General features: G+C 44.0%; 1 protein-coding gene across 1 annotated transcript; it reads left to right on the forward strand.

Moving 5' to 3' along the window:
- The first annotated feature begins 9065 nt into the window (after positions 1–9065).
- On the forward strand, positions 9066–43727 carry LPL (lipoprotein lipase). The gene is made up of 10 exons (XM_054987617.1): positions 9066–9150; positions 23938–24113; positions 26443–26622; positions 28862–28973; positions 30802–31044; positions 32112–32354; positions 33825–33945; positions 36938–37120; positions 40392–40496; positions 41552–43727. Coding segments are annotated over exons 1-10 (1449 nt in total). The 3' UTR covers positions 41553–43727.
- Positions 43728–72089: the final 28362 nt, after the last annotated feature.

A 72089-nucleotide genomic window follows, 5' to 3' on the forward strand; every position in this document is an offset into this window, starting at 1 on the left:
CCGAATAACAGTAGCTGGCGAATTACAGTAGCAGGCGTGATTGTATTAAATTGGATATGCAGAGAGGTAGTGGGTGTGGAGAAATCAACATTGGTAATGCGACAGGAAGCCTAGGTCTTGATTCAATCCAGGTGGATGCATTGTCTGGAGCTTCCTTATGTTGCAATTCAGCCGTCTCTCTTTCTAATCTCCCATTGAAATTCCTCTGCAGGATGACTGCTACTTTTAGGTCAGCAACTGAATGTCCTGGAAGGTTAAAATATCCTGGAAGATTAAAATGTTTTTTGAACATTGTGGTTTCTGATGTCAGACTTAGAGTACAGAATGAGTGGATTAAGTGGAAGTAATTTCTAATGATAGATTGACCTATGGAAGGAACCCCATTGCATGAAATTCAATATGCAATGTGTGTTCCTAGAACTGGAGGACATAGATAGATAGATAGATAGATAGATAGATAGATAGATAGATAGATAGATAGATAGATAGATAGATAGATAGATAGATAGATAGATAGATAGATAGATAGATTAGATTCCCTGGTCTGCCCCCCCCTCCCTCAAATCCGGGCACTTGGGATCGCTGTGAGGAAAAGTGCTGCATAGCAGGGGAATGGTCTGTTCAAGCCATCCAACTGGATAAAAAAGACATCAATCATATGCTACAATTCTAAAGCCATTTCCCCATGAGCAAGCACAGGGAAACATGGCACCAAAGGTAGTAATTTATTGGCACAATAGAAAAAAGGGGAGAGGGGAGAAAAACTGAACAGAAAGCAGAATTGTTGCTTTCCCCTGCCTTTCTCTTAGCAAGCCAGTTTCTTGCTATGTGCACCTGCCAACACTTGCCTTCGTCAGGGTCTGTTGTGTGTGTGTAGTGTAACTGAAGGAAAACTCAGCAGGGCCGTTTTCACACTGCTTGCCAGCCACGGAACATTGCGCCAAGCTGCCAGAACGACAGCATCTTCCTGGTACAATTTTGCACGAGAGTTCGCTGTTGTTCTGGGAGCTTGGCACGATGATCCGTGGCCGGCAAGCAGTGTGAAAACGGGCCTGGTCAGTGGTTTAGAGGAAGGACTGTGTTCTGCCTCAAAGAGCCTAGAAGCCTGCATTGGAAAGAATAGGGCTGAAACTCATGTCAAAGAAAAAAAATTGGATTAGATCTGAGCCAGGAACGCTCCAGTCGGAAAAATACAATAACAGTGCATAGTTGGTTCAGAACCCCCAGATCCAAAAATGATTTTTTTTCCCAGTGCATACCCCTAGTTTCTTGTATTACAACAGTGGCATAGCAGCTGATTCAGATGGCACAACACGGGAAGGTGTTCATGTGAAACAAACATCTTTCCATAGTCTAACCGATATCATAAGTGAACTTGCCCAAATAATCATGTTATGGCCACCCTTTGCCTATTGTTTAACTAATATTGATGGCTCCTCCTGAATTAGTAATAATGACTGGAAGGTTGCTTCAAGGGCTTTTAATACCTCCTTTCTAATAGTTGGTAGACATGCTTACGAGCCAAAGTGGGAGACAAGACGTATGCAGAGCTTAAGTATGCATGGCTACAAAGCTGTGCAGAGCAGAAAAACGATCAATGAAGCAACAGTAGGCAGAGTGGTATGCTGTTTGCTTTTGGGGAAAAGGACACCTCCTATAAAGATTAGCACTGTCAGGTTGGATGGTTGGGTGTTGCATCCATATTGCATACTTAAGTTATAAATAGACAAATATTACAAAAACATCACAAATCTCCAGGCCATCCTTCTCCTGGAGAAACTGATACTACAGCAGCTGCCTTGAGCTCTTCCTACTGTTTGAGGAATATGAAATTTTATTAATTGGCTTATTCAGACATCAATCCTCATGGAATGGCACCCCTGCGGTTCCATTTTGAAGCAGCTACTATGCTGCTATTGTAACCAAATGTTCAAGTAGCAATCGGTCTTGTCAACTGCTACTAGTATATGTGAAAGAGATCTTGGGGTAAGAGTGGACTGTAAACTAAATATGAGCAGTCAGTGTGATGCGGTGGCAAAAAAGGCCAATTCAATCCTGGGTTGTATCAAAGGGGCCATAGCATCGAAATCGCAGGAGGTCATAGCCCCTCTCTATACTGCCTTGGTCAGGCCACACCTGGAGTATTGTGTGCAGTTCTGGAGGCCTCACTTCAAAAAGGATGTGGACAAAATCGAGAGGGTGCAGAGGAGAGCGACGAGGATGATCAGGGGTCTGGAGACTGAGCCCTATGAGGAAAGGCTGAGGGCCTTGGGAATGTTTAGTTTGGAGAAGAGGAGGTTGAGGGGGGACATGATTGCTCTCTTTAAGTATTTGAAAGGCTGTCATTTGGAGGAGGGCAAGGAGCTGTTCCAGTTGGCAGAAGAGGTAGGACCTGAAGCAATGGGCTTAAATTACATGCACAAAGGTACCGGCTGGATATTAGGAAGAACTTTTTCACGGTCAGAGTAGTTAAAAAGTGGAATCAGCTGCCTCGGGAGGTGGTGAGCTCCCCGTCACTGGCATTTTTCAAGAAGAGGCTGGACGAATACTTGTCAGAGATGCTTTAGGCTGATCCTGCACTGGGCAGGGGGTTGGACTAGAGGGTCTGTATGGCCCCTTCCAACTCTGTGATTCTATGATTCTAGCTGAGGACATAAAAGTAGATGTGCCTTTACAATGTAATCTGTTTTGATTGTGACAACCATGCCATGTGTTCAAGTAGATGTGGGCCTCTTTTGGAAACATTTGAAGGTCTGTATATTTGAATTTGGTTGTGATGGCTATATGACTAAACTGCTTTTTAAGAAAGTAAAGTTTGGATGTTTTCAACCATTTTTCCATTGGGATATCTGAAGGACCGTCTTCCTCTGTATGTTACTCCCTGGGAATTACGATCAGCCCTCCTGACTGACCCATCAACTAAAGAAGCTCATTTGGTGGGTACACAATAGAGGACCTTTTTGGTGGCAGACCCACAATTATGGAATAGCACCCCCTGGAAGGTGCGCCTGCCACCTTCCCACTGCCAATCTTCAGCAGGCAACAGAGGAAATTTTTACTTAGGAGGACTTCTAATTAAATGTGTGTTTAAGTTCATTGGCAGTCCTAAACTGTGCTTTTAAACTTTGTTTTCATTCATTTTATGATTGCTTTTATTTATATTGTAAACTGCCTTGAGTACCTGTAAGGCAGAAAGTTTAAATAAATAAATCTGTGAATGTGTGAATCCTGTATTGGCCAAAAATGCACACTTGTTTTCGAAATAGCTTCCCCTTCATTCTGTCTCATTAACTATATGCATCTAAATAGTATGTGAAAAGCTTTTTTATGCTGTTTTTTATTACATTTATTTAAATCCTATTCTGCTTTTTGTGAGTCACTTTAAATCCCCTCGGAGAAGAAAACGGGAAACAAACAAACAAATAGCAGCAGCATGTGTGGAAATTCCTTGCCCGTTTTGACACCTGAATGTGGTTTTGTTTGGTACTTTGTGTTGTGTAGATTGTGACTTCACTTGAGCCCTGAAAATGGGACAAGCTTGGAATTAAAATAAGAATTAAACCAGAGAAATGTATATTTGAAATAGTCAATATCCGTGAATGTGTGGAATATCATCGGCTATTTGAGCAGGTTCAGCACATCGGATAGGATAAAACTATAAATGAAGTGCTTCCTCAGTGTTTGAGTAGAGGTAGTATGTGGATATATCAGAGGATTCATGAGTGCCAGTCTGCAATTGCTTAGTTTCAAATTGTTTGCATTGCTACTCGTGCTTGGATGAGCTCTGATCCTGCAGAACGGCTTTGTCAATCAACACTTAGGGCGTCACGCCGAGCATGTGGAGTGAATGCCAAAATTAGCAACTGGATTCAGTAGGGCTGGTTGGAGCAGAAAACTCTGAAGACATCGTCCTCCACTTTTATAGCCCTGTGAGAAAAGTGGCAACACATCTCATCCGAGCATGTGTCTGAAGAAAAGCTTGTTTTACATTGAGATTAATGTTGAGGGAAACTACACAGGACAGCTGGGCATGTGTTGGATCCTGCAAGTTTCCCTGGGTAGTGTAGTCTTACAAAGAACAGCTGTTCCATGCGATTCTTCGTGCGGGGGGAGAGTGGTGGTGGGGATTCTCTCTCTGTGTCTCTTGCAAAAAGCTTCTGCTTGGGTTTTCCTCTGGGAGCTCACGTGGGGGGGGTCATGGATGTAACAGGAAGCAGGAAATTCAGGGTGGCTTTTTGCAAGAGAGAAAGGGGGAGAGAGAATATGCCCCCCCCGCTCTTCTCCTGGACCGAGAATTGCATCGCAGATTTTCTTTCTCTCTTGCAAAAAGCCGTACACACACCCTGCCCTTGAGCTCCCGGAAGAAAACCCAAGCAGAAGCTTTTTGCAAGAGACACACAGAGAGAATTCCTCCCCATGCTGCTTTTCCGCCACTGGAGAATCGCATGGAGCAGCTGTTCTTTGTGAGACTACACTACCCAGGGAACCTTGCAGGACCCGACACGTGAAGAACATGTGTTGGGCATCTTGTGTAGTTTGCATCGTTGTCCCCTCAACAAAAGCAGAATTTTAAGTTCGATGTGGAGGTTTCAGTGAAAGGGACAGAAAAAAGCCAAGGAATTTTGAAGGAAGTAAAGAGTTTTAATAAGATGAGAAACTTTTCTCTTTTTTTTTAATTGTTGTTCTTTTTATTAACTACATTAACTAACAATACAAAGGAAAAGAAGGGAAACAAGGGAAGGAAAGAGAAAAAAAATCCAAACAACAACATATAACATCTACACTACACAGAATGCTTTCCCTTCATAGTGCCATTATTAAAAACTAAAGCTTCATATAATATTGATGGAGTGGTCGACCTTACAAAATGCAAATTACAATTCAAATTCAAATTAAGTTTTCCTCCCCCTCCTGGGTCCCGGACGCAGTTCTCTCTGAGCAACTGCAGCCGCATTGCTTATTTCCTCCCCCCGCCCCTCAGACTTCTCGTTTTCTTCTTGCTTGGTGTCTCGCTGAAATTCCGGATTTTTATCCTCAAAATCCCTTAGTTGATCTTCTGATAATATCTTGTAAGCTTGATCTTTGTAACTGAACCAGATGCCTTCAGGAAATAACCATTTGTACTTTATTCCACGTTCCCTCAGAAGAGCTGCAAGCTTTTTATACTTAAAATGTCTTTTCCGGACTAAAAATGGGACGTCTTTCAATATCTTGACCTTGTTACCCAAAAAGTCCAGATCCGCATTGTATGAGTTGTATAGGATGATGTCTCGGATCCTTTTAGATGAGAAATCGATGATGATCTCGCGAGGCAGCTGACGCTTCGTTGCATATTTTGAAGAAGCCCTACGGACCTCCAAAATGGCGCTTTTAACCTCTTCTTTAGTTGCCTTCGCGGGTGTCGCCAATAGTTCCAAGACCAAACCCCATAGATCCTCATTTTCCTCCTCTTTCACATTCTGGAGGCGCAAAATTGTTTGTGTCCGTTCCACTTGTAGCCCGATCAGCTGGTTCTCCACCAGCTTTAACTCTTTATTCGTAGCCTTCACGAGTGACGCACTTTCCTGAGCAGACTTCTCTGCCCCCCCCGCTGCTTCCTTAATGGTTTTCACTTCGCTCTCAATTAAGCCCACCCTTTGATCTGTTTCATCCATCCATCCATCCATCCATCCATCCATCCATCCATCCATCCATCCTTCCTTCCTTCCTTCCTTCCTTCCTTCCTTCCTTCCTTCCTTCCTTCCTTCCTTCCTTCCTTCCTTCCTTTCTTTCTTTCTTTCTTTCTTTCTTTCTTTCTTTCTTTCTTTCTTTCTTCCTTCCTTCCTTCCTTCCTTCCTTCCTTCCTTCCTTCCTTCCTTCCTTCCTTCCCTCTCCCCCCCTCCACTACACAACCCACCATCCAGCTCTACACTCTCCAACCCCTGGCTCCCAACTGGGCCTCCTTATATAGGGCTTCCTGCTCTGCCCTCCACCCTTTCGCTTGTGGGATGCTTACTCCTGACTTGGGCTAGCTGGGGAGGCCTCCAGGTGTCTCTCCCCAGCTCCAGCCTCTCCCTTTCTCCTTGTTCCTTACTTGGAGGATGAGGCTGGCAGGGCCTTTCCAGGCATGATGGCCTGGTAGCCGTTTCTCCCTGGGCATGCTTGTGGCTAGACAGGTCCCTGGGGACGGTGGTGTTTCCGGCTGGCGAGCCCCACCCAATGTGTGTGCTGGGGCAGAGGTGTCTCCTGCTTGCCTGCTTTGCTCCTTGGGTCCTAGCACCTGGGGAGAAGTCTGGGGCTCATCTGGGGCTGCACCCAGGTCTCCCAGGGTACGTCGGCTGCCTTCTTGCACCTCCGGGGCTCCCCCGGGCACTGGCGTTCTGCCACTCTCCACTTGCTGTGATGGCAGTATGCTTCCTGCCGGCACCAGGTGTTATGGCTGTGGTAAGTCCAAGGTGTGTGGGTAGCTCATCCCTAGACAAGGGGATTACAACTCCCACAAGTCAGTGTAAAAGCACACAATGCAAAGTAACATTGGTCTTTTCTGCACGCCCACTCACGGAATGCTGGCGGCTTTTCTCCAGGCGTTCAGATGTCTCCGTTTTCAAAATGGTTGCAGGCTGTTTGGTTTCTATTTTTTCAGCGCCTTTTCTGGGACTGCACTTTCCCACGGTCCCAGAAGAGGTACCGAAAAACGAAAACCAAACCGCTCGCAACCATTTTGAAAACAGAGACATCTGGATGCCTGGAGAAAAGCCACCAGCATTCCGTGAGTGGGCCACTCCCTATAAGGATGTGCGGAAATGACCAATGTGCGGAAATGACCCTATAAGGCTGTGCGGAAACAACTTTATGAAAAACGGACTCTTCGCTTGCAGCAAACCGAATGCACTCCTTAAATTGTGGTATGGTGCTGCCTCTCACATCTCTATTGGATGTTCAGGACTGATAAAGTGGATAAAATTGATAAGAAGGAGAGGGGAGCACTAGAGAAACCTGTGCACGAATTTCACTTGAAGTGATTTTTTTTAAAGATGAATTTGAAGGTTCCTGTTCTCAATGTCAGACACAAACCTTCAAATTTGTCTTTTAAAAAAATTAAACAAACTCTCTGGTCTCTTGCAGATAAAACTTGCTCTCCTCTGCAGTTTACTGTAACACTGAGACAGGGGCTTCCAGCTACTTATTTGACGCAGCCCCCAGCCTCACATTTACGCCATGCCTTTATGTTAGCAAGATTTGATGTCTTCCCCTCTGTAGTCCTTTATGGAAGATTTGCAAAACTGCCCTACCACAAAAGAACTTGCCCATGCAATAACGAGGAACCAGAGTCAATTGCTCACCTATTGCTCTGATGTGAGTTTTACATCCAATTACAGAAAGCCCTTGTTGACCGTTTTGCATAACAGGTATAGCCTCCCAGAAGTGAGGCTTATTTCTCTTCTTTTATTGGATCAATATTACCCTCTCAGTAGCAAGATTTCTTTGGATTGCTATGAGAATTAGGGACTGCAAGACTTAAGCTCTGATCATTGATTTTGGATTGTATTCTGTATATTTGGGCCATCAGGTTTTCCTTTTAGGAGTTAAGATCAGATGTGTAGTGCTATACCATTTGTGCTAGGGGTATGAGTAGATATGAGTTGTTTTCTGGGTATTTGGATTGTTATTTTCTGGGTAATTGGATTGTAACTTTTTAATATTCTTCTGTTACCTTTTGTATTTGAAATCAGTATTTTGAAAAATATTCTGTATATTCAAATATTTTCAACGTAAGCACAGAGTTTCTGCAAGGGAAATGAAATTTCTCAGGGAGAGAGATCTGTGTGCTCTTTTTCCCTAATCATAATAAGTTAGCATGTCCTGAGGTAATGAATGACCAAACAGTTAGAAGCTGGTCCTGTGAACTCTGGCAGCAAGCAATTTGAAAGACAATCCAGCTGGCAGTTCACTTGTGGAAATAATGATCTTTATAAGGTATAGCAGGGGAGAACTTCCTACACATTTCATACATTACAGTGCAGTAAGAATTCCTGCTAGATTGTGCTCCTCAACTTTAAAATGAATTTCTCAGACCATGGAGAAATCTCTTTGGATATACAACCATTTAATGCCAGAAATCATACTTTCCAGAGTTATTTATGTAAAGCAAGCTCCTAAACATTGATTTTTCAGAAGGTGTGAAATGATCTGTTAAATCCAACTGGACTTAGGACCAGAGAAATCCAAGCAGGAGTCAACTAGCCAATAGGCAGCTTGCCGGTAAGCTGCAGCCCAAAATTTAAAAAAAGCAAATTTTGTGCATTGCATTGCAATAGCGGTTTATATGTTGGACTAGAATGCGGCAGGCTTGAGTTCAAATCCCCACTCTGCCCTGAAGCTCAGACAAAAAATGCACTAAATGCAACAGGGTGAAGGTTTGTGTGGAAGCAAGACAACACAGAATCCTTCACACCCCACGCCAAACCTTCAAGGAAGGTTTTGCAAACTGCAGACTTTGAAAGGAGTCCAGTAGCGCCTTTAAGACTAACCAACTTTACTGTAGCATAAGCTTTTGAGAATCAGATGACGAAGAGAGCTGTGGCTCTCGAAAGCTTATACTACAATAAAGTTGGTTAGTCTTAAAGGTGCTACTGGACTCTTTTCTATTTTGCTACTACAGACTCCTCCGGATCTGCAACCTTTGAAAATCATTTTTCACTCAGTAGTTCCCAGGCTGAATTCTGCAGCAAGGCTTCTCGCGGTTGCGACTGGGCGTCCTCAGCGTGACCCAAAAGGGGGGCTGCAGCGCCTGCTAAATGACACGAAAGGGCCGCGAAAGAAACGCGAATTGAAACTTCCCAGCCTGGGAAACCCATTTATAGGGAAGCCGCCAGGTCGGGGCCCCTCCTCCGGCCGCTGATGGTTTTGGAGCCAATAGGTGACGAGCTCGATTTGCATGTTGCCGTTTGCATAAAAGGCGCCCGGGGGGACCCGGAGCGCCGCGGAAAGGGGTCGGGGGGCTCCGCGTTTGCACTTTAACGCGGGGAAGGGAGGCTGTGCCGCGCCTCGTCCCGCCTCGGGGTTCCAGCCGAGCGTGGAGAGCCATGGGCGGGCGGGCGCTGCTCGCAGCCCTCTGCGTCTGGAGCCACTGCCTCGTCGCCCTGGGGGAAGAGCCCGTCGCCGCCCCAAGTAAGTCTGCTCCGCGCCAGGCCCGCAAAGCAGCGGCGCTTCGGGGAGGCGAGGCGAGGCGGCAGGTGGGCGCAAGACCTGCGGCGGGAGGGGGGGGGGGAGAAGGCGGGAAAAGCGGCCGGTGGAGGGCGCGGGCGCGGAGGGGAGCCCCGTCGAGGCGCTTCCTCACAGAGGCGTCCCGAGAGCGGAGGCCGGAACGGGCAGCCTGTCAGCCGCCCCTTCCCGTGGCTGCGCGCCTCCCAAGGGCGCCCCCTCCACGGTCTGCCGCCTCGGAGCGCGGCGGGAGAGCCGGGTCGGCGGCAGGTGGGACGCGGCGCGGACAGGTTGTCCCCGGCGCTGGTGGAGCGCAGGCAAGGAGCGGGCGGAGGCGGAGCGAGGGCGCGGCGCGGGGGGCTCTGAGCGGCCGGGGGGGCGGGGTGGGGTGGGGGCGCCCCGCGGCGGGCCTTTCCGAAGCGGCCGCGCCAGCCTGGGGGGCTGAGTCGGCGCGGCCCGCAGGGAAGGGCTGGCCCGCGCCCCCCCCCCCCCCCGCCGCCTCCTCGGCAGACAGTTCCGGGGCTTGTTTTTGTTTTGTCTGAAGGCGGCCGGGGGGCGGTTGCAGGGCCGCGAAGGCGCTGAGGAGCCTGGAGGGGGTCACCGGGAGGGCAGCCTGCTGCTCCCCTTCGGTGCCGCGGAGACTTCGCGCCCGCAAAGCCGGGGCGCTCTCTCCGCTGCCGCCGGGCCCCGGTTTGGTTTTTCCGGAGAGGAAGTCGCGGGAGCTCCGCCAAGCCGGAGGGGAGTCCCGTGGGGTCTCCCAAAGGCTCGGGCGACTGTATCCCGGCAGCTTTCGCACACGTTGGATAGTGCGCTTTCGCGATTGTTGTGCAAGGGGATTTTCCTGTGTGAAACACAAGCGATTGCAAACAGTCTGCGAAGTGCATTAAAAGAGGATTGAGAGCGCGCTCTTCTGCGTGTGCGTGGCTGGCTGCTCGCTTTGCAGTTGTTTTGGGGCAGAGGCGTGGAAACAGACTGACAGCAGGGCCGGGAAAGGCAGGAGGGAGGGGCCGAACGGCGAGGCTGCAAAAGCCAGAAAAAAGCAGCCGGCCGTGGCCCCCGCCCCGCGCCTGTCCTCAGGAGCTCGGGATAAAGCGCTTTGAGGTCTCCCGAGAAAGCGGTTCGTTTCCGCTGCAGCAAATCGTGGCTTTTTGTGGCGCGCGTGTTTCAACCGGGCGGCGCGAGCAAATGAATGGGCCGGGCGGCTCCTTCGGCCTGCGCGCTCGGAGGCGTGTCCTGGGCGGGGAAGGGGCCCGCCGGCGGCGGTGACCGCGAGTAACTCATCGGCTGCCGAGCCTCGGAATGCCTGGAACGTGGGCCGAGGTCACCCTGGTTCAGGGGCTGCGGGGAGCCGGGGCTGCCGCCTTGGCCCCCGCCGCTGGCGGTGTAGCTGCCCGTGTCGGGGAAAGCCCGAGAGAATGCAAGTGCGAAGCTGGGGCTTGAGCCAGGCCGGACGACGAGCCAGGAGTCCGTTTGGAAAGAAGCCGCTCTGGAAGGTGGCCAGGGGACGGCCTGCGTTTGTATTTTCACGCGCGGTGGAGGAAAGTCATCTGCGCTATTCGAGAAGTTGGAAATCCAGAGAAGGAGGGCAGTAATAAAACATACACACACACACACACCCCACTCCGCCATCGACGGAGCTTAACGTGATCAAACACGCAGCTGAGTACTCTTTGCTTGCCCCTATTTGCACCTCTTGACCAAGGACAGTCAATCGCTTGTTTTCAGGGCTGGGTTTCTAGTGACTGCCCCTGTTTACTGTTTGCAAAAAAAAAAGGGGGGGGGGGTTGACTGAATTGTTAGCTTTGCTATATCTCTCCTCCAAACTTAAATCTCGGAAGGTGTGATGTTCATTTGCACACTGTTGCCTCCAGTTCTTTTGTTTTGCCAAATGCAAACATGGAACCTGCAAACTAAGGTGGGGCTGGGGGGAGAAGGGGGCTCCTAAGCCTTTCTCCTCATGCTGCTTTTCTGCTAAAACAAAAGAATGTGTCGCACAATCAGCTCTTCTCTTGTGCGTATCTGTACACAGTCCGTTTTCTCTTTTTCTGACCCCCCCCCCATTATAGTAAAAGGTCCAGTAGCACCTTTAAGACTTAACCAACTTTATTGTAGCATAAGCTTTCGAGAACCACAGCTCTCTTCGCCTCTCGAAAGCTTGTGCTACAATAAAGTTGGTTAGTCTTAAAGGTAGTACTGGCCTTTTTACTGTTTTGCAACTACAGGCTGACTTCTCTGGATCTGTGACCCCAATTAGTGTTCTCATTTATTCTTGAGAATCCAGTCAGTGGCCACTTCCACATAGGGGATTTCTTCTCGCCAGTTTGGTGTGGAAAGCCCCTATAGTAAAGGGAAACAACCTGGCAACGTCATTGCCACTTAGTGTCATTGCCACTTAGTGCCCGGCCCCTCTGGCTCCTGTTTTGCTCTCCCTTTTCTCTGGAGAAATTAGAAACTTCATTTTAAAGGGGAAACGGTGGACAGAGCATCCATAGGGGTACTCCTGCATAGCCCCCACTGGGAGAAGATGGAGCTAAGCTCTGCCTCTGAAGTGGTGGCGCTAAACTTCAAAGTGGTGGTGCTAAACTTTGCATCCCCACCCCATTTCAGCCTTTGAAGTGCTTTTTTCTTCATGTCTCTACTGAGCCACACTGTATCACTACAGTGCAGGTGGAGAAAATAAAGCCCTTTAAAGAGTGGTAGGGACTGGGGGGGGGGCAGGCACCATCTGCAGGTGCAACATGGAGGAGGAGCAGGGTTGGGGAAGCAGCAGAGCAAGTGGCACGGGAACAAGTATGGGCCAAGCTACAAGTGACGAATGACACTGGAATGGCCAATGGTGTTGGTGGCTGCCTCTGCAGCACCCACCTATGTTTGTCTGCCACCTATACCTATGCACAAATAAAAAGGAGTCGTGAAGTGAACCAAATTGCTGGGATCTCATCAGCTAATCCCCAGAAACTAGTGAAACTGACAAGCTTTTCCAGTTTCGCTAAGTTTCCTCCTACTATTGCTCAAGCAATGAGAGTAAAGCCTTAACAGATTGCTTTGGAGAACCATGTATGTTTAAGATATATTTTCAAGGTGCTCTGCTGTGCTCTGGCCCAATCTAAGAAGCTTGGTGAAAAAAATTTTTTGTTTCTGAAATGTTTATACCTTGCACTCTCGATTAATCCAATTTCCGAGGCAGGCTTGTCACTTCCATTAGGATGGTTTCACTGCGGTGGTGTGTGTGGGGGGGGGGGAGGGAATCTTGTCTCTTGCAAGGGGCTCTTGGCTGGTGGATGCCCCTCTTCCAAAGGGCTGCATTCCTCTTTGCAAAGGCATTAAAGAATGTGCAGTTGCCACCAATCAGATCTAGTGTTAATAATTTTTAAATGTCTTTCATTTGACATTGTAGACTTCTTGATAAATGGTCGTAAGCATTAATTCAGGGTGAAGGTGGAATCCAGATTTACTTACAGATTAAATACCTCTTTTCCACAGTTTGACAGCATAGCTATTTGGGGTATACTTCATACAATATGATTGCAAAGCAAAAAGACTGCTGTGCGTTTAAAAGACGTAACAGGTGCTGCCTGGCCCGAAACTCAGTGTCCAACACAGAAAAAGTTTCACTAGTTGAATTTCTGTTTGCCATCTAAATATACAGGAGGTTTTATGAAAGTTAAAAGTGGCAAAAAAGGATAATTGAGAATTTCTGATTGGCTTGGATCCAGTGATAAGCAAGCAGAAACATAAAACAACTTAGCGCAGTTCTGCTTGTGCAAGATCTTGGGCAACACATATTGCTTTTCCTCCTGTCTCTTATGATACCCAGAAATTTTTTGCACAATGGCATGCAAGTGGAAAAGCAGTTCAGGATATGCTGTGTTTAACCTAGTGCACTTTGCTACTGTGAGTTTCTTTCCCACACTTCCACATGTAAGGATCCTAGCACGTGGAAATCTTCCAGTGGATCCAAATCATTGTACGTAATCAAGACAGAGGATCTAACTGAGGTTCTCTGTGTATGGCAGCAGGGTTTGTCTTTGTTGAATCAGTTCTCATGTTCGCTTTTAGTTCGCACTCTTGGACAAAAATGCATTTATGATAAATTAATAGAGGCATGGCTGTGTGAGTATACATTGCAACGCTGTTATATTCCTTATCAAACTAGAACCCAAATTGTTTTCCTGATAGATGTACAAGGATTAAGATATTGTCCCTTTATGACTATTTTTACATTACCTCATGTTGCTTTTGAATATGGATATATAACTCCCCCATGTCCCAAAAAGTTACAGAAAAATTGATGATAGCTTGACTGTGTACAGTGTTTCTGCCCAGATAATTCAGTATTTATAATATAAACCATATCACATAAAAGTTTACCCAAACCGCAAGGCCCACAAAGTTCAGTGAGGCTTACTAGTGAGTAAATATGCATAAGTGGCAGCAGGGCTTTTTTTCAGGGGGAACGCAGGGGAACAGAGTTCCGGAACCTCTTGAAAATGGTCACATGGCTGGTGGCCCCGCCCCCTGATCTCCAGACAGAGGGGAGTTGAGATTGCCCTCCGCGCTACTGCAATCTCAACTCCCCTCTGTCTGGAGATCAGGGGGCGGGGCCACCAGCCATGTGACCATTTTCTGCGAGGGCAACCCACTAAGTTCCACCACCTCTTTCCCCAGAAAAAAAGCCCTGAGTGGCAGCCTCACAAAGCCATCCTAAGTAGAGTTATACCTTTCTAAGGCCATTGACTTAGACTTAGGACCACACTTCTGACCCATCTGTGCAGCCAAAAACCTTCAGCTGCCAAACAAAAATTGGGAGCTTCCTCTGCTTAGAGATGTAGTAACTACTTATAAACTTCTACTAAATAAGATCCAATATACCAGATAGGATTGATTTTACTGCTGTCTAAGAATGCTCGAGTCAAGCTGTGGGTGACTTGAGGTGCAAAATAATGCCAGTTGTATTTTACAGATTTGTCTTTCTGGTAGACTTAAAACTCTAAACTCTGGACTCCTTTCATTTCAGAGGGACTTTGTTTAGTCTGTCCTATAATGCCTGCTGAGGCAAAGTCCTTGCAAGTTGTACTTTTACTACTATAGTAGTAAATTATTGCTAAAGGAAACTCATTATCCAGAGGCAGTATACTGGATGCATTGATGGCTTCCCAGTTCTCAAGAAACTGCAGTTTGTGGTGACATCTGAAATGGCCAAAACAACAAATTTTGGTTTGTTCCCTTGTCTGCCAACCAAGTTTCCAAATGATGATCAAATTAAGGTTTGTAGGTAAGAGAGCACACTATAGGATTAATTCATGCTTTATAATCTTGGTTTGTATGCAAGAGTTCCTACTACAGAGTAATTTTGACCAGATGCAAGGACAAACTTGAGATTTCTTGGGAACCACAAAACAAGAAGTTTCCATTATCTGAGCCTCTGGTTTTTCCTCCTTTCAACATGGTGGCTGCGAGTTCTGAAGCCGCATTTTAAGTACAGGAGATATAACTGACTGGATAGGAAAATACCAGCCATAGTAAAACTATTGTCCATCACTCTTCCTTCACCCTGTACTTCATGCTGGATTATGTGTTTTGTGAAAGCAGAAGGGCATTGGGTTATTCCAATGAAACCTGTAATCCTTAATTTTTTAAAAGCATTTAATATTGAATGCCAACGCACAGGAAACCTTTATCCTTAATGGAAAAAAAACCCTATGTGTAATTAAATCCTAAACTCCCATGATTGTCTGTACCAAGGATGATTACAGTTATTCACCATGCAGAATGTTCCATTAGAAGAGCAAAAAACAAACAAAAACCTTACTGCAATATGTATAATTCTGAGCATGTTTAAAAGCAAGGCTTGACAAACATGACTCATCAATGGTTACAAAATTATGGTTTATGCTAAACTTTAAAAATTACTCCTGTGGCCTTTCTAGAACATTTTTCAGCTCACAAGAGTGCATCATAGATTTTCCTGTTTCATTCTCCCAATAATTAGGTGAGGTAGGCTAGAATGAGTGTGACGTGGGAGGATCTGAACCCAGAGCTCTCCAGTCAGATGGATTTAAAACCCTGCATAATGTTCTAATGTGCCAGTGTTCTTAGTTGCCGCATGCCAAATGGTCTCTGCAAATAGAAAGTTACAAATTAGAAATAAAAGTTCTAACAGACTTCTTGACATGCTAGGTTTGTGTGTGTGTGTTTGCAGCCTTCAATAATGGGTTTTTCCACTTTATTTATTTACTCTATTTATTACCTGCCTTTCTTTTTGGGATTCAAGTAGGATTACACTGTCAGTACAGTGAGAGGTATGGGACATCTAATAGACACTTGAATACTGAGCCAAACCACACGTTAAGAAAAACCTAGGTTCAGCACGTGTTCTCTTACCTCAAGGTTTGCCGGGATCTGTAGGAGTCCTGGAAGCTTAAAGTAGGCGTCCTGGAAGCTTAAAGATCTGTAGGGGTCCTGGAAGCTTAAAGGATCTGTAAGCGTCCTGGAAGCTTAAAGGCGTCCTGGAAGCTTAAAGCTTAAAATACAGGCGCCTGTATTTCCCTTTCCCTTTTTGCTGCTCTGTAAATGCTAAACTTTAAGCTTCCAGGACGCCTACAGATCCCAGCAAACCTTGAGGTAAGAGAACACGTGCTGAACCTAGGTTTTTCTTAACGTGTGTTTTGGCTCACTGTTGGGATACAGTTTGAGCATATTATTACCATGATATTTCTTTGTTTAAAATAACTTTATTTTTAAGTTTCATCCCTCAATTTTTGTTTCTATTCCATAACTTACCAGTTACATTTCAGCAAAAGGAAATCAAACTGTGGCAGGCCAAACTGAACAAATGTATATGGTTCAATAAAAAACTAAGAGTACATTTTATATATATGACATGACCCACAAACCAAGGTAGACTGGGACGCCCAAATCTGTACCAATATTGTGCAGCAGCGCAGCTATAAATATTGTAAATTATACCAAACAAAACAATATAGTAGATGGAATACAAATAGAATATCATGCATAACTCCAAATAAACTACAAGAGATCATATGGAACGACCCAAATGAAAGGCCAGAGAGTATTGAATCCATACTTAACAATGACTCTCAACATATGGGACCACAATATTTCTGAATATGTAATTTGGCTCACTAAGATACAAAATAAACACATGACTTTTGAAAAACAAAACAAAAAACCCAGCTTCTGATTTCTCTATGCCTCACTACTATTCCATTGCCTTCAATGGACTTAGAAAGATATAACTCAGCTTAGATGGCACTACTAATAATATTCATAATCCCACAAATTGCATATTGGTTCTGTAAAGAGCAAGACCGGGGTAAGGTTGTATTTTAAAGGCCAACTAAATTTCTAGGGTATGAGATTTCAAGAGTCAAAGCTCGCTTCAGATAGCTGTAAAAATACTGCTTTTAGCGACCACTTTTTGTTAACAGTGGAAGTATGGCAATGGATGTATTTTTTATATTATTTTTTCATAGCCTTAGGGAGCTAAGCTATGTGAGCATGCATTACTAAAATGCAGGAATGTAAAGAATTGTAAGGAAGATTCTAAATTGTAATGAAATTATGCAAATACCATTCACCCTTCAGGATGAATGGTAATTGCATAATTTCATTGGCTTCAGGATAAGAATCCATTTCTGGAGGGTAAAACTTAGTTGTTGTTCAGTCTTTGGTGCCATTAGGTGAGCTTTTTATTTCCTGTAAGTTTGCAGCACCCTGTGAACCCACTATTGATTGTGGAATTGGAGTTGTTATTTTGTGCCTGAGTCAATAAATGCTGTCCTAACATGTTAGGCAGTTTAGTTTAAAAACTTAACGCTGCAGGATTTTAGTTGTGTAATTTGTTTAAAATATATTTGTTTCAGAAGAAAATGCAGCATAAATGTCAGTTTCATTTGATGAGGTTACAGTTCGTGTAAATATGACTGATGCACGATATGAAGTTGTTAATTGAACTATGGCTCTAACCAGGGCTTTTTTTCTGGGAAAAGAGGTGGTGGAACTCAGTGGGTTGCCCTCGGAGAAAATGGTCCCATGGCTGGTGGCCCCGCCCCCTGATCTCCAGACAGAGGGGAGCTGAGATAGCTGGCGCGGAGGGCAATCTCAACTCCCCTCTTTCTGGAGATCACGGGGTGGGGTCACCGGCCATGGGACCATTTTCAAGAGGTCCCGGAACTCTGTTCCACTGTGTTCCAGCTAAAAAAAAGCCCTGGCTCTAACTAAAGGTCTTTTGCAGAAGAAGAATACGGCAGTTTTCTCTGATTTCTTTTCCTCACTTCAGCCCTGTGACTCTCCTGTGGATGCACTAACCCACAAGATCACAACTTCACGGGGCATAGATGATTGCAGTAGGAAAAGAGAAGGTTATCACCATTTATGCAGAACGGTTCCACTTGTCCTGTAGAGGATCCATGCCAATGGCAGCCATTTATTTCCAAGGAAATCCTGTGATTTCTAAGTTCTTTGTAGGCCTTACTTCACTGCATGTTTGAATGCTGTTCATAACAGTCGGTGAGCAGAAAGCACCGCAGTATGGAAATATAGTATGTTTTTGGTTCCAACCACAAACCAAAGTTGACCCTGCGAGCTCTTGGCGGTCATAACTCTGGCATGCGATTCTGCATGAGAGAAAGTTAAGTTAGTGTGTTTATTTAGGTAGGAAGCAGGTATTAACGGAAAACACAGAGACATGAAAAAAATCAAGCACTGTTTCTAGGCACAGACTAATAACACATGTTGGTGAAATAATTTTAAGATGTTGAAGCTACGTATTGTAAAGGCTATGAATAAAATGCAGGCATGGTTTCCTTGTTTGCTTTCCTGTTTGGAAGAGGAAGCTTTCAAGACCAGAAGCCTTTATGATGTGTTTCCTGTGTATTTTATGTGGTAGTTGAAAGCTTCTTTTATTTAATTCAGAACCTTGCCTTTCCATTTGGTTATGAATCAACAAAGAGTTAATGTTTAACTTAACACCTGTTCAGTCATGAGAGCTTTCTTTTTCCTGGTGGATAAAATATATATTTGCATCACAGAATTAAGGTACAACTTCAATGATGTTCTTTAAAAATAGGCAATGAATTGAGAACATTTTATTTATTTACAGCATTTTTGCAGTTCTACTTAGAGGAGTCATAACAGAAATTTACCACAATATAATGGGAAAGTTGTCAGAGAATTCAGATAAGAGCAATGCAGTATCATTTTTAAAAAAATATTTTTATTTCAATTATTAACAAAACTGTTTACAATATGAAATACAACATGGGTAAATTGTTAAAAACTACATAACAGAGAAAGGTAAAACATAGAACGACAAATTCAAGTTGAATGATCTGATATATTTTGGATTATAGATTCAGGATTGTTTGGTATATTTTATTGGGAGGATATAGATTTTCTTTAAAAATGTATTCCAAAAAAGGGAAAGCAATGCAGTATCATTAAAAATACAGTAACACAGAGTGAAAGTCATTAGCTGATATTTGAGCAGGGCTTTTTTTCAGCTGGAACGCGGTGGACGGAGTTCCGGAACCTCTTGAAAATGGTCACATGGCTGGTGGCCCCGCCCCCTGATCTCCAGACAGAGGGGAGTTGAGATTGCCCTCTGTGCCACTGGAGTGGAGTGGCACAAAGGGCCATCTAAACTCCCCTCTGTCTGGAGATTAGGGGGCGGGGCCACCAGCCATGTGACCATTTTCTCCGAGGGCAACCCACTGAGTTCCACCACCCAGGAAAAACCTGCATTTGAGGGAATACGAAGTGTAGAAATGAATGTATCTCTCTGGGAAGGGAGTTCCATAAAATGGGCAATGAGCGTTGTGGTGTGAAAGATACAGCATAAAATAAACACATGGAACATGTCCTTATATAAAACACACACTCATCTTATAATATATATGCTCTTTTTGTCCATCCACTGCCCATCAACTGTTACATATTTAGAGAGAGGCCTAATAAATGGATATGGCCCTGGTCTCCGAAATACTTCCCTTCAGAAGCAGGGATGCAGAAATAGTTTCCAACTTCTGAGACTCCTTTTCATAGAAATAACTTGTGTTTAATGGCTTCTCTTGCTCTACCCACGTTCCCATTTCCACATGTGGCTTTTAACCCACCCAGCTCTGTTGTATACAGAGAAGTGAGACACGAAGCTCTTCTGATTTCAAATGAGAATATAGTTTTGGATGCTAAATTTATTTTGCAAACATTGCCAGGATTAACTTTTAAACAGACCCCCCCCCCCCCCCCGCCCATGCACTTTGCAGTTAAGGCTCAGCATATACACAGAGAAGGGACTAATAACTTTCTCACATCAGTTAGACTGGATGGCAACCTGACTTAATATCAGCTTAAAATTTGTAAGTTTGGTGGCTTTGCAGTTACTGTAATATTTTGAGAGGAGTTAGCCGTGTTAGTCTGTAGTAGCAAAATCAAAAAGAGTCCAGTAGCACCTTTAAGACTAACCAATTTTATTGTAGCATAAGCTTTCGAGAATCACAGTTCTCTTCGTCAGATGCATGATCCGATTGGTTAGTCTTAAAGGTGCTACTGGACTCTTTTTGATTTTGTAATATTTTGCATATAGATCTTATATTAAATTGAAGGATGGTACTAAAAATAATGTCCCATATTTTTGGTGGTATTGAAGAGTGCTGTCAAATCATAACTGGCTTAGAGCAAGCCCTGGTGGGGTTTTCATGGCAAGAGACTAACGGAGGTGGTTTGCTTTTACCTGCCTCTGCAACCCCGGTCTTTGTTGGAGGTCTCCCATCCAATTACTAAGGCTCACCCTGTTTAGCTTCCAGGATCTGATGAGATTGGTCTTGCCTGGACTTATCCAGGTCAGGACCCCATATTTTGAGAGAGAGAGAGAGAGAGAGAGAGAGAGAGAGAGAGAGAGAGATGTGCCGTCAAGTTGCTTCCAGCCTATGGCAGCCCTATAAATGAAAGACCTCCAAAACGTCCTATCATTAACAGACTTGCTCAGCTCTTGCAAACTGGAGGACGTGGCTTCTCTTATTGAGTCCAGCCATCTCATTTTAGGTCTTCCTCTTTTCCTCCTGCCTTCCACTTTTCCTAGCATTATTGACTTTTCCGGAGAATTGTGTCTTCTCATGATGTAACCAAAGTACGATAGCCTCAGTTTTGTCATTTTCGCTTCTAGGGAGAATTCAGGCTTGATTTGATCTAGTACCCATTTATTGGTCTTTTTGGCTGCCCATGGTATCTGCAAAGCTCTCCTCCAGCACCACATTTCAAATGAATCCATTTTCTTCCTGTCATCTTTCTTCATTGTCCAATTTTCACATCCCTACATAGCAATGGATTATTAATCCATAATCCATAGTTTGAATTATTTTGTTCTTGGTCCCCAAAGAGACATCTTCAAGGATCTTTTCTAGTTCCCTCACAGCTGCTCTTCCATGTCTCAATCTTCTTCTGATTTCTTGGCTGCAGTCTTCCTGTTGATTGATGATTGAGCCAAGGAATAGAAAATCTTGAACAACTTCAGTTTTTCCATTGTCACTTTTAAAATTGCGTAATTCCTTAGTAGTCCTTGCCTTTGTCTTCTTCATATTCAGCTGTAATCCTGCTCCGCCAGGATCTTTTAACCTTCATAAGTAGTCATTTCAAGTCTTCACTATTTTCTGCCAGTAATGTGGCGTGATCTGCATATCTCAAATTGTTAATATTTCTTCCTCCAGTTTTCACTCCACCTTCTTCTAAATCTAATTAAGCTTTCTATATGATATGCTCTGTATAGAGCTTTGACAGGTAAAGAGATAATATGCATTCTTGTCTGACACCTTTGCCAAATGGAAACCATTCTGTTTCCCCATATTCTGTCCTAACAGTAGCCTTTTGTTCAGAGTCCAGGTTGCGCATCAAAACAGTCAGATGTTGTGGCACCCCCATTTCTTTTAACACCATCCATAGCTTTTCATGATCAAAAAGCTTTGCTGTAATCTATAAAACGTAGGCCGATTTTCTTCTGAAATTCCCTGGTATGCTCCGTTAGCCATCGTAAATTCGCAATGTGATCTCTGGTGCCTGTTCCTTTCCTGCTGCTTGAACATCTGGCATTTCTTGCTGCATTTATGGTAAGAGTAATCAATAGTATCTTCAATTGTATGCAATGACTGTACTCCCCTCCTCTGTGCTGATTGTGAAGAACAGTTTGCAAACAGATTCTGAGAACATTGTGCAACTCTCACGGAAAAGAATTGTGAAAAAAAATTGAGTTCACAATTAGATAAATAAAACAACACTATTGACTCTTACCGTGTGACGAAAAAGGGGATAAGTATTTAATAGATGGGAATAGAGAAAGGTCTGAGTTGGCTACTGCTGCTTATGCCCTTTCCTGTTTAGCGAAGAATCAAGCTAGAATGTGTGATTACATCAGGCACTTGGGTTAGAACATTTACCTACCTCTAGAGACTTGCATGGAAGTCATGTGCGAAAAGTACAAAGTGTAGCACTTCAAAACTCCTTGTTACTGTGACCATTTCACGCGATTTATTAAAATAAGCTGGCGCAAGGTCATCTTGCTTTATCAATATATGCAAAATCCAGTTCTCATTGAAAGTTGAATCAGGACAAGGAATAGAACTCATTGGGTAGGAGAGGGGAAATGGCGTCAAGAGGCACAGGTGAAGGGCGGGTGGAGCCGACTCAGTTCTAGGCCACCCACCCCAATGGTGTATCTGAGGCTGTGCTTTTATCCCTTATAAGTGACTGGTCGTCTTTTACTTGGGGGCGGGGGGAAGTACTTTTGTGGAAAACAATAAAATGTGTACGAATGAGCATCATAAATGGCTAATTATTATGCAGGCAACCCTAAATTTCTCCTGAAGGGACATTTGTCCTTTAGAATTAAAATACGCTCCATTAGAAATGTGTATCTTTCAGCAGGCATGGGCAACCGGTTGCTCCTCTAAAGCTCTTCAGTGCTGCTGGATTTTGTTGAAAGCCCATCAGACTGCATGGTTTTTAGAGGAGGGTTGTAGTCAGGACTTTTTTTATGGGAAAAGAGGTGGTGGAACTCAGTGGGTTGCTCTTGGAGAAAATGGTCACATGGCTGGTGGCCCCGCCCCCTGATCTCCAGACAGTGGGGAGTTGAGATTGGCAATCTCAACTCCCCTCTGTCTGGAGATCAGGGGGCGGGGCCACCAGCCATGTGACCATTTTCAAGAGGTTCCGGAACTCCGTTCCCCCCGCGTTCCAGCTGAAAAAAAGCCCTGGTTGTAGTGGTGGTGGTGGTGGTGGTGGTGGTGGTGGTGGTGGTAGTAGTAGTAGTAGTAGTAGTTGTGGTAGCACCACCCTAAATTTGTGCCTCATGTACTGAACATGTTACAGCAAATTTACTCTTGTTGTTTTCAGTGCAAAATGTACAGGAGTCTTTGTTGATGTTCTGTTTCTTTGATGTTCCCATTTCTTTGGACACAGAGGTTCAGTCTAACAAAGAATAAACGTGCTTGTTGGTTTTGATGGGGTTAGATCAGTACGGAGGGTGAAAGTGAAGTACGTTAGGTTAAGAGCCCAGCTACAAGTGATGAATGACACTTCAAGTGAACAGACTCACGTGTATTCCTCCCTGTTCACTTGCGCTCCACTTGCACTCCACTTGATCACTACATGATCACTTGATCACTATGTAGTGGATCACTATGTAGTGGGTCACTACATGATCAAGTGGAGCGCAAGCAGAATGCAAGTGAACAGGCAGGAATACACGTGAGTCTGTTCACTTGCTGTTCAAGTGTCATTCGTCACTTGTAGCTTGGCCCTAAGTTGTGACTAGTCCAAAGTCATCCGGTGCTTCATGGCTGAGTGAACTAGATTTGAACTCTGGTCTCCCACATTCTAACCGAGTGGCCCCCAGCTGTGTTGAGCCTGTGGGTATGAAGCTTTTGCAATTTTGAGAACGGGTAGTGAGCATCCCCACAAAATGACTGTCATGGGGTGGGGTGTGTGTGTGTGTGTGTGTGTGTGTGTGTGAGGCCAATCAAAAAATGTCCAGCATGGATGCAGTTGTTTCTGAGTGGGTGGTTCTTGCAGACACAAAGACTGTTCTCATAGTCTGTTCTGTCTCATAGTCTCATAGTTCTGTCATAGTCTCATAGTCATAGTCCTCATAGGCTGTTCTGAAACATCTGCTTCAATGAGGTGGAGAAAAACTTGGATTGGCTCTTTGCTATGGGGAAGAGATACTTTGGAGAAGAAGGAAGTGGGCACCAAAAACATACTGGCAGCAACCCTGGCAGCCTTGGCACCCTGCTGGGGACTACTGCTCTAACTAGTAACTCCACACACTGGTTCTCATTACTGCTTTAGTAGTGAGACCATTTATCTGGACAATAAGATCTTTTAATCCTATTGCTGCTATCCATACAGGAACTGGTAGGCTAAACCCAGCTGCTGAGGGGAGTACCATCTCACCTCTAGTTGCCAACTCAGAGGCAAAATGTCAAAGCTTCCATAGTTAGGACATGGGGCACAGCAATCCAGAGAGGAGCAGAAGGTAGCCCCATATCCTTCAAACTACCTGTCTAAAAAAAGTGAGTTGTTGATCACAGCAATACATTCTATGTATATAACTCCAGTCAGTTATATGTATATGTATATAACGCCAGTCATTCTGTGTGTATAACTTCAAGTGTTGCTCATGCTATATTTCTTTTCTTTCAAGCTTTTTAAATTTTCATGGTTAATTTTCTGTCTTCACTTCAGGAAATACTGCAGGAAAAAAGAGTGACTTCAGTGGCATCGAGAGCAAATTTTCTTTAAGGACCCCTGAACAGCCTTATGAAGACACTTGCTTCTTAGTTCCTGGGCAAGAAAATAGCGTGACACAATGCAACTTCAACCATACCAGTAAAACCTTTGTGGTGATCCATGGATGGACGGTAAGGGGGGGAGAGGGTAGTTCTCCGGTTACTTCAGTAATAAGTCCTAAGAATGGACTAACCTGAATAGTGTCCCCCCAATAGTCTTGCTGCATAATGAGGCCACTGTTACTTCCCCACCTTGGCTTACTTTGTTTACTCTGAATATTTGTGATGAGATTTCTGGGCAGTGGGGTGAGCGCTATCTGCCATTGTCTATTACCAGGGCTTTTTTTCTGGGAAAAGAGGTGGTGGAATTCAGTGGGTTGCCCTTGGAGAAAATGGTCACATGGCTGGTGGCAACCTCAACTCCCTTCTGTCTGGAGATCTGGGGGCGGGGCCACCAGCCATGTGACCATTTTCAAGAGATTCCGGAACTCCGTCCCACCGCGTTCCAGCTGAAAAAAAGCCCTGTCTATTACTGTTGGCTTTTAAAAAAAAGAACAGCCTTTTTTGTATAGTGGTTAGAGCGTTGGATTAGGATCTCAGAGACTTAAATTCAAATTACCACTCTGCCATGCAAGCTTGCTGGGTGATCTCGGGCCAGTCACACTCCATCTGCTTAACCTGTCTCCTAGGTTGTTGAGATGAAATGTAGGAGAGGGGAACAAGGTAAGCTGTTCTGTGTCCCCGCTGGGGAGAAAGACTGGGTATTAATGAAGTCATTAATAAGTAATGAATGCGTACGCTCTCGAACAACTGAGATCTTGGGCTTGAAGTTCTTTTAAAAATTACTGTTTCACCATCTCTTAAAAAAAAATAATAATTGGCTTGCTGGGTCATCTGGCCCCACAACAATGCTATTAGCTGGATACCCCAGGAAGTTCACAAGTAGGGCGATGTGTAGATAGAGTTCCCTCTTGCATTTTGTGTATACTATTTTTGGGTCAAGATTGACCCCCCCCCCAAGAGATTTATAGCCATAAGTTGTTTGGGATAGATAGTGGTATGTATGATCGTTTTCTCCCAGCCCCTGACAATTGATGATTCAGTGCAGGTTTCAGGTTCTTCCCTCTGGAGGGAGAGGATGAACGGAGCTGCAGGTGAACTCAAGTTTTGGCCATCAAAAGCAGTTCTTCTGGAGACGCTCTTGGCCCCTGGCAGCTCTTGATATGGCCTAGATTCTAGGCCCCCCTCTCTGTGGGCGATAGAAGATAGAAGGAGGAGGACAACAAGTAGCCAGTTGTGGGTTAAATGTGGGTCTGTCAATGGCTATTAGCTACTATAGTTATCTCCTTCCTGAATTTGTCTTCAGTTGTCTATTTAAAGCTATCTAAGCTATAAGCCAGCCCTACAGCTGTGGAGGATGAAAGGAGAACCAGCTAAATCAATGTATACACCCCTCACTGTATGAGTTTGTTTATTGATGTATGCATTTACTTGATATTGTTGATGTTGATTACATTGTAAATTACACATACTGTGTTGTATAAATTGAGCCATTGACTTGATTTTGCTGGTTCCCTTGCTGGTTTCGGCTCCTTTCGTCCTCCTTGGTTCAGGGACCGCCTCTTTTGGGTTGTTTTTGAGCCCTACAGCTGTGGCAGTGAGATCCCTAAATTAATTATTCTCAGGGCTTTTTTTCTGGGAAAAGAGGTGGTGGAACTCAGTGGGTTGCCCTCGGAGGAAATGGTCACATGGCTGGTGGCCCCGCCCCCTGATCTCCAGACAGAGGGGAGTTTAGATTGCCCTCCGCGCCGCAGGAGCGGCGCGTAGGGCAATCTAAGCTCCCCTCTGTCTGGAGATCAGGGGGCGGGGCCACCAGCCATGTGACCATTTTCAAGTGGTTCCGGAACTCCGTTCCCCCGCGTTCCCCCTGAAAAAAAGCCCTGATTATTCTAATAACCGTTATAAAATCTGTATCCTACGAACTTGAATAATGTAGTCAAAAGCTACTATGCTACAAGGTTTTTTTTAGACATTATAGCCACATATACCGGGAATTCATCAACCGCGAGTAATGGGAGCACAGCACAAGCTACCTGCAGTTCTTCCAATATATGTACTCACTGTGTTGTGTGAACATATGTGTATTTACCTTGCATGGTATACATGAATGAGAACTCTGAAAAATGCTGTGATAAGTTCATGCATATTGGAGCTATATGCACATGGTGAATTCACACGTTGCCCCTGTTCATACAGCATGGCAACCACACACATCAGGAGGATCTTGGGTGGCAATGCTCCTGGTGTGTGTTATTGCAGCATCTTAAAAGCCCTGCTATTGCTCAGCCATGCATACTTTTCTGCAATGTTTCCATTTCGGGAATCTTTAAAAGTTGGCTCCGATAGGCGCATATGTACTTTGCCTACTCATTTTCATGTGCTTTATTCTCATTTCTTCAAGGTAACCGGCATGTATGAGAGCTGGGTTTCCAAGCTAGTGAAGGCGCTGTATAAAAGGGAGCCGGATTCTAACGTCATTGTTGTTGACTGGCTAGTTCGAGCAAGCCAACATTATACAATATCGGCTAGTAACACAGAACTGGTGGGGAAGGATGTTGCCAAGTTTGTTGACTGGATGGAGGTAAGCATCATGAAGAAACAATGTGCAGTTCACAGTTAAGAGTCATAGAAGTACTTATAGGAGTATACATAAAGCTGTTGGATGGAACATGCATGTTAGAAAATCGGCAGAATTACATGCTGCTGCTCTCGCTGAACTCTGCCACTTTATTACACATGCGCTCTCTTGATGAGATATTCACATCCTGTAGTGGTTGGAACAGACTTTTTTCTAAAAGATCTGGTTCATGCTTCATCGTGTGAGCATGCTCCTTGATCCAATTCTGCTGCAAGATGCTCAGGTGACATTTGTGGCCAGAATTGCTTTTCACTAGCTGCCTGTGAGTATGCTAGATGTACTCTGTCCCAGTGGATGATAACCTTGTAACTATCATCTATGCCTTGGTAATTCCAGGCTAAGTTATTGCAATGGAATTACCATTTCTGTTTCACTATGGAAAAACACTTGCGTACTGTCCAGGCCGGACTACTGTAATAAGTGGGGCTGCCCATCAAAAGTACTCAGAAACTCCAACTGATTAAGAACACAGTGGCCAGATTATTAAATTGTACCCACCATGTAGATCCTATATTGCCTGTGTTGACAAATCTCCAGGCGCAATTCAAAGTCCTATAAAGCCCTAAAGGTTCTGGGACTGTGGTATTTGAATGACTGTCTTATCCTATAATGAGCTTGGACACATGGGATCTCCCTGAAATGAAGGTCCATCTGTCCTCCTTTCTCATCTCCTTTAGAAGAAAGGTTAGGGCCATTTCAAATAGGAGAACCTTTGCAGGACAGAAAGGTTGCTGTTTGTATTTTCTTCTGGCTGCTGCTGGCTTCTGTTTAGGTACATTTTCCCCTGTTGCTTACAGTCTTGTGTATTTTTTAAAAATCTATTTATACCATGTTGATACCTGTTTTTTAAAAAATGCTGACAGCTTCCTTAAGCACATCGTTAAGGCAGATCAGGGCTGTTTTAGATTTTAAAAAATCATTGCGAAGTAAGGTTGTCAACTGGCCAGGGGTGGGGTGATGGAATGTTGGCCCTTTAATAGAGTTTCATTGTGCAGAAATGGACATGGGAATTTTCATGGCACCACCTGGTATTTGATGCTGATCAAACTGATATTAAAGGTACCAGTTTAGAAATTGGCAGCCCCTTTTAGAAGTATATCTCACTGACTTCAAAGGCTTTTACTCTTAACAACTGTATTAATGGCAGTTTCTCTTAAAGATGAAGATCCAGAGGAGTTAACCGTGTTAGGCTGTAGTAGCAAAATAGTAAAGAGTCCTGTAATGATTCCAAGTAAATGTGTGCATGTGTCTTGAAATGCTTGGTGTGAGATAGGTGAAGAGTGGGGGGGGGGGGGGTGAAAGAGAGGGATGAGTGAGTGATATGATTGGTTGATGACTGAGAGGGTGGGTGGAGTGAATGCAGTTGGAGACTGAGAGAGAGAACAAAGTTTGGGTCAGAAGAAAGCAGGCTAGCTGTGTGCTGCCTGAATATGTTGGAGTGTTTATGAGAGAAATATAACCTGTGTGGAACCTGAACTGAGCATGTTTGTGAAAGGACACTCAGTCAGGGAAAGAGAGGCCAGCTGTGTGAATGAGAGTAAATGAAGTAACTTTAAGAACCAAGAACTACTTTTATGAAACCAATACGCTTCTTGAAAAATAAACATTTATTTTGTTTTGTTATATCCCAGTGTAGCTGTCATTGCTATATCCCATTCATATCCTCAGGGCCACATAGAACCACGAAGGAGCCTGACGCTTAAACATGTTACCAAAGGGGAAATTTGAATACAATATTTTGGAATAATATATTCCTGGTGGCAGCAAACTACCCAGAGGGTGTAAGGGAAAGATGAAAAGAAAAATCTACCCCAAAGAAAGTACAGGTCATAACAAGTCCATTAGCACCTTTAAGACTAACCAACTTTATTGTAGCATAAGCTTTCGAGAACCACAGCTCTCTTCGTCAGATGCATCTGACAAAGAGAGCTGTGGTTCTCGAAAGCTTCTGCTACAATAAAGTTGGTTAGTCTTAAAGGTGCTAATAGACTGTTTACTATCTTAAAGATGTGTTTCTGTGATGTGTATGTATGCATGTATATAAGCTGAGTGGGTGGCATGTTCTCTTGTTTGATCTGATTTAACAGAAAAACCATTGTAAATTAAGATTTTGCTGTTTTATGGGAAGCAAAACTGAAACTGCTTGTTGAGATTAAAATCAATGAAAAATGCTCACTTACAGGAGCAGTTCGGCTACTCCCTGAACAACGTCCACTTGCTGGGATACAGCCTCGGTGCCCACGCTGCTGGTATTGCTGGAAAACTGACCAATAGGAAGATCAGCAGAATTACTGGTAAACAAATCCTGATTCCATTGGGATGGTGGGATAGGAGAAGATGGCACGCAGATTCTGTGGGCCAAGCTACAAGTGATGAGTGACACTGGAACGGCAAGTGAACAGACTCGCATGTATTCCTCCCTGTTTACTTGCGCTCCACGAGCGTAAGTGGAGCACAAGTGAACAGGGAGGAATACATGCGAGTCTGTTCACTTGCCGTTCCAGTGTCATTCGTCACTTGTAGCTTGGCCCTATGTTGCATTCCCCCCCCCCCATGAGCATTTAGTATGGGACTATATGGGCAATTGTGTTGCCCATATAAATGATAGAAGTGGTAATGTGTGTGTGTGTCAGCTTGTGCCCTTATTGTTCATGATGCTGTGCCAAGCATTGTGTTTTGAAGATCTTCACATTTTAAAAAAAATCCTGAAATCTTTGCTGTGAGTAATCTTGTTTCCACTGTGGTTTGAGGATTGCAGTCCTTGTAAAATTAGACTCTGATACACAGAATAAGCAACAATAGAGGCAAAAGGCACTTTGCATGGCAATTCTGAATTTTTTTCAAATGGGTACTTGTCGTTTAGAAACTTAATGATATCTTGGGAACAAGTGGCCTTCAGAAAACTATTATGTAGGGCATGTACAAATGCTAGAAATTGAATCTTTTATAACTCTTAAGAGCTACTTGACATTTGCGAAAAAGATTAAAGATTTTTAAAGCCTTTATGAGTTATTTTGGTTACTTGCATGTGGGCTGTTTTTTTTTGTTCTAGTGATTATGTATTCCCCCACTATTTTTGTTTTTGTAACATCTTTAAGTTTGTTTGAGAAACTTTAATTTTTGATGTTTTGAGCTATTTGTTTTTCATTTGGCTGAATACAGAGAAATCTCTAAGCCACTGCTTCAGTGAATTTTTCATGCAAGTATACCTTTGATAAACCTGTCACAGTAACTCCCAGTTCTCCTCGCCTACCAGTTCTTGTAACCAAAGTAGTTTAATGTTCTGTAGATATCCATGTGAGTGGAGAACGTGATATAAAGTAAGGTTGAGAAGTAAGGTGGTCCACTGGCCAGGGGGAAGTTTGCCACTGACTTTAATGGAGTGTAGATTGTGTCTTTAATAACCAGTTGTGATTATTGACAGCCCAGTTATTGTCAAGGCCTAGCCATCAGGAAGGAACGCCTCTCTTAAAGATGCCAGCCTCCATTTGGGGCCTGGAGTTCTAGAATTACAACTGATCTCACCCAGCCTACAGAGATCAGTTTCCCTTGAAGGGCAGATTCTGTGGCTGTCTCCAGGCCCAACCCCACAAATCTCCAGGAATTTATCTACCTGGAGTTGGCAACCCTACATCTCACCTGTTTTAAAGTCACTACAATGGCAGCCAGTCTGTTTCTGAATGCAGTTGTAGGTGCTGGTTGTGACTCAGGTTCCCTGAGAAGGGCACCATCCTTAGACTTTCATTAACTAAAGCTTTTAATGGGGTGGGAGCTTTGGGAAGGTTATCGTACTTCGTGTGTTTTTAAATTTGGAACATTAAACTACCTTGAGACACAAAGGAAAAGTGTGGTATAAATATTTTAATAATCAATCGAATAATATGCGGAATTAGCTTCTAGACAATGGCCATTTTCACACGTCTTGCCAGCCGCGCAAAACTCCCAGAACGATGGTGTCTTCCTGGCGTGATTTTCCATCACAAACTGGAGTCATGACAGGAAATCGCACCAGGAAGTCACCGTTGTTCTGGGAGTTTTGCACGATTTTGCACAGCCAGTAAGGCGCGTGAAAACAGCCAATGGCAACATAGTTTTGTTTTCTGTGCCCATCTTCCCTTGAAGGTTTAGATCCTGCTGGGCCTAACTTTGAGTACGCCAATGAAACCAGACGCCTTTCCCCAGATGATGCCATCTTTGTAGATGTCTTGCACACTTACACCAGGGGGTCCCCGGACCGCAGCATCGGCATACAGAAACCTGTGGGGCACATTGACATCTACCCTAATGGTGGCAGCTTCCAACCAGGTTGTAATCTAGGAGAGACGCTGCTTTTGATTGCGGAAAAAGGGTTTCAAGGGTTTCAAGGTAATTTTTGTTCTCTGAATGGCATAAATGTAATTGAAATCTAATGGCCTCTTCAGTTTTATAAATCGCATGTGGTTTACTGAAAATTATCTCTCTGTTTTAGACCCTTTACAAAAGCATTTTTCTTTTCTGTGTAGCTGACTTCTTTTCACACTGATTTCAAGCAGGGCTGAATTTTTTTAGTGTCGCAGCTAATTCACAGCCTATTGGAAAGAACACTGAATTAAACAACTACTGTGTTATTCACTGTCATTGCCTTCACTTGCCCTTTCTCTCAGTTGCCCTCCATGAAGTCATATAGCTGTTCCTATCTTTGAATAGAGGTGCATCTGGACAGTGTTTCCAGTGCTGCTGGAATGGGTAGTTCCAGCGTGTCAGCTGCAAATGAGGACTTGCCATATTTGGCAACTAGGAGATAGATAGCAGTGAGGCAGGACACGTCATCTTGTCCCGCTTATGTATCCTAAAACAAATGCGCAATTTTATTATGTAGGATTTTTTAAATTGACAATTGGCTGTGTCGTAGAATATGGTACAACCTAACATATACTATATATAAGTTGACCATTAACTTTGACATTTATGGCTGTTACAGTTCATGCATTTTTCTTTTGGAGTCGGTACCGCCTGCATCTCTACCTGTATCCTTATTCTCAGTTGCCCCCTGTGATGTTATCTAGCCAGTTGTGACAACATCCCTGTTTCCTGTGCATTCAGGCGGGATGACACATCTGACACCGAAGCACTCAACAAGCCAGGGGGAAACAGTGGGATGGATGCACCTGCTGCACTCAGCATACTTTGAAGACTTCCTCCAGCCTAAGAAGCCTTCCTTCAGCTTCACTTTTCCGTAAGGCTCCTGAGGCTGGAAGAAGGCTTGGTTGGACAACGACCCTATTCAAGGTGTTTTTTAGGCAAAAATTGCATAGTTTTGGTCTGAAAACTGAAGTGGCTGAACAACCTTTCTTTAAATACAGTGCCAGTATTGAACTGCACCCATATAATGGGATGCCTAACCTACAGGGGTATGTGTGTCCGTGACGCCTACTGTTTCTTCTTCTTTAAAGAGGCTGACCAGTTGGTCAAATGCTCTCATGAACGCTCCATCCACCTCTTCATCGATTCCCTCCTGTATGAAGAAAAACCGATTATGGCTTACCGCTGCAAGTCTAAAGAAGCATTTGAAATGGGGCTCTGCTTAAGCTGTAGGAAGAACCGTTGTAACAATCTGGGCTACAAAGTCAATAAAGTGAGAACCAAGAGGTCCACCAAAATGTACCTGAAGACGCGGGCCAAGGCACCTTATAAAGGTAAAGATGGCTGGGTTGCAAAAATGGCAGCTGGAGATGTATTCAAAACATCAGCAAAAATCTCTTTTTTTTTTTTTTTTTTAATAACATGGGATACAAAGTTGGCTTTGGGGGCAAACGAGCAGGAAACTCTTGCACCAGCACTAGTAAAACCAATGGATGTTTAACAAAAGCAGGGACATATTTTTGCAAGGATCTCATTCCTATTCAGGAGGCCTTCCAGCTGAATTGTGCCCTTCCCACCAACTTTTTGTATCTGTTAGGGTTGCCAGCCTCCAGGTGGAGCCTGGAGTTTTACCTGCTCTTCAGACTACAGAGAGAAAATGGCGGCAGAGGGCAGACTCTTTGGCACCTGTGTTGAGCCATTTACCCTCCCCAAGCTCCACTCTTCCCTGGCACTGCCCCTACATCTCTGGGAAGTTCCCAAGCTGACCTTGGCAACCCTAGTTTCAAAAGGTAATTAGAGAGGCAGTTTAGGTGATGTATGCCTAAGAGATAAATTTTTACTTAAAACAAAAATTCTTAGCATTAGCAGAAGAGGAAATACAATAATGTGCTCTCGCATCACAATCAGTGTGGTATACCTCTGAGAGCTGGAGGAGGATGCTCAACAAGCACCCATTATGGCTCAATTAAGAAAAAGAGAAGTGCCCATAGAGGTATCCAGAATCCGGTCCAGTGTATCCCCCACGCTAATATAAAGTCGGCCGTGCTGAAATTTTGTTCCTGTGCATGGTAGTCTGATTTTTAAATTTAATTTACTTATTTAAAACATTTATATGCCACCTTTCCGCCCCAAATAGGATCCTGCATATGCAGGAAGAAAAGCAGGGTATAAATATCTAAATAAATGAAAATATTGTTAAACAGGTCAGAGTAAAAATTGTTTATTTAGAATTTATTTAGAAAATGCATATGCTGCCTCTCCCGAGAGCCTGCTTGAATTCTAGGATTGGAGTAAAAATATTTGAACTTTGCCATCTTGCGTTAAATCATACAATGGATTTGTCGCTATTGAGTAATACTTTAAAACTGATTTTTTGTGCAGAATTATTACTCTGCTTGAGTAAGGCAGCATATGAGGACAGACATTTAAAAGGCTCAGGGCCAAGCTACAAGTGATGCCTTACACAGGTTGGACACTTGTCAGCTTCCCTCAAGTTTTGATGGGAAATGTAGGCATCCTGGTCTTGGAGCTGTAATGGAGAGCCAAGCTGTAAGACCAGGACGCCTACATTTCCCATCAAAACTTGAGGGAAGCTGACAAGTGTCCAACCTGTGTCAGGCGTCACTTGTAGCTTGGCTCTCAGTCTCTTAAACTGAGAGGAGGGGAGCCTATTTTGTAAGCAGTCCTCAGACCACCAAAATTAGAATGAGGACAGACTTTTAATTTGATCTCTGTGAGAGCATTGTCAATAACTGTCTGTCTCTCTGTGTGTGGCTCTTCCCTCTGTCTTTTTCTGTGCCTAGTCTTTCATTACCAAGTGAAGATCCATTTTTTTGCTAAGAAAAACATGACGGAGACAAACCAGCCCTTCCTTATCTCTCTCTTTGGCACTGAGGAGGAAAGCAAGGACATTCCAGTCACATTGTGAGTATCAGCGTAAGCAAATATTTCTGTATGATTCAGCAGGAAAATTTTATTGTCTGGAACCAAGGAGGAACAAGTCCAATTTAAACTTTTTAAAAAATCAGTAAGATTTTAGCATTTCCCTCATAAGTTGTGGTTTGTCCTAGTCAGAAATTGTCTTGAGTTCAGAGTACAGCTTGCTTACTTTCAGATTGAAAATTGGGCATGACATACGAGAATGTAAGTTGCTGTTTTTCTTGGAGAGAAATGGCCTTTGGGAATTGAATTAGAACATCACTTCTGGGTGCTTCATCTAAGAAGATGGCAGTTTGAGTGCCTGCTCAGCCTCTTAAACTGAGAGCCAAACTACAAGTGACGCCTGACACAGGTTGGACTCTTGTCAGCTTCCCTCAAGTTTTGGCGGGAAATGTAGGCAGCTTGGCGGAATGTTGGACAAGTGACAGTTGAAAAGTCCATTGGACAGCAGTCGGAGAGCCAAGCTGCAAGAACAGGACGCCTACATTTCCCATCAAAACTTGAGGGAAGCTGACAAGTGTCCAACCTGTGTCAGGCGTCACTTGTAGCTTGGCTCTGAGAGGAGGGGAGCCTATTTTGTAAGCTCTTCAGACCACCAAAATAAGAATGTGAAAGCTGCACACTTCTTTTCTGTTTTGGGGGGAGGGATGAATTAAGTTTATGAAGTCATTGTGTGACGCTTTCAGAATGGAAACACACCACCGTTAGTTTGGACTTTCTATTGCTGTGTTCCAAATTGTCCACAAAGCTCTCCATTTTGAGAAATTTAGCTGCCCCAACATCCATTTGAGATTTTTTAAAAAGCTAGTCATCAGAGACTTCAAAGTGCATCTGAGTTTTTAGTCTCCTGTATAATCCAGAATTAGAAGCATCTAAGTAGGGCCCCATAAGGACTGGTGAGGGGGAAATGGAATCTCATTTTCCACTCATCTCATTTCCATTCCACACCTTTTCTGTCCCTATCTACCACATCCGCTCACCCTTTTCCTGCTCTCCTTCACACCCACCTTTGTTCCCCTGTCTTCACCTTCCCCTCCGGGCAACCTCTCCCCTATGGCCCAGCTGCGTGGGGGTCAACTGAACCAGACACCTACAAAGACTTGCAGGGGGTACCTCCTTCTCCACAGTATTTTCTCTTTCCCTCTTGGTAGCCTCCATAGGCTCACCTTTCCCTATGCACTTCTCTTCTTCAAACCCACTAAACAACTTAACATTTTATCTATACCCCATTTTCATCTGTACTTAGTAACTGACTTCATTTGTGCCCTGCCTCTCTCCCCAGTGGGGAGCTTACATCAAAGCAACTTACATCAAAGCTGCCTAGGGAGGTGGTGAGCTCCCCCTCACTGGCAGTTTTCAAGAAGAGGCTGGATGAATACTTGTCAGAGATGCTTTAGGCTGATCCTGCACTGGGCAGGGGGTTGGACTAGATGGTCTGTATGGCCCCTTCCAACTCTATGATTCTATGATACATCATTCTCCTTGCCTCCATATTATCTTCACAACAACCCTGAGAGGTAGGCTAGGCTGAGAGCGTAGGACTGAATCAAAATCATGCAGTAAGCTTCCGCAGCAGAGTGGTGATTTGAACCTCAGTCTCTTGGATCCTACTCTGAAACTCAAACCATGGCATTACGCTGGCTTTTATTGGTGGAAAGCGGGGAGGGCTGCTGTTGAACAGTAGCCTGAGTGAGTCATGCAAGTCATGTGAAATTAAGTCATCTGGTGATTGCTTCTGGGCCTGGGCCCACAAAGGGCAAAACAGCCCTGGAAAGGACTCTGCCCCCTCCCCTTACCTTTTGCTGACAGAAACCAAGCCTGAAATACTGGCTGAATTGTTATGGTTGCCTAGCAATAGCCACTGAAGGTTTCTGGTTAAAGCTACAGGCTCTCCTTTTATCATTTTTGGAGGTTAAATCCCCCCCCCTTTTGTAGTTTTCAGATTTTTCTGCAAACCTGTGTTCATGGCTCCAATCTCTGGATTTAAGTATTCTCAGATCTTTGCCACTTGGCTATTAAGATGATGATGAGATGATGAGACCTAAGGTGCTTATTGTTCTCTGGAATTCTAGCTTTGCTGGGAGTTCTGCAGAGTTCTTCTGCTAGCCATTCTCCTACTCCCAACACTTCATCATACAGACTCCCTCCATGTAGAAAACAAACACGCCACAGAAGAAATAAAATGTATTCCCCTTGAAATGTTTTCATTGTGCCTTGCTGGGTGACTCCTACAAAGATTTATGTAGAGGCTTTGTTAAGACATAATGCAAAATCATGGTTTTTCTGTCATTATGATAAGTTTGTAAAACCGGGGTTCAGTTCAGTTCATAGGCAGGCATTTAAATCCGGCTTTAACTTCAAAATCGGCAGGTTTTGCTGACTTTCTTCTTCCCCCACAAAGCTCCCAGCTGGTATCCCAGCTTACTTTGCAGCAAAGACAGAGCTGGGGAACAAACCAAGATATTGAGACCAGGGTTATTACGACTACGGCTCAAATTGTACTTTGTTTAATGGTTTGTGTGATCAGCTCAATGCAGGCAACTATGGTAAGGTAGGATATATCATACCAGGATCTGAAACTGATTTTAAAGTTGATTTTTTGACTGGTTAAGACAGTAAGTCTTAACTAAGATATTCATTCGACATACAGACTTAGCTCTGTCTGGCTAGGATACCAGCTGGGTCCCTGAGGGGAGATAAGGCAGAAATTAAAGATGATCATTTACAAGCCAAATTCTGATCTCATGAACTAACCCTGGCTATGTCTTATATTTGAACAAAGGTACAGAGTAGAATTGGTACTTGTTGCTTCTCCTAAACATGTTTGGGAAGATGCACCCATATTCTTTCATGCCTTAGTCTTTTCATATTCCTTGACAAACAGGCAATATCCAGTAATATGCTAAAGATGGTAATGGAACTTTTGTATGATTTCAAAGAAGCAGTGTGTAAGTATTAATTCTATTTGTGTTTACAGGCCGGAGATCTCCACAAACAAAACCTTTTCCTTTCTGGTATACACTGCGGTGGATATTGGAGACCTACTCATTGTCACAATGAAATGGGAAAAAGAGTCTATTTTTAACCTGAAATATTGGTGGAACACCCCTGAATTTTCTATCCAGAGGATCAGAGTCAAGTCTGGAGAAACTCAGAAAAAGTAAGGAATCTTGATTTTTCTGCAGAGGGTAAAATATATATATATTGGATTTTGCCATTTGACTTTCCAGGACTTTTACACTTTTTTACATTGTTTATTTTGTAGTAACATTGATTTTACTTTGAGGTAATTGCCATTGTGCAAGGGGCATGCAGCATTTTCCTCACAGATGGCGCCACCTGATGAATTAACGCACGCACATGTCATCTTCATGTAAAGAATCGCACAGAGCTGTATGGGGAAAGGCCTCAAAGAGGCATTGCCTGCCAGAATAGCCAGTGCTTGTCTAGATGTGCCACTGCCCTGATTCCATATCTGTTTATTTAATTTAGAATCTTCTGACTAGTCAAAGTCCATAATAATTATAATATTTGATTTATATACCACCCTTCAGGACAACTTAACGCCCGGAGAGGTTTTACAAAGTATGTTGTTATTATCCCCACAACAATCACCCTGTGAGGTGGGTGGAGCTGAGAGAGCTCTGAGAGAGCTGTGACTGACCCAAGGTCACCCAGTGGAGAAGTGGGGAATCAAACCCCATTTTCCAGGTTAGAGTCCTGCTACTCTTAACCACTGCACCAAACTGGCTCTCAATGACACAGTATACAGCCATACACTGTTCTTAGAAAAAAACCCTGCTTCTAGAGTACCAAGAAGAAGTTCGGTGCTTGGCACAGCAAAGAAGGTGCAGATACAAACTCACGAGTTCCTTTCTGTACAAGATTTCTTTTCAAGGCTGTATGATGCGAAGAAATTTCCTGTCACAGCAGCTGCGGGATGGGGAAAAGTTTATATTCTAGTTTTCTTTTCCAGTCAAGGAAGCTGTTAAAAAGGACAGGATTCTCTGTCAGGAAAGGAATTGACTGTCCTCATTGTTGTAAAAGAGAGACAGTTTACACAGTTAGTAGAATCAAACACCAATGATTTTCTTTGTTTGTACCACTTCAGGCTTGAGGGAGGGGAGGGGGGGCAGAAGGTCATGTTTGGACATTTTCCAACATGAGATCTCTGCATGTGGAAAGCAAGCATGTGTGAGAGAAGGCTCCACCTGGTCTTCTCAGAGATGCTGGGTTTTTTTTTAATGTGCCAGGGTTTTTTCCTCTGTTAGGGAATCCTTCAACCAGGCAAGCACCCCCCCTCAGCTTCAAGTAGTAGTGCACTAAAGCAATTTTTTACTATTGCATTCAGTTAATTATGTAAATGGAAGAATATGCAAATGGCCTTTTTTGAGACTGCTGGCCGGACTTAAAACTCTGCTTAAACAAGGGCATTAGTTTAAATTGGATACAATAATCTGGGCAGTATACCTTGGGTAACATCAATAATTTAGAAATTGCTGGCTGTGTGCAGATTTCTAACAAAATGTTGTTGACTCTTTTGAGTGTACTCCTGCTTTAGGAGGGCTGAATTTTGGAGGGTCACTCTAAACGTTCCTTCCTTCACAAGTTTTCTATGAAGCCAACCTGGGCTTGTGCAGACACACAACAGCTTTGAAGAATGGCTTGCATTAAAAAAGGAGAGGCCAAATGAACTTGGACAGGAGAAGGAGAATGCCTGCCGTTCTCCCAAGCTTCCACCCCGCCCCACCTGTGCTAAAACAGTGAGGGGGGGACAGTTTAGAGTGACCCTGCCAGGAAACAGCTGCAGAGGGGGCTTCTTTCAGGCTGCGTGCAAATCTGCATCCAAGCTCTTTTGATAGGGTGGCAGCAGTGGGAAGGTGAGCTATTTGCTTCTCATCTCTTGCCCCCAGTAGTCTAGGTAGAGAATGCCCCCACAGTGTAACAAAGCCCAGGCTTTGTGGATTTTGCAAGTCTGTTAGGAAACACAGCTAGTGTGATTGATGCAAAGTGAGATGGGAGGTTAGCCGTTTGTTCTTCACCCATTTCCCCCACCCACATAACACAGCACTGCCCAATAACCTTGCAAATCTCAGGCTAAAAGCCACAAGCCTGAGTTTTGCAGGACTACGAGGTGGTTTCTTTTGGTGAAGGTGCCGGGAAGTAAGTAGCTTGCTCCCACCCATCCACCTCCAGCAATGCTTGGGGGAAGTTTTCCCTCCAACTGTTAGCCACTAGATTGAACGACAGCAAGGACCAAGCTGCATCTTTCTAATTTAGCCTGTGAACGGGCAGATCAGGTCAGACCTTATTTTGCCTGTATTTTAGGTTTCATCTCTTATGGGAGCAGGTGAAGGCAGAAGGTGACATTTTTTCTGCATATCTTGGAATGTCCTGTATATACACTTGTATTTGGAAGGCCACACAGTCTCCAACCACTTCATTATTGCAGGGAATGGTGTAACATTTTTTAGAAAATATGGCCCAGAGTAACTTTAGATGTCACCAAATAATTGAGGCTGTAAGAAAATGTTCTGGAGTTATTGAAACTGCCCTGTGAACAATTTTATTAAATTTCAACGCTTTAATTTCTTTCCATTTTAATAGATCTTTATTGCATTTATATTTCCTGGAGCCTTGAATAATTTTTTTGTTAGTTTGATCAGAGAGAGCTTTTGCCACTGGGTTCCAGAGAAAATGGAGCAATGAAATAGGCAGAGGAATACATGTTACAGGACATACTTCTTTGGGTGAAATAGACTGCTTACTTCTGAATTATAAGGAACTCTTCTAGCAGAATTAAATGGCCAAGTCTAAAGATGTTCAACACAAAGTTAACACTTTATTTTTTTTAAAGAAATTTTTATTGGATTAGAATATATAATCATTCAATACAAACATTCCCCCTTTATATATATCTACTTCTAACCCCCTCCCTTTCCTCCCCCCTTTTGTTTGACTTCCAACAGTTTTCCAACCCTTTGTCTATCTTATTACTTACTTACTTAATACCTCATATAATCTATTAAGCATACACTTAAACTCTTTTCTAAGCTTATTGTCTTTTTATAACACAGAATTTCCTTTAACCCCTCCTTTACTAAATCTTATATTCTAAATAACACATTGCTAGCATATATTAATAATCTTTATATTATTAGTATAACATTTTATCCAAAGTTATGGACAAAGTTAACACTTTAGACAACTTGGACAAGTTTTGGTGTTAGGCTCCTGAATGAACTTACTAAAGCACACATCTGGTTTGTAAACACATTACGCAGTCGTTTGTTACAGCCTTGGTATAAGGAATCATTCTTAAAATGCCACTGGAAAAGCATTTTCAATGAGAGAGAAATCACTGCTTTTATGGTTGTGTTTTAACTGCTACTCCACCTCAGCTTAGCAGTAATGCTTTGTGTATTGTTTAGGTTGGTGTTCTGCTCCCGAGATGGAATCTCTTATCTCAGGAAAGGGCGAGGAGCTGCAGAATTCGTGAGATGCCTTGGGAAAAATGCAGCCAAAGAAAATTCATGGTAAGAGTTTTGTAGCTGCTGCATGCTATTGAACTGAGAAATGAGGGCCTAGCTACACAGTGCGCTGTTTGCTGGTTCAGGTTCTTACAGTTCCCTAAATTGCAGAGGCACAATGGATAACCCCTGGCTGGTAGGGTCAGCAGGAAGTGGCCCATCAAAAACACTTACTAGAGGGCAGGAGGAATAGGGGATTAGGAGAAACGCCCGCCGAGTGTCCAAGGTTATTACTAGCATGGATAATCTGTGGCATGCACAGCCTGCAGGAGAGGGCACTTAACATTTGCAGGTGGCTATGGGGGTGGAGGGAGAGCAAATTCTTAGTAATCGTTATGAAAACACTGCGCCCCACCTTGACTACTGCTGTGCCCCAGCAACCAGTTGAGAACCACAACTCTAGACCATCTTTTTAAACTCCTTTTCTCCCTCTGAGTTCCAAGACCAAAAGATGCCTTCCTTGCAGGGGACACCTACTGTAAGTGGGAGTGCAGGATCGTATCGGTCGGCGTGGGAATGGTTGAGGATCCCTTCCTTCTGATCATCCCCTGTAAATGCTCTTCCCATGTCTCTGCATTTACATTAACCAACACACACACATTTGCTAGTATAACACGTTGTTGTGCCCTAAGGCTTTCAGTACTTTGTGTTCTGCCTGTACAGCTATGGAATTTGTGCAGTAGAATTGAAGCACGTGTATCAAGTCAGTTGGGAACGGAAGTCGTGGTCCCCAGAATGCTTTACTTCTCTTGCAGACATTGTGCTCACAAAGAATAACAAAGCAAGGGGAAATGATCCTTGCGGCAGTGCTGTCATACGTGCTCTGACAACAGAGCACTAGGAACAGATCTATAATACAAAATTGCACCAGGCTCACAGTTGCATTTTCCCCAAAGACTCTTGGGATCTGTAGTTTGTTGGAGACACTGAAAACTCTATAAATTGAAATATCCCTCTCACAGAATAGAGGTTCCTTGTAAATGGACACTCACATCATTCTAATATCTTGCACAAAGTACTGTTAGCTGCTGAGATTCTAAATGTGTTTGTTTTTTTTCTAGAGGGCCAGCCCAATCATGAAAGAAAAATCAGCGCTTGAGTTCTCTGAAGAAGAAAAAGCGAGTAAAGAAGATAGCTCTGTAGGGGTGGGAGACCTCAGCACGGTGGCTGTTAAACACAGAATGTATTGAGACATTTATCAGCACTCTGTGAGACTGTCAGCATTCTAAGTTACTTTTGTTCTTCAGCTCACAGCTCATGTGACTAGTTACTTCACAGAATCTACGTGGCAATATGCCTTCATCTGGATATCTCATTGAAAGTATTGCATCCCTTGTTCAAAAGTGCCTCTGACGTCTTCTTGATCCAGTACTGAAATTCATGCGGAAGAATTCTGCTCCTACATGTGGATTTTCTTATCTGGAACTAGTGGGTGGTTCTTTTTGCGCACACAAAGCCCCTCATTGCTTAAACAAGAAGCCTCTCCCAAACAAGGACAGATGTGGCAGTGGGAACTAATTTTGTTTCTAATGTTATCTTGTAATAAAAACGTCTTGGTTTTTATAAAGTGTTAAAAATCCATAGAATTTATTTAAAAATTACATATTTGGACACTTGTCTGGATCATGTTTAATTTGACTAGAGCTCTAAAACATTATCCCATCAGACAGTTCTGTTATCGGGGAACATCCTGTTCAGCTGATTGATGAGTGTTTAAATCCTTTGATGTCTGAAGTTCAATGGCTTCTGTGAAATCGATTAAGGGGATGGAGAAGCCCAACTATGTCATAATCGTGCTTCTGTACCATGAGGCTCTGGGCAAGAATCTAAAACAGGGCAGAATAAATGGAGAGAGTGAATGCGAGTGGACTTTGAAAGAGTCCAGGTTCAATTTCACTCAACACCCCCCATCACACGTATCTGTACTCTTTATATGGCAATAAATTATTCACTCATAGTTCATTTATATAAAAGCACATGCAATTACTGCAGTGTTTTATCAGTTAAAAGGAGCAAGGAACAGCAGTCTGTAAAGACTACAGAAACAGTATTACCATTACCAGTTTTAGTGGGAACTCATACAAACGACCACATAGTCTCTGGACTGCTATCACACTTACCTTCAGTATTACTTCCTTCACCTCCCAGCAGACAGCACTCCTGTTTGATGCTGGTATTCCTAATTTTGAGAATTCAATTCATATCTGTTGGTCAGCAATGAGAAAAATGTCAGAACCTGAAATCACATTGTTTGTAGTAATGCCAGTGTCAGTAGAATGTACATTTATTCAGAATACGTGGAAACATAATATCGTCGAATTAGAAAGTTATGAACACAAGCAAGAGGCTCAAAACTGGTCTTGCAAGAAAAAGTTCTTGTTGACATTCTGAAAATAATTCCCTAGTCTTCATTTAAAACAAAGAAGCAAACTTACAGTTGCTAACAAAGTCAATACAAGGTCTATACTTAAGCACTGGAAGGTATATTGTTGTGTGAAAGCATCCAGATTATAAGACAGGTATGCCGCTATTAATTTTTGATTATAATAGCCTATTTGATGAATTATTTAGTTAATTCGTTTTGAAGTCTGTCAACAGCTTTAGCAAAAAGTAGTCACAATTTATTTGATTGTGTAGGCATAGAAAAATACAACCTTTACAATAAGGGTACTGCAGTCAATAAATGGAAGGGGCACCCTTCAAGTGAAAGAAATGGACAGTAATTAAGGATCCTTAAAACATCTCCCTACTATGTTTTAGACAGGATAAATTTAAAGTTTGATAGCTATGCACTGAAAGAGAGAACTACAGTTTTTTTGTAAAATGTCTGACTTACTACCTGTTCCCTGAAGTTCTCATTTTAAAATAAGATGTGTTATAAAGTGTGTATTTTATTTACAGAATCAAATATAAACATCACCTGATAACCTAATAGTAATGGATTTTTTATATGTGAGAACAAATAGCAGGTTTTAAATATTACTATTTATTACTTGTAAAATACATTTATGTATATGTGTAAAGGGTAGTTTGTATATATTGCTGAAGTTATCAGTTATATGCATTTATACAGTTATGTGGCATAACTTTTGTAAATAGCTTTCAAAGTAAGAAATTATCAATGATTTATGAAATCTACGGCTATGGTATACTGTTTCCCCCCCTAAGACATTTCTCCATTTTATACTATTTTGAAATCTGCCAGTTTAATAAAACCAATAAGATAAAGAGGAGTAAGATCATTGTAATTATTTATTTGCACTAGAATGACAAATGGTATCAGAGAAAAATGCCGCATCTGTTAGACGAGTTGAATTTTCCCTGTCCGACACACAACATATCACCGTAAATACACCGTTTTAAACGGGATGATTTGGGCTGGCACCCAGTCACATGAATGAAATTTGGAGGAAATCTCTGCAAGTGACTGGTTGCTTACAGTGGGACAGTCAGTGGGAAAGCCTCTTCCCCTTTTCAAGGTGACTTCAAAATGGCTCCAAGTTAGCTGCCCCAGACAATCATTTCTCTTAACCGGTGGTGCATTGTCCGAAAGAGAAGGGATGTGGTTGAACAGAAGAACACATTCGATATGCAGAAGTTTCTTGGCACTATCCTTGGTACCAAGGATGGTACCAAGATACTTAGTATCCTCAGCACTTGCTGCTCGGCAATGTTTATCAACTTCGTATTAAACGTTTATTGACGTCATATCGACTTAGATGTCTCAACTTCCTTCAAAGAAGCCAAGAAATTGTAGTGTATTCGTTTTTCTTTTATATTGCTGAAAACCCTTTAGGTCCCTTTGGGGACAAAAAGGTGTTTTTGAATAGCTAAATAAATACTTTGGGAGTGTTATAAAGGATAACTGGGAGGGGCGTGGCTCAGGGGCACAGCTTCCAGCATTCGGAAGGTCACAGGTTCAATCCTGCCATCTCCAGCTAAAAGGAGCAGGCAGGAGATGATATGAAAGACCTCTGCCCGAGACCATGAAGCGTTGCGGCCCGTCTGAGAAGTCTATACTGACCTTGATGTACCAGTAGTCTGATTCTCTATAAGGCGGGTTCATGTGTTCTTGCGTTCCTCCACCACAGGACTCCAGTTCCCCATGGAAAGGAATTTATATTAAATCAATTGAAATTTCTTGGTGAGATTTTAGTGACTTGCCCAGAACGCTCTCAGTTGCCTGGAAATAAATTAAAAACTCGCTGTGCTCTGTGAGGGAACCCTTAGGAGACAGTTGCCGAAAGTCTCACTATTCTGGCCATTTAACATGAAAGGTGAATTCTCAATCAAACAGTGGTTCTATCCCTTTGAGAGCTTAGTTTAATGGGCCAGGTTGGCAAAATCCCACCATCTTTATCCTAGTAAAAATATCCCATGGAAATACTTGCCCCTAAATGCTCATAGACACCCTGTACTGACTGAACTGCTTTAGGCAGCAGATGGAATTGCATAATCAAATACCTCTGTGGAAAAAATATTCCCTGCACATAAAGGGGGAAAGCAAGAGTAAACCCCTTCTTGCTGATACTTAATTTTACTACGTACAGGGAATTTTGTTATATGCAGGCACCTTTTGTTTTGCTGTCTGTTGTTTGTGTGGTCAGTCTGTGAAGTAAGAAAACGGTGAATTTGAATATCAGGCTTTTGGAATAGCAGAACCTCTGCTGTAGTTGCTATATTTAAAAATGCTGTTCGATACATACCAATAATATCTCGAGGGGAACAAATTTCAGAGCCACACACTTCCAATGGGTTGAGAAAAGAGCAGCCAGAAATGGGGGGGGGGAGCTTATGTAAGAAAAATACAACTACAATATTGTTTAAAAACCTGGCTTGGAGATTTTGGGGTGGTGCCTGGGAAGGGTGGAGTTTGGAGAGGGGAAGGAGCTCAATGGGGGGTACGATGTCACTCTAGGCCTTCTCTTTCTCTCACACTCTATGATATACCATAAATCCGCTCTTTGAAGCTGCCATTTCCTCCAGAGAAACTGATCTCTGTAGACTGGAGAGCAATTGCAATTCCGGGAGAAATCCAGGCTGTATCTCGAGCTTTATCACTCCACAGAGACTGATCTAGTTACCCCAAAATATTGCTCATCGGCAAAAACTGCTAGCTAAAAAAATTACTCCAAGATACATGTTAATTTGGGAGGGCTGGCAAAAGCAGGGAGCTTCTGGCAAAAGCTGGAGCTCTTTCTGCTCCGTAAACTCAGGGATCTACTTAGTCATCTCCTTCAGCAATTTTTCACATCAAAAGATAGTATATAAATGCAAAAACAAATGCCTAAAAAGATTCATCACACAGAAATAAAGCCAGAATCATGGAAGGTTCATTAGGAATTTAAGACTAGAAAGTTAATGTAGGAGAATTACATGAGTCAACTTTTACTGCAAAAAAATTAAATCTTCCAGTCCTCCATTCACAACTGAAATTTAAATAGTTGGTTCCCATACAATGATTTACTTTATTTTAAATGTCCATGTATAGATCAGGCACATAAAATAAGACAGATTTTCCTCTGCAATTTTCTACCAGTCGGTGAGAAGAGTTTGACAGAAGCGAATAGAAGAAGCGGGCGGCTGCCCGTCACTTTGACTGCTGCTGTCGGATAGTTGCGTTTCATACATCCCCTTAGATTTCATAGATGGACAGATTATATAGTTTTGTTGGCATATATGGTGCCGCCTCCATTTTCAAATGCCTTCTGCTCTAACTCTTCTAGTTTATTTATGTGGATATATCTATTCACCACTTTTCTCACCGATTGGGGATCCAAAGCAGTTTATAAGGTCAGCCTCAATTTTATCCTCACCAGCCTTTAAGATAGGTTAGACTGAGGGCCAAGCTACAAGTAAACCTTGTAGCTACGTCCATACAGTCCACCCCCAAAGTAGCCACTTTCTCCAGGTGAACTGATCTCTGGCCTGGAGACCAGTTGTAATTCCGGGAGATCTCCAGCCACTACCTGGAGGCTGGCAACCCTACCCTTAGAGAGTGCGACTGGCCCAAGGTCACTCAACAAGCTTCCATGGCAGCTTGGGAATTTGAACATTGATCATCCGGGTCTTTTTTCAAGACTCTGACCTCCATGAAAAGAGGCCTTTCATTCTTTTCAAGGACATCAGATGGAAGCACCTTTTTCATTTCTTTTCTTGAACATTTCAGAGTGTAAGCTCATCTACTGCTGGAATTGGCTTTTTACGGTTATCAGCCCAACTGGCTTGCCAGATCTGTCTCGTCTATAAATCAGAGCGTGTTTTCAGATTGCAGCCTTACTTCGAAACACACGCTGATGGCCAAGGATGATAGCGGTTGCATCTGTTGTGTCTGCTTGATTGCAGTATCAGCTTTTACTGTGTCTGTTCTAGGGTGAAGTTAGTTAACAGAACTCCAGAAAACTATTCTTCAGATAGTAAAGTCACCCTTATGAAATTTTGGGTTGGTTCCTGAAGAATATGCCTTCCCCATTTTCAGCAAATAGTGACAAAATCAGACCCACTGATTGGCATATTTAGGTTGAGATCTGAAAGAGGCCATTGCTAAAAATAGATTATTTCAAAACCTACAGTTCTAATCGCCTTAGAGAACCAGTGGGGGGACCTCCCAAATCAGACCTTGTGTGGCCCCTTGTTTTATATGCACAGTACAGTTGCCAACCAACCATCCCTCCATAATTTAGGTAGCAATAAAACCTGCTCCTGGGTAGGGTTGCCAGCTCCAAGTTGGGAAATTCCTGGAGATCTGGGGGGTGAAACCTGGAGAAACCTGGAGAAAGTGGGGTTTGGGGAGGGAAAGGACCTTGGCATGGCATAATTCCATAGAATCCACCCCACAAAGTAGCCATTTTCTCCAGGTGAACTGATCTTTGTGGCCTGGAGACCAGTTGTAATTCCGGGAGATCTCCAGCCACTACCTGGAGGCTGGCAACCCTACTCCTGGGTCCTAGCTTCTCACATGCTTCTAGCTTCTAGTTAGGGATATGCCAGAGCCACACAACTCACAAGGTACCTGTCAGGGTAATTTCACAGATACGTTATGAGTACGGCCCCTCATATGATGATAAATACTAATTGGAGAGGGCTGAAAGCTTATACCGGCGGTTCCTGTGGTTGAGGGCAGCTTGGAGTGTTCAGCTGAATGGCAGTTGAAGAAAAACTGACAGTTGAAGTGAGCTCTGAGTGTGTTTTTCCTGAGAGATTTCAGTGGAAAATGGCATTCCAGAGAGGATGAGACGGGCAGCTGGCGGAGGAGCAGCCATTTTCTGGAGTGGGCCTTTTGTTCAGTTTTCTGTTGCTGTGTGCAGGGCTTTTTTCCTGGGAAAAGAGGTGGTGGAACGCAGTGGGTTGCCAGCACAGGGGGCAACTCCTGGCGGGAGGTGGTGCCCCTGGTACCACATGCGCGCTCGAAAAGTGTGTGCACACTCCCAGGACTGCACAGTGTTGTCACTTTGGGTCAGCTGGAACAAGGGGGGAGATTTTTAAAGTTTAAATAGCCCTCAGCGAAAATGGTCACATGGCTGGTGGCCCCGGCCCCTGATCTCCAGACAGAGGGGAGTTGAGATTGCTCTCCGTGTCGCTCAGCGGCACAGAGGGCAATCTATACTCCTCCCTGTCTGGAGATCAGGGGGCGGGGCCACCAGCCACGTCACCATTTTCAAGAGGTGCCGGAGCTCCGTTCCACCACGTTCCAGCTGAAAAAAAGCCCTGGCTGTGAGGAAAAGTTGCCTCTCAGAGCCTATAAAGAGGCTACAGGCTATAGTGTAATTCCTATAGAGTTTTATCAGGTTTGTACTGTATATTTTTGTTACTGTTTTATTGTTTGTAACGGCCTTTGGCCTAATGCAATAAACCTTACCTTACCTATAAAGAGGGTGTACCTTGCCAAGTATCCAGGCCTTCCTGGACTCCTGAGATTCGTTTGTTTGTTTGAACATTTCTCCCTGCCTTTCCTCACCCTAAAAGGCAGCTTACAATAACAGATTAAATCATTCCCTATTAGAGAACCAAAATAAAATAATAACTCCCAAATCCCTTGCGCCCCCTCTTAAAAGATGCCTCCCATTCAACCCCCCTCAAAAGCTCTGACAAACAGGTAAGCCTCACCTCGGATTTGGAACTACTCAATATATTTTATTGTTAGCAGTGTTGTGTTCAAGCCCCCCCCCCCAGTCCTATACCTTGTGGTCTCCCTGGTTCTTTAAATAAGTTTTTGCTTGGACAGCAGTCCTAGCTTTGCAAGGAGACCCCACAATCCTGTGACCGGGTCTTCGTTAGGCTGAAAGGCCTGCTGTGGATGCATATGGAAGAGTTAAAAGAATGGTCTCCCTTTGTGTCTGCCATTTGCTCCATATATATGCCATCATGATGCCCAGGCGGGCATTTGTGAGACGTCTCACAAGCTTCCGAAAGGATGTCTTGAAATAGCAGCTGGTGAAAGGGGGCAGACTGAAGCCACAATGGTGCAATATTGAATTATATGCCTACAGGGAATGAGCCAATGCTAAAAAATAAGACAACCACAACAAAAATCTGTGGTCAAGGGGCTTGTCGCTTATCTGGAAGCAAATCAGCAATGCAAAAAGATCAGGGAGGGGTCAGCAAGAAAGGGACTGTCTGGAAGAATGGTATTGGGACTTCAGCAATCTCCTTTCCTAAAAGGTCACCATTCTGCAGTGGCTGCAGCTGCCGGAGAGCAGAGCTCTTGCAGTTAGGACTGCCAACTTCCAGGTAGGGCCTGGAGATCTTCCAGAATTACAACTGTTCTTCAGATAACACAGAACAATTTCCCTGGGTAAAATGGCTGCTATGAGGGTAGGCTCTATGCCCACTGAAGTCCCTTCCCTACCCAGGTTTCAGCCTCAGGTCTCAAGGATTTCCCAGTGCACAGTTGACAGCTGTAGGGTAGTGAGAAAATAGTGTGTGAGTGTGGAGGGCGGGGGTGGGTGGGAAGCATCCTTCATTTTTGCACAGGACTGCAGAATTGCTATGGCTCCCCCTGGCGGACATGAAGGAAACAGCAGAAACTGAACTACTAAGATACAAATGAATGAATGAATGAATGAATGAATGAATGAATGAATGAATTTGTGCCCAGACTCTCTGGAGCGCTGCAAAAGACCATGGGCCTATTGTCGCGGACTGAACATTGCTTCATTGGCAACCTTTTGTTCCTTTAAATTTGCTTTTAGAACAGGACTAGTACTGGCTCTCAACTTTGCTACCACTGAAAGATCAGTTGCAACAGAGATCCTGCGTTTAAATTTGCAGGAGGAAAAAAATGCAAGAAAACAATACAGTTCAAAACCAAATTTGTTCACTAACATCAGGAGGAGGCAGAAGAGGAAAAAAGAAAAAAGAGAACTACAATATTCAGCAAATATTGGAGTGACCTCTGATTTTTTAAAAAAATTGTTTTACAGTGTCTTAAGCCTGCTGTGGGAAAGACATCTGAAAATGGATTAAAATAAAAGAAAATCCAGTATGAAGTTATCTTTACTCCACTTTAAAACAGTTATGCAAAGGCATGTTATCATATGTTGGCACGATGCCTAGCAACATAGGAAGCTTGAACTTGGCAGAGATCCTAAGTATCACTAAAATGATGATTGTACCAAGAGGGTTTTCCCCTTTATCTAGCTCATTCCAGCTTGATGAAAGCAACCCTTGAGGAGTCTCTGAATATCAATGCTACAATTCATGCTTTCATTTCTTTTATGGGGCTCTGTGGAGAAACTGACTTAGCAGAGATTCCACCTCAAAATGTTTGCCAATTTTATTGAACTTCTTTTGAACATCCCTGAAAATGAGAAGGCTACAGCCAGAGAATCTTACACTATTATTGAATTCATTGCTGATCTCTAGTATTCTAATGAGAATTTACTAATAGTGTAAGAATACAACCCAAAGGAGATCAACCCCTTACAGCCAGGGGCGGCGCCAGGGTTTCTGGTGCCTGCGGCCAGGCGTGCATGCACTACACTGCGTGATGACATCACATGTGATGTCATCACGCAAGTGTGCACTGTGAGCTGGCCCCATTGCTGCGGCAGGCAGCTGGGATGATGTGCGGGTGGCCTCCCAGCTCTCCCGCTTGGTTGCCCTGTGCCGCCCCAGACACCTGCCACGCCTGGCCCACACACGCATAAGAGATTTTCAAGGCTATGCTTTGGTCATGTAGGATTTAAACACATTGGAAATTTCCCTTTCTGCTGTAAAGCATTCCACACGTTCCTGATGAAGGATTCCGATATCTGCCACAGATAGCCGGCCCCAGATTGAGCGTGGGTTGGAGCTTTGCTTCACGGCTGGGCTTCACTATTCACCTGCCGAGGGGAGCCCTGGAAAGAATTGTTATAACTATTCCAAAAAGACTGTGGGAATTGTGTGTGTCTACTGCAACTTGCCCTGTATGATTATGTAAAAGATTATTGTATTGTTGATGCGTGTGCCTGAAAATTGCATCAAGAGATTATTTATTTATTTGAATACAATGATGAAATTTGTAGCCTTTGCACTCTGAATACAGTTTTGTAATTTTGTAAATTAGTATTGTATTCCCTGTGGATTTTTTCCTCTTCTATTTGCTGTTTCGCAAGGGAATAGCCATTTTGTTCTCCACAGTTTTTTCACGCCTGGCCCATGGCTGCTGCGCTCGACTGGGGGTGTGTGCTGGCGGTGGCAGCGGTGGCGCAGGGCAGGGCAGGAGGGCTGGGAGGCTGCAGCAGCTGTGGCTTCCCATCCCTCCTGCTCAACCACCAGCGCTGCCGCCACCAGCTCTGTGGTGCATGCCCCTGCACCCAGCATCTCCTCCAGTGCCCCCTCCGGTGCCCCAATGCACGCGGCAACCGCCTACCTGGCCTCAATGGGCACGCCGGCCCTGCTTACAGCCCTACTAAGTTCTAAATATTGAACCACCTCTCTGTCTTCCAAGGAGCACGGAATTCAAATGATGATAACTGTACTTCATATTGCCTGCATTACAAGACTGCATTTAATTACAATCTTTTTGGAATCCTAGAACAAAATGCTTACATTTGGGGAGATATATAATGTACAGGTGTACCATTGAAACTTTAATAGACATCAGCTGACCCACTGATCCAGGCCACAGTAACCCTGAGGTGAGCATCTTCTATATGAGGTTATGACGGTGGTGGAGAGTGCCCTCAAGTCATAGCTGACTTATGGCGACCCCTGGTGGGGTTTTCATGGCAAGAGACTAACAGAGGTGTTTTGCTGTTGCCTGCCTCTGCAACCCTGGTCTTCATTGGAGGTCTCCCATCCAATTACTAACCAAGGCCGACCCTGCTTATGAGATCTGATGAGCTTGGGTGCGCCTGGGCTATGCCAATCTGGAGATTTAAGCTCAGATCCTGCAGATCACATGCCATCAAAGGCACAGTGGAATGCAGCTATTACACCAGTGTTGAAGAGTTCCCTCTTTGCTTATTAGTTTTTGGGTTGAATTCTAGCAGTTGACTTCAAAGGCCTTCATGGCTTGGGGCCCACATACCTGCAGGACTATCTTTCCCGAGATCCCCCCCTCCCCCCCACACACACCAGCTTTGTTAATCTGAGAGCAGAACCACAAGTGACAAAAGGCACAGATTGGACACTTGTCAGCTTCCCTGAAGTTTTGATGGGAAATGTAGGCAGCTTGGCAGAATGTTGGACAAGGGACAGTTGAAAAGTCCATTGGACAGCAGTCGGAGGGCCAAGCTGCAAGACCAGGACGCCTACATTTCCCATCAAAACTTGAGGGAAGCTGACAAGTGTCCAATCTGTGCCTTTTGTCACTTGTGGTTCTGCTCTGAGGGGGATCTTTTAAAGATTCTGTCTTCGAGGCAGGTTAAATTAAGTGCTGCTCATTCTATACCATTTTCAGTTGTGACACCTTTCAGGTGCATGTAACAACTTGCTTGTCCCCATAAGACCTCCTGCATTGATGGCTTTGGAAAGCCTTTCTCTTCAGGCAATCATTTTGATGAAATGTTTGGGCCTGTGCTGTTGCAGACCGCGAGTTTGCAGTAGGGATCTGTAATTTTATGGTTTTAAATGGTTTGCATTGCGTTTTATCTTTTTATGATTTTATTGGTTTTCGTTTGTAATCTTCCTTGGGTTCATTTGAAGAGAAAGCTGGAATAGAAGAGTATACAAATAAACCCTATCATATAGTAAATTCCAAGCCAAAGCAAATTATTTCCACAAGAAGGATCAGAGGGCTTTTTGACAGTTATCTTTGTGCCATGCCTGTTTTTGATGTCTTGGCAGTAGGAGGAGCTCGAGTGGAAAGTACTCAGGGCCAAGCTACAAGTGACAAATGGCACGTGAATGGCAAGTGAACAGACTCACGTGTATTCCTCCCTGTTCACTTATGCTCCACTTGATCATGTAGTGCAAGTGAACAGGGAGGAATACACGTGAGTCTGTTCACTTGCCGTTCACGTGCTATTCGTCACTTGTAGCTTGGTCCTCAGCTGATATGCCTGCGAGAGAGACGTCTAAACAGAAGAGTTCATGCCAATTTGAATAGTCACCATTGTTAATCTGTATTCAGTGTTTCTCCTCTTCACCAAGGCTTGGAGTTAGCCTTCTGTTCTTCTGTAAGCACAGATATTTTTGCCTGAGCTATTCCACTGCTGCTTGCATGCTTTGCAGACACTACCCATTTGAATCGAGGTTGTTTTCATATGGCAAGGATGCTTCATGTAATCATCACCTACTGTGAATGCGTAGGCATGCACACTGACAATGAAGCTGCTATGCGTGGCAGTTCTCTCTATACTATCCTCTTTTCTTCCCATGTGTATTCTGCTGTGACTCTACATTTTTTCTCAGGGGATGTGATCATCAAAGATGCCACGACTCTCCTCCTATTTGATTTTTCTTTATGCATGCTGCGATGGAATGCAATTTAAAGAGAGGTTTCCACAGCGCAGCTCTCAGAGAAAGGAGTTGAAAGTGGCCTGGAATAAGAGCTTGATTGGCAGGCTTCCCCTTTCCCCCTGATTGGCTAGTCAGAACCCACCTTCAGGATGAGAGGGTTGCTGACAGGATTTTAAGTTCATTTGGGAGTTGGGAGTTGAAGAGAGTGTGTTTAAGTGTCTGACAGGGAAGGCCAGACAGGTTCCCCTCGGGCATAAAGAAAAAGAGATCTGTCGCCCTTACTGCAACACCAGTGTTTTGAGGGGGGATTCTTAATAAGAATTTTAAGTATTAAAGCCAACACAAACTGAAGCCTGTTTACACAGCCATGATAGAACTGGATGTGTGTTTTTGGCAAAGAGGCTTTGGGTTGTAAGTGGAAACTCCCATTCCAGCTAAGTGAAGAAGGATTAGTTCTTCTTAGGAAAAGATGATTAATTCCTACCCAGTGTCTACAGGGGGTTTGGATCTGAGGAGGACCCCAGGTCTGTTGTAAAAGGAAAACAGTGGTGAACTAATGTCTGGAGACTTAAGTTGAAAAAGGGAACTCTGTAAAGAAACATTGTTTTGGAAACCAAAGTATTAAACCAAACACCTCACTGTTAAGTACTGAGAACATAGAAACTAAGCTTAAAGCAAACTGTTTTGCCTGAAACTTAAAGAATATTTTGTTCTATCAACAAATTTTACCTCAGTAATTTGATTTCCTGACTGTCCTTACTCTCTCCCTACCTATTCAATAAAGTTATTGTTTATTTTTGAACTTTACACCGTCTCCAGTGCCATTTCCCACGCAGAAGAAGAGGGCTCCTGATTTTCTCCATGTCAAGTTTCTGGGCAGGGCTAAAAAGCCAAAAATATATCTGCTTCTCAGGGTGGGACAAAAAGAACTTTAAACTATAAACAGAGACATGCTACTTGAGGCTGCGAGCAAACTTTGATTTTGGCGGGAAAATCTGCCTCAGTGTGGGTGAGTGAAGGGTGTGTGTCTGTCTGTCATACATGCACTGTAGCACTACAGTTGTTTTATTAAGGTTGGAAATAAGTAAGTGGCAATATATCATTATAGTACTATAGCAAATTGCTGTTTTTTTAAAAAAAGGGCCCCAGAAAGCCCTCTGCTGATGTGGCAGAGGGAAAATGGCACCCTGGAAAAGTACTGATGGGGGTTGGCAGGAAGATGTGACCGTTCCTTCCAGGTGGTATGCTAAGGTTCTTTTATGAGGTTTGCCAGCCTCCAGGTAGGCTTGGAGATCTCCCAGAATTACAACTGATTTCCAGGTAACAGATATCTGTTCCCCAGAGAAAACAGCTGGCTTGGAGGGTGGATTCTCTAGCATTCGACTCCACTGTGCTCTTTCCACTTCCCAACCCTGCCCTCTCCAGGCTCCACCCCCAAAATCTCCAGGAATTTCTCCGTCTGGATTTGGCAATCCTATCTTATACTGTAATCTTTCCAAAAAGATTAAAGTTCCAAATAAAAATGCTTCCGTTTGGAAGCCACGATGGAAAAAAACCGCTGTGATTAAGTAGACTAAGGCAGGGCAGGTGGTGGGGAGGGAAACAGAGGCAAAGGCCATGTCCCCTCTCCCCAGCAGGCAGTCTGTCATTTTTTTAATCTCAGAGAAAAGATGCAGAAATTGCTGTTACTGCTCCCTCCTGCAGGGGACAGTAGGAAATGTTTTACTTGTATTATTTTGCCGGCAGATCTCTTTCACTGAGGGATGGGGGGTGGAATAGAAGCTCAGGCTTCGTCCCCTGCTCCTGCCACCAATAGGTAGCCCAACTACTTGGGAAACAGACTGAAGGATAATAGTGGCAGAGGCTAAGGGGTTGCGCCAGGAAAACAGGTGTGTGTGAGAAAGAAATAATCTTAAGATTTTAAAACAACAAATCACCCAAATCCAACATTTTTTTCATGCCCCATATATAATGCAATGACTATCTTTTACGTACCTGGCTGCAAATTGACAGATGCTATTTTCAGAACCAGCTGAAAAAGCTTGCACAATGGCTTTTGACGGACAGGAGATGTATCTCAGATTAACAACTAAAGTTGATGGCTGGTTTCTACCTAAAGATGTTATGATGGTGAACGTGATCATCAGTCAAACTCGCCGGGCTCGACTGTGACAATTAGATGTGAACTGATCATTAGGTCTATTCAATTTGGCTAATTGAATGGCTGATGAACCGGTTTGCATCTTCTCCCAGACTGTGCATATCCAAAAATCTTGCCAATCCAAACAGATTGGCAGCTGATAATGCCTCCCTGAGAATGACTTAGACAAACATCAAACACAGTATTTTTTTTTTAAGTACAGCATTGGTTGTTGTGGGTTTTCCGGGCTGTATTGCCATGGTCTTGGCATTGTAGTTCCTGATGTTTTGCCAGCAGCTGTGGCTGGCATCTCCAGAGGTGTAGCACCAAAAGACAGAGATCTCTCAGTGTCACAGTGTAGAAAAGATGTTGGCAGGTAATTTATATCTACTCAGGAATGTGGGTTTGGGCTGAGTCATCCTGTAAGAGGCTCTCCGGCCATGAAAGCCTTTGACAATATAAAGTACAGCATTGTTTATGACTTATTTATATGATTTGTGACTGATTTAACAACTGCCTGCCAAGTGCAGCAGCGGCACACCTGGGCATGTGTAAAAAATTATTCCTCTGTCCTATATCATTAGGAAGGAATAGCTGGAGCAACCTGCCGCACAAGTCAAAGAACAAACAGTCTGTCAAAAATTCAGATCCCTGTTTGTGATTGGCATTCCAAGATTACTATGATATAGGATTGTACACCCCTTTTAATGCGGTGCTGTGACAAGGAAGGTCATCGAAACACTTAGGCTGAGATTGAGAGGCCCTTTAGACAGAGCATCAAAACCAAAGTCTTATACTCCTCAACCTTTCCCCCCTTGGAGACACAATAGCTCTCTCAGACACTTTAAAAGTTTGGGTTTTCAACAAGAGTCTGTCTTCCACTTCTGGCCTATCTAAGAGCCCACCTTTCTTGCTGCAGCTTGCAGAGGCAAAACTCCGACCCTGAACAACCTTGTCAGTTGTTCAGTGTCACGACTTCTGTTTGGTCTGATTCCGGCAACAAACGAATGCAAACAAGAGTCACGGGACAACCACCAAAGCCGAAGGAATTTGCCCGCTAGTAACCTTTTCTGCCTGGAGCAGATGAGATGGGTTAACGTCAAATGAGCAACCAAGACATCAGAAAGGGGGGCTGAAACACCACAACAATTCCTTGGAAAGTTTTGTTCTTATTTTCAAACCAGATCCTTATTGTCTTCCATAACCAATCTCCTGTTGTTGTGCAACTTGGCTTCCCTGATGCTACATATCCTCCTCCAACATTTCTGAGACGCAAGGAAGGGTACGTGGAAGACCCTTGTTCTCACACCAGGAAATGTTTCGTCAGCCACTATCCCCGCCCCTTTACTCGTTTGCAGAGACGTTGACTTGGCATTAGTCTGTCTTGCCCTGGCATCTCAAACAGGGTGTGCTGTGAACAGATCATGCTTTGAAAAAAAAATTAAGAATGCTTAACAGGATATTTAATCTAACAGCAGATCTGGTTGTAATTATTCTAGAAAAGCGACAATACAAACACATTTGGAAAAACGTTTATGTTCGATAGGGGAGTTTAAGAACGCAGGAAGAGCCCTGGTGGATCAGACCAAAGTTCCATCTCCCCCACCCCACCCCAGTGGCCAACTAAATGCCATAGAAATCCCACAAGCAGGTACACAGAGGCTAAAGCCCCCCTCTGAATATGGAGGCAGCATTTAGAGATAATGGCTGATAGCCACTGATGGAAGTATCCTTTGTGAATCCGTCCAGGCCCCTTTTAAAGCCACCAGAGCTAGCAACTGTTGCTAAATCTGCAGTGAATTGTACACTTTACAGTGCAAGGCTAAGCAGAGTTATACTCTTATGCAGGGCTTTTTTTTCTGGGAAAAAAGGTGGTGGAACTCAATGGGTTGCCCTCAGAGAAAATGGTCACGTGGCTGGTGGCCCCGCCCCCTGATCTCCAGCCAGAGGGGAGTCGAGATTGCCCTCCATGCCGTTGAGCGGCGCGGAGGGCAATCTCAACTCGCCTCTGTCTGGAGATCAGGGGGCGATGCCACCAGCCACGTGACCATTTTCAAGAGGTTTCCGGAACTCCGTTCCACCGCATTCCTGCTGAAAAAAAGCCCTGCCCTTATGGGGCCACTGAAGGTTTAGAAAGGTGTAACTCAATTTAGGATTACACGGCCAATTTCCCATTTAGTGAAGAAGTATCTCCTTTGGTTTGTCTCGAATCTACAGCCCGTCCACTTCACTGGCTGCCCCAACAAGTGCTAGTATTGGTCATCATGAACCAGAGTACGGACTCCTCCTCGTTAGGTGAAGAGGATGAAGATGCAGAAGAGGAGGAGGAGGAGGCACCTGGGCACCGAATACTGTGGCAGAAGAAGACAGTTGAGAGACACCTCCAGGAGTAGAGTTGCCGACTGCCAGGTGGGGCCTGAAGAGCTCTTAGAATCACAGTTGATCTCCAGAGACTACAGAGATTTTGTCCCCTGGAGAAAATTTGGGTCCAGTAGCACCTTAGAGGCCAACTAGATTTCCAGGGTGTGAGTCAAAGCTCCTTCATAATGTCTCTCCATGTGTCTGATGAAGGGAGCCCTGACCCTGAAAGCTCACACCCTAGAAATCTCGTTGATCTCTAAGTGCTACTGACTGGCCCCAAATCTTGTTCTTCTATTACCAACCAACACAGCTACCCACTTGAAACTATCTTCCTGGAGAAAATGGCTGCTTGAGAGGGTAGACTTTTAGGATGATATACCGTGCTGAGTTCCCTCCCTACCCCAGGCTCTTTAGGCTTCCCAACAGGTAAAATGGCACTTACTTCTGAATAAACTTGCTTAGGATTGCTCCCCAAATGTTTTAAGAGCCCATATGTCCTCAGAATGCAAAAAAGGGAGTGGTATTTTATTATTATCATCATCGTTGTTGTTTATTATATTTTTAATCTGCTTTCCCCATAAATGGGCTCAGAGCAGAATACAACATATATAATATAACATAAACATATTAGCTGAAAAACGAGATAAAAACATCAATAGACACAGCAATACAATTTCTAAAATGCAGCTGCATAACTGCCCTTTTGCCAAGGGCAAGTGTCAGAAAAAGCTATTGTCCCTACAAGTGCTGGGACAGTCACATTGCAAGCTGTCCCCATGATCAGTGTCTTTTTTTTCTCTTTTGGAAATACATTTCATTATGCAATGTATTTCTTCACTCTATACATATCCCCCACTTTTTCCTTGCTGACATTTATTCTCCCTATCATTTGGCTTCCACTTCCACTGAACGGGAGCTCTCTCCCATATGTCTAAGTTACGGAGAGGGAGAGGGAGGGTAAGGTCGTGATTCAACAATCTGCTGCGAGTTGGGAACAGTGCGTAGCAGGGCGCAGAACGAACGGCACCCGTGAATCCACGTTTCATTTCCCAGTGCCAATTCTACTTTCAGTAAGGAAGCAGTTTTATTCGATCAATGCTGGTATTTGGCTCTGAGAACAGACTGAATCTTGACTAGCACCTTAAGAGATCTACTGAAGCAACAGAGTCGCTGGAGTGGATTTAGTTTGTATTTATTTATTTCAATTTATTTATTTAGAATATTTCTACCCCGACTCTCTACCTGATTGGGGTCTTCTAGGTGTGGCTGGGCCCCTAGGCTTTCAAGTATGTTGGGCCCCCTCTGGCACTTCCATCTTTCACCCCACTACAGCTGACAGCCTGGCCCTGGTACGGTAGGGACTAGACCACAGTACGTAGCCCTATATCCATTTTGAGGGTCTCCTGAAGAATTCTATTCATATATACTTATATATGTACATGTATTGCTACGGCACAGAGTGTAAAGTACCTTTAACCATTGGAGCTCTAGGGCGCAGGTAACAGTGCCTCTGCAAAAAAAATAATGATGGGCCCCTAGTCCCTGCTGGGCCCCTAGGCCTAGTCAGCCTTATGAATAATACAGCCCAGTCTAGGTGGTGAACAGATAAAAACATTTAAACCAACTTTTAAAAACCCTATCAAACAATTAAAAATATAAACAGGAAGGCAGGTCAATAGAAGAAGTCCAAATGAAATAATAAAATCTTCATCCACTGGCAGAGGATAACGATAGAGGGGGACAGAAGGAATCCCACAGTTTTGGTGCAACAACCAAGAAGGCCCTTAGGGCACATGAAGCAAGCTGTGTAATCCTAAACAAAGTTATGCCAGTCTAACTCTGCTCAGGATTGCACTGAAAGCTCCCAAAGATTACTGTAATGGCCAGGTAGGTCCACATATTTAGTTAGCAGGCTTTCAGCTTGCTACATGGTTAACAATCAGAAAATCATAATAAACCCCTATCTAGAAATACATTTTTTTAAAGAATCAAATCTTATAAGCAGCAACTAAATCCCATCAACATGAGCCGTATCGCAATAATCAGGTAAAACAGAGGAGCAGAAAATAACCATAACACAACATTTAAATAGATCAAGATGGGTAGCCTGCAGGGCTTTTTTTCAGCTGGAACGCGGTGGAACGGAGTTCCAGAACCTCTTGAAAATGGTCACATGGCTGGTGGCCCCGCCCCCTGATCTCCAGACAGAGGGGAGTTGAGATTGCCTGGCGCGGAGGGCAATCTCAACTCCCCTCTGCCTGGAGATCAGGGGGCGGGGCCACCAGCCATGTGACCATTTTCTCCGTGGGCAACCCACTGAGTTCCACCACCTCTTTTCCCAGAAAAAAAGCCCTGGTAGCCTGTGTTAGTCTGTCTGTAGCAGTAGGAAAGAGCAAGAGTCTAGTAGCACCTATAAGACTCACAAAATTTGTGGTAGGGTATGAGCTGATCCTTTTTAAACCGAAGATGGTGGGGACTCTATTCTGGGACCCTCTTTATATGCCATGACCCCTGTCCTACCTTAAAATAATGTCATTAGGTTCAAGTCCCCATTTGACTATGAAGTACAGCAGTTGTACCTTGGGCTGGTCATTAGGGCTTCCTACATTCAGGTGGGGCCTAGAGATCTCCCAGGATTACACTCGATCTTTGGACTACGAAAAATCAGGTCTCCTGGAGGAAAAAGCCACCTCAGAAGGCAGACTCTGTGGCATCAGATCGCTTCTGAGCTCCATTCTGCCCCCAAACTCCACCCTTACAGGCTATGCTCACAAATCTCCAGGAACTTACCCAGCGTAGGCAGCCGTATCAGCCACTCTCTTTCAGACCCAGAGACCCCTACTCCCATTCTTGGGTACTAAAGCACAGCCGCTCCGAGACCCCCTAGGAGCTTTCTGAGGACTCTGGTCCTATTTATTCAAGGATTTTCAGCCTCTGGGTTCTCTCTGAGGGCGTGCACACAACATGCAACGTAAATATAATAAAAACGTCTTGAAACAGAATCTTGTAGGATTCTTGTTGTGCAAAGAAAATGGATGAGTAGAAAAGAACGGCTTCTACTGCCCTGAGTCCCTGGGAGAAAAAATGCACTAAAAATGTGATAGCTAGATAAGGCACACCACCGTTCGTCTCAGAGAGTAATTGCTTGTGCTGGAATACCCCAGTGCTAATAATTTTTACTCAGAAGTAAATTCCATAAACCTTGCCCTGGAAGGCCCAGGCTAGTTTGATCTCGTCAGTTCTCAGAAGCCCTGGTTAGTATTTGGATGGGAGTTCACCAAGGAAGGCTAGAGGTGCTACGCAGAGGCAGGCAATGGTATGTCTCTTGCCTTGAAAACCCTGCAGGGTCACTTTAAATTGGCAGTGACTTAATGGCACACCCACCCACCTTCACATACAAATCCATGGGCTTTTTTTTTCCAGACTGTGATTTCTTTCCAGAAATGTGTTCCGAACTGTAGCTTAAAGCTGCAGTCCTAAACCTGCTTGTCTGGGAGCAAGCCCCAGTGAAGACAGCAGGGCTTGATTCTGAGTAAACATACATAGAAGCAGACCCCCAGTCTTAATGATTTTTTAGAATTAATTACAGAAGGGAACACTGTGTGGTAACAGAGGTAATAGATCACAACCCACAACAGTAGGGACTAGCAACTTGACATAGGTACTGGAAAGTACAACACACAATTATGGTAGAAATTACCAAACACTGTTATGAATAATATTTATCATAAAAGGCCAATAGCCTACTACTTTTCAATTCCAAAAAACACAATGAACCAACAGTCCCCCAAAGGAAAGGCGTCCCAATAATGTCTCTTAATGAGAAAGCATGACTCCTTTCTCCTTAAACGTAGCGGTCAATCGATGACCAGCCCCTAGTTTGGAGACTCTGCAGAAAGGACGCCAAGCCTGCAGGGAGGATGGAAAGCCACCGTGTGCTCAACAGGGCGCCCGCTGAACTCCTGTTTCGTATCCTCTTTTTCAAGAGTGCTATATGCTGGTGGTTGTGTGATCACACCTGATAACGGATATCCATTTCGGAGCTAGAGGAGAGAGTGCAGCTTTGCGGAGTGGAGTGGAGTGGAAGTGGAGCGCAAGTGAACAGGGAGGAATACACGTGAGTCTGTTCACTTGCCGTTCAAGTGTCATTCGTCACTTCTAGCTTGGCCCTAAGACGCAAGCATCACATACAAATCGGATTAGCAGAAGCAGTTCTTCATACTGCCAGCCCAGAGGAGCAGCCCATGCTAGCCTGTCACAGCAAAATTAAACAGAAGCTGCTGTAGGGAAAGAGGAGGTCACATGCCTTGAAATAACGCACTATCTTGTTTGTGAGATGATGGGCGATTTAGGAAATTCTCCCGTGGGGGAGTGACAGATGCCCTGGGCAACAGGGATAGACTCTGGTTGTGGTGGGGGGGCTTCAACTGCCATCTGACTCAACTGTCCAAAAATCAGGATAGATGACTTTTAATTTCCAGCTCAGGCACCCTAAAAATCTTTATCACAACTTGGAGAAGCCTTTCAGCCTGGTTTGGCAACATGGATCAGGGACAGAGAGCCAGGAGACAAAGACTGAAGCTTGTGCTACAGCTCAGGGGAACAGCCTTTGTCGAGCTATGAGCTCTTTGTCCCCATTTCTAGGATAGAAATGTGACGTAATTTACCAGGATTAGCTAGCAATTCTTTTTTGTTTTCTTTCTCGCACTCTGCAAGATATCTAAGTGTCTTGTGCGATTATTTCCCATATACCTGCGTTTTGTGTTAAGTTAGGTTTTGGCTGAGTTATTAAAAATATTAAATAGCAAGACCTAGCGAAGCATACAGGACACTAGGAGGGGAAGTAGGGCAAAGATACAGACCGTGGTTGGTGGCCGCCTACAGAAGAGGAGCTTCCTATCAGCCGGAGGGCTGTGGAGGAAAGGATTGCTTAAAAGGGGTGAAACACTCTCATACCATGTATTCCAGGCCCTCTTGTTCACTCACACAAGGGAGAGGGGGCAGATTAAAGGTTGGGTACATGACAGATGCCACTGAGCATGTGTTTGAGTTTGCACGCTCACTAAATTTATTCCTTTTGCACACTTTAGTTTTTGTAAATTCTTCGGACATAATCCGGAGCACTAGAAATGGCCTGAATATGTCAGCTATCACCTCTAATGGTACAGGAGAAATGCCCCTAGTGTCAGAATTTCCATCCAACCAAGAACTTTGTCTAGCTTCTTAGCTCTTAAACATTCACTGCTTGTGTGTTTCCAGATTTTCCCTACTATAACGAGAAACATATACATTCCCCTTTCCAAGCCAGATCAAACCACTTTCTTATCAGTTTCATTTTATGTAATGCAATCATGCTTTCGTGTACATGGATGTGACTGTGTGCATGAATGTGACTGTTTGAGCACATGTACACTAATTGTTTTGTATTAGTTTTGTACCAGTGCCTGACCTCATACAAAGAATTGTGGGAAATGTAGTTTGAGAAGAGTGCTGAAAATTCTTGTTTAAGGAAGATCCTAGTCTGCTGCTATCACAGAATTACAACTCCCAGATTTCCTTGGAATAATCAGCTTGTGTTCTGTAGTGTACATGTGCTACGTGCAGTGTATATGCATTGTCTTGCGTGAGAGTGAGTGAGAGGGAGAGAGAGAGGGAATGAGAGAGAGAATGAAAGAGGTGGGAAATTAGGGGCATGCATGTATATTTTGTGATGATATGTCCACTCTCTGTTTTTTAAAAAAACCATTAACCGATACAGCCCCTAGGACAAAATGCTTAGCCATTCCTAAACTGTACAACTCTTCTTTAAAAGGCTGCATTGTGCCTGCCCATCAGGTTGCTGGGAAATGAATATCGGTCTCAGAGGACATTCCATAGCCTCTCAAATTAATAGGGAGGAGTAGAAGAAGCCCGTGCTAGACTTCCTAACCTTTAGCAAGGATACTGGTCCAATTACATAACAGACTGGCAAGCACTGCATGTCTGTTAAGGGCCATTTTGGTTCACTGTCAGCTCGCTGACTTCTTCCCTTGGTAGTCTGGTCAAAGGAGTAACTTACACGTCCCCTTGTGAAATACTCTATATGTTGGTTCTGAAGATGAACTGCATGCCTTCGTGCCAATCTATGGAAAAGGGGGGCTGTAGAACAAGGTGCCAATAGGCAAGACACAGTCATTTGGGCATGAAAATGAAATAAACAGTACTTTAACTGAGCACCTTTAAAATATCAAATAAATGTCAGGGTAATCTTACAACATATCTAGGAAAAAAACCCTATACAGCATTTGTGCTAAGGTGAATCCACCCCATTTGTGGCCTCGAAATAGCTTTTTTGAAATTGTTGCCTGCCTGGGACTGGAGAAATAGTGGGGTGGTAGAAGACCAAAACACGTCTGATGGGCCAAAGTGGGGCAAATTTTGTCTAAAAATGATTTGGATACAACTGTTGTGGCTCGGGGTGGAACATCTGCTTGGCATGCAGACTCTGTCGCTTCTAGTTTAAATTGGAAGTGACATCATGAGATATCCAGACCACACATGGACAATTTTACTGTGTACTCTGGCCACCTTTTCCACATCACTTCCCCACCAGCACCACCAGATGAGAGGTGCCCGAGGGACGGCAACCGGGAGCTGGGAATTCCCTTCTCCCAGCCAGGGCTGGCAACCCTACTGTAAAGGCGGATTCAAGAACAGTTATTAGGATTACTGGCCTTTGTGCCCTACTGTTATGGCTTCTAGTTGCTATTGTGGTGAATCAGGAGGCTGGACTAGATGGACCAATGGAGTAGTGGTGCAGCAAAGGGAGAAACAGAACTCACTTGCACTGAGTTGTTACCAGGGCTTTTTTTCAGCGGGAACGTGGTGAAACGGAGTTCTGGCACCTCTTGAAAAGGGTCACATGGCCGGTGGCCCCGCCCCCTGACCTCCAGATGGAGGGGAGTTTAGATTGCTCTTTGCGCCACTTGGCGTGGAGGGCAATCTAAACTCCCCTCTGTCTGGAGATTGGGGGCAGGGCCACCGGCCATGTGACCATTTTCGCAGAGGGTGATTTAAATTTTTAAAAACTCCCCCCTTGTTCCAGCTGACCCAAAGTGACATCATTGTGCGGTCCTGAGTGCCACCACCTCTTTTCCCAGAAAAAAAGCCCTGGTTGTTACATAGGCATAAATTAGCCAGTTGGGCTGTACTGAGCAGCCATGGACAGGTTAATGAAAAGTCCATCCCAAAAATCGGCTCCCTGTTCATGGCTGGTGAGGATATGAGCTAACCAGTGAGTGTTTAAGCAACCCTAAATATAATTTCACATCATTATAAACAGTGCAAATTGAATAGAGAGAAAGTATTTTGTTCCTTTGAAATGCTCGAATTTGGGCAGTCGTTCCATTAAATTGATTGGCATCAGCTTCACAAACAAACAAAAGGAAATGCACACAACGTATAATTAATCCAGGGAATTTGTTGTTGATGACTGTTGTGGAGGCTGTCAGTGCTGAAGGCTTTTTAAATATGTGAAGCACAGACGCATCGATGACATTTAGTTACGATAGCTAATGAGGGAACAGTAGCTAATGAGAAAATGTCCATTCTAAGGGGGATTCTATAAGGCCATAGAGTTCACCCTCCACTGCAGCCATTTTCTCGAGAGGAACTAAACTCTTATTGTCTGGAGATCAATTGTAATTCCAGGGACTCTCCTGGAGGCTGGCACGACCCGACGTGATGGGCCAGTTTCAAGGCATCCCAAGGCATGGCATTCACAGCTTTGTACAAGACACTAAATGCCATATAAATAACTATAATAAAAACACCCCGAAACACAATAAAATCAAATATTAACCAAATAAAGTGATATTGACAGCATGTTCATTTTAAGGCTGTGGGGGCTGGTTTTTTTATTATCAGACCCATTCTGTTAAGAAAAGCTGTGACTGATTCCAGCAAATCGATTTTAAAAATTACTGCTCTTGACTGTTGAATCGGATACGGAGAGGAATATTAAAACACTAGCATTGTGGAAGAACGCCCTCTAGAGGAGAAAAGCAAGTCCTCCTCCCTTTCCAGATTCCCTGGAGCATCTGTATGATAATGCGGTGCCTAAGAAATGATCTTTGCACCATTTTAATATGTTATAAGACTTGGGTCTACTTCAAACCGATCACATAAGATTAAAGAAATTGCTTCTATTTGTAGCAGGGGATCATTTTGGATACTGCAGTCGACATCTGAGGCTAGATTAGAGATGCGTGGAACGACACAGTTGCAAACATATTTCCCAAGCACATCGGCTGAGTAATCCGAATGAACGTGCAGAGGAAAGTCAGAGATGGGAACAGGGATAATTGACACCCTCCGGTCTGATAATTCCACCCTGAGTTAGCTTTACTAGGCCAGCTCAAAACTGGGAACTCATATTTGCTTTGGAACATATAGTCCTGCCCGAATACCCTGATAGACATTGAGAATGCTCAGGTTTTCACAGTTCCAGTGTACAAAACATTAATATCTAGCCAGTGATTGTTCAACAAGGGGTACCACTTGAGGGCATCCCCCCCCTCCAAGACTCCTGTCCTCCCCTTCCTATACATTTCACAATGCAGGAGCCAGATCAGATAATGCACACCTCCTCTTCATCTCTCCAGGTGTCTTTAAGCACAACACAATGCATCTTGCAAAAATTTGTGAAACCCTATTGGGAAAGCATGTGCTTAAAGATACCCGAGGAATGAGAAGGGAAGTTATATTAGGGGCTCCGGCTTCTAAGTGGGGATGGCAGAAGCAAGTAAGTGGCAGAGGTTGATGCCCCCCACCCCGCTACAATCCAGCCCCCCGAGGCTACCTCCTCACTTGCCCCCACCCCATTTTAGTGCGGCTCTGCAACTAATATTGGGCAGGCAATGAAAAAGAAGCCACCTTGCACCAGCAATGTCTTGATCATATTTTTGCCAAGTATGCTCTTCCCTCGTAGTGCTGGGGAATAGAAATGCCAACTTTTTGTGCCAGTTTTTGCTCCTGTGCCTTTAACGGCAACTTGAATTACAGACTTTGGCTAGCAAATGATAATGTGTATCTCCATGGAGTGAAAAACTCTCTACTGATGCTGGCTGTTCAAACAGGCCCTGTCTTGGGCCCTATTCCCCCCCCCCCCTAACTGGCAATCCTACTGGGGAAGCAAGATGCCAAGCTCTTCACTGGCAGAGCACCTGCACGGGCCGTTATCTCCCACATCCGCTAGCGGCAAGAATCTTGGGCTCTAGCTACAGAGCTGATGTTTGTGTTCCTTCATATGCAGAGGAGATTTCACTCAAATATCTGAAATGGAAGCAGCAGAAGGTCACAGCCAAGTGGAAGAAACAGGCTTTGCCCAGAACACCCCTTACCCTAATCTCAGGGCCAAGCTACAAGTTACGAATGACACTTGAACGGCCAGTGGATTGAGTGGAGTGCAAGTGAACAGGGAGAAATACACTTGCCGTTCAAGTGTCATTTGTCACTTGTAGCTTCGCCCTCAGATATTTGCAGGCTACCTGATTGATTTTATTTCCTTATTTAGGCATTTACACTCTGCTATTCTTCCCAATGGGGACCCAAAGCAACTTAGAACATCACAATTCCCTCTTCCATTTATCTTCACAATAATCCTGTTAGGTAAATTAAGCTGACAGTGACTGCCACGGAAGCTTGCTGGGTGACTAAGAGCCAAGCTACAAGTGACGAATGACACTTGAACGGCGAGTGAACAGACTCACGTGCAGGGCTTTTTTTCTGGGTAAAGAGGTGGTGGAACTTAGTGGTGGAACTCAGGACTGCACAATGACGTAACTTTGGGTCAGCTGGAACAAGGGGGAGTTTTTTAAAGTTTAAATGGCCCTCGGTGAAAATGGTCACCTGGCCGGTGGCCCCGCCCCCTGATCTCCAGACAGAGGGGAGTTTAGATTGCCCTCCGCACCTGCGTGGAGGGCAATCTCAACTCCCCTCTGTCTGGAGATCAGGGGGCGGGGCCACTGGCCAGGTGACCATTTTCAAGAGGTGCCGGAACTCTATTCCACCGCGTTCCTGCTGAAAAAAAGCCCTGCTCACGTGTATTCCTCCCTGTTCACTTGCGCTCCACTTGTGCTCCACTTGACCAGTGATCAAGTGGAGCACAACTGAACAGGGAGGAATACACGTGAGTCTGTTCACTTGCCATTCAAGTGTCATTCGTCACTTGCAGCTTGGCCATTAGAGCCAGAATGTGGATTCGAACATGGGTCTCCCAGATCCTAGTCCAAGACTCTTATTTTACTACACCTTGCTGGTTCTCAGTTGCAATAGTAAGAGAAAACACTTTGGCACACCCAGAAGTGTATTCTCTTTTTGCATCCCCCACTCTAGAAGCAAAATGAGGCTAACAGGGGCTAGGGTTGCCAATCTCCAGGTAGTGCAACAATGGAGGGGCACCGCGGAGTAACCTAGCCGAAAATGTAAGGACCAACCATGGACACAATAATTAACGTTCTTAAAGTGCACCATTTGGGCTAAGAGAAGTTATATGATTTTTGATTGACTGAGCTGGAGATACTGCTTGTAGAACACTCTTGGAAAAGCTGGGTACAAAACAGGAGAAGTGCTAGCTTCCTGTTGAGTGGTTCTGGGTAGTTGTGGATTCTCCCCTTCGCTGAGACTTGGGGCTATAGTGGACTCTCCTACCCGGAGATGGCAACTGCGCCAACTACTTGCAACGTTTGGAATTATACCTGGAAAAGAACAAGCAAGAAGACATCAAGATTGTCATTCGCGCCTTGATTCCAAGTCTCAGGTGTGAACATAAAGAAGTAACACATTGTGGACTTTTCTGTCTTTGCTATTGAGATTCTTAGATGGGAACATGGTACAACGGTTACTCTGATTGTAGTTGCTATTGACTATGATTGTAACGGATCCTGACTGTTTGGGAGGCACCTTCCGCTTTAAGTGTTAGTATTAATATAGTAATTTATTTAAGATTAAATGAATTGGAATTTATTTAATGCACGGTGCACTTTAAGAACGTTAATTATTGTGTCCGCAGTTGGTCCTTGCATTTTCAACCTCCGGGTAGTGGCTGGAGAGCTCCCAGAATTACAACTGATCTCCAGGCCACAGAGATCAGTTCCCCTGGAGATAATGGCAGCCTTGGAAGGTGGACTCTATGTCATTATACCCAGCTGAGGTTCCTCCCCTCTCCAAATCTTGTCGTCCCCAAGCTCCACCCCCAAGATCTCCAGGAATTTCCCAACCCAGAGGTGGCAACCCTAGGACCCACTGATAGCCTCTAGACCCATGGCCTACAGAAACTTGCAGGGACGTTAATGCTCACAGCCCCCCCCCCCCCAGTTCCTAGCAATCTACAAACCCTCCAAAAACTTGGAACCTTCTCTACAGTTATACTCTCGGTCAAATCCTCCAGGAGGGTGAAGTCCCCCTCCATATCACACAATATAATAACAGATAAGGCCATGCATGGGGTTCATTTGAATCCAGTATGCATTTCAGGGTGGACACAGCGGTCCTTCTTCACTGTTGCTTATTGTGTCTATATGTTTGATAAGTTATCTCAGAAGTGCGAGACACCAAAACAGCTCCACGATGGCTTCATTTATTTGCATGTTACTAGGGCGTGTTGCATAGTTTTCGTTCTTTTGTCATCACAACCCAGGCGGTTCCGAAGCCAACATGGGATACAAATTAATTGCTGTAGTCTTGCAGATAGATCCACAGGGATTCAGGACTGGGAATGACAGGCCATTTATTTAGCTGAAATATTTATAGGCCCACCTTTCACCTGACCAGCTAAGTGTTGGGATATATGTGTGTTGCAAGGTCTGAGATTCAGTCATTATGGGGTTAATGTGTTTACCTACCATGCTATTGTTTAGATTGATTGGAAAGGGAGCCTGGCTCAAAGCCAATAATCTGCAAGCCCGGGAAACTGGAGAGTGTTTGTAAACTGTTATTGGTCAACAGGTCAGGTGACTGTCCTTTCAGGGTCAAGAAGAAGGAGGAAGAAGAAGATTCTCCATTCTGTTATCCCAGCTCTTTGTTGTAAACAGTAAGGAAAAATGTAGCTCCAGGTGTTTGTTGTTTTGTAGGCAACCTATGACCCTTTTCCCTTTAGAAGGAAATGTTTTTTAAAAGCTAAACTTGTGTGCTGACTCTCTATTGATTCAAGATCCATTGCACCTCAGATTTAAAGCTATTTTTAACCTTTTCCCCCCAACACAAAGGGCCCCATGCAGGTGACAATAACATAAGATACAATGAAACTTTATGGGTTGGAGCCGAGAATCTGTGGGCAGAAGGATTGTGGTATCTTTTCCCCCATCCACTCCCCCCTAGATCTATTCCCAGTCCTGGAAAAGGTTATTTCCAGGGTCAAGGGAGTTGTGTGTGCTAACAGCCAAATAGGTCAGACAGATGCAGTGGGGCGTAGGGAGGGGGGGAAATTCTCCTTTCTTTCTCTCCTATGGGGCTAAGGCACTGTTTTTGTTGTCTCTCTCATCGCCGCCTGTTCTTTTTAAAGTGCCAACATGGCCGTGGGGAGGTGGAGTGGCCATTGCAGCACTATCAAAGATGAGGGGGAGGGAAACAAGAGCACCAGAGCCCACCGTGCTTTGGGGCAGCCCTGACCTTAAAATGGTATCATCGTCCCAGAGCCATCACATCTCGCTTGGCCCTGCGTAGTCCTCTCTCACGGGTTCTCTTTCCTGAAAGAAGTTGTTAGCAGCTAGCGGAAGAAGTTAGCAGCAACTGAAGAAGTGAGCTGTGACTCACGAAAGCTCATACCCTTCCATAAATCCTGTTAGTCTTATAGGTGCTACTGGACTCTTGCTTTTTTCTATAGCAGCTAGCTGTGTGGGTCCCAAAGTATAATAAAGACAATGAAGAGGTGGATGCTGAAGATGCCAATATCGCTTCGGTGTTTAGTTAGTTCTTTTGGAATGGCACCTAGAGCTCTTTTCACGACTGGAGCAACTGCTGCAAAACGGAATCGTTCAAGAGGGCTTTCTACTCAGATAGGAGGGCTATATACTGTATGGAGTTGGTCTCAAAGAGCTGCTTCTCTAAAGAGATAGGGGCCGTCGTCACACGGGCCCTTATTTCGTCAGTTTTGCACTAGAAATCGTTTCTTCTGTTATCGTTATTAGAACGGATCTCCCATCTTTTGACGACTGCTTGCACTTTTAGTCAGTCACAATAAAAGGGAAAAGCACAATTCGACGGTCAGTCAAAGTGCCTCTGGAAACGGGGCACTAAAAATCCCACCCCCTTTAAAAAAAAATTTCGCATATTTGCGCTATATCACTCTTCTATTATACCAATGTTGTGCTGGACCAACCCAAAAGCCAACCGTGATAGGTAGCAGAGGTTTCCCGCCCATGGCAGAATAGTGCTATAACACTATAGCGCTATAAGGCTGACGGTTTTTTTAAAAAATTACTTTGAGGCTTAATAGCGGGTTACACTAGGGCTTGTGGGAGTGTAGGGCAGGAGAATCAGTGTTAGGTGAGACAGATGATCGGGGAGAGTGAGCGTTTTGGTGTTGCAAAGCGTTCATAGTTGATCCAGGGCATTCACATGGAAGTAGATAAAGACGACATAAAGAGTCACAAAGCGTGAATTGGGGAGAATGGCGAAATCGCAAGAGAGCCGGAATAAGGTGAGCATTCAGCGGGAGATGGCGGTAGTTTGGCGCTAAATTTATGGCCGTGTGATGACGGCCAGGGACCGTTGACTTCTCCACCATGTCCTGTCTGTTGTCTTACGTGCTATCCATTGCTTTAAGTATGATCCTACTGGGTAGTTCTATGTTGTTTACTATGCTAGTCTTAGAATTGCTTGTGCTCTGTTTCAGCATTTCTTCTACTCTGTGTTAGAATTTTGCTGATGTTATGTCTTTGCAAATTCACATTTATATACCCTATGGCATTTACTGAAATGATATTGACTGTACTAATCTCACACAATGTAATCCGCTTTGAGAAAGGCGGACTATAAATGACATAAACAAACCAATAAAATAAACCTTTGTATCTATCTCCTAGAGGTGCTGAACTTCAAATCTTAGACCTTGATATTTTCTTTTTCAGTCTCTTTTCCTTCAATTCAACTGTCACCAGTTGCAAATAATACCTCATTTATAAAATCTGAGACAGGGAGGGATGAAAAATTCCAGCCCAAACATCTGTTGG

The sequence above is a fragment of the Eublepharis macularius genome, chromosome 8 (assembly GCF_028583425.1).
Source record: "Eublepharis macularius isolate TG4126 chromosome 8, MPM_Emac_v1.0, whole genome shotgun sequence".
Lineage (NCBI taxonomy): Eukaryota > Metazoa > Chordata > Lepidosauria > Squamata > Eublepharidae > Eublepharis > Eublepharis macularius.

Coding starts and splice junctions, on each gene's coding strand:
- LPL (XM_054987617.1), top strand. CDS start 9,066: ATGGGCGGGCGGGCGCTGCTCGCAGCCCTCTGCGTCTGGAGCCACTGC. Junction 26,623..28,861: donor AGTTTGTTGACTGGATGGAG/GTAAGCATCATG, acceptor GCTCACTTACAG/GAGCAGTTCGGCTACTCCCT. Junction 31,045..32,111: donor AGGGTTTCAAGGGTTTCAAG/GTAATTTTTGTT, acceptor TCTTCTTTAAAG/AGGCTGACCAGTTGGTCAAA.